At 40.1% G+C, this 68,802-nt stretch overlaps 8 protein-coding genes and 1 long non-coding RNA gene across 13 annotated transcripts in view; 5 read left to right on the top strand and 4 right to left on the bottom strand.

The window, feature by feature from the left end:
* The first annotated feature begins 4,954 nt into the window (after nt 1-4,954).
* LOC130700248 (uncharacterized) lies at nt 4,955-10,360 on the top strand. The gene is made up of 4 exons (XM_057522284.2): nt 4,955-5,395; nt 6,990-8,088; nt 8,864-9,018; nt 9,469-10,360. Exons 1-4 carry the CDS (start codon nt 4,955-4,957, stop codon nt 9,727-9,729), a joined length of 1,956 nt encoding a protein of 651 aa, XP_057378267.1. The 3' UTR covers nt 9,730-10,360.
* On the bottom strand, nt 9,854-18,135 carry LOC130700245 (endoribonuclease Dicer-like). Its single transcript, XM_057522279.2, has 19 exons — nt 18,045-18,135; nt 17,351-17,436; nt 17,080-17,275; nt 16,944-17,013; nt 16,694-16,875; nt 16,479-16,626; nt 16,161-16,402; nt 15,950-16,076; nt 15,756-15,890; nt 15,623-15,698; nt 15,380-15,556; nt 15,240-15,324; nt 14,729-14,972; nt 13,352-14,512; nt 11,901-13,285; nt 11,604-11,824; nt 11,358-11,532; nt 11,211-11,286; nt 9,854-11,148 (listed from the first exon to the last, which is right to left on the bottom strand). The coding sequence occupies exons 1-19, from the start codon at nt 18,052-18,054 to the stop codon at nt 10,998-11,000; spliced, it is 4,947 nt and encodes a 1,648-aa protein (XP_057378262.1). The 5' UTR covers nt 18,055-18,135; the 3' UTR covers nt 9,854-10,997.
* A 387-nt stretch (nt 18,136-18,522) lies between these two features.
* LOC130700263 (uncharacterized) lies at nt 18,523-19,405 on the top strand. 3 transcript variants are annotated; one of them, XR_009421520.1, is made up of 4 exons: nt 18,523-18,607; nt 18,725-18,890; nt 19,106-19,217; nt 19,279-19,405. It is a non-coding gene; the product is annotated as an uncharacterized LOC130700263 (long non-coding RNA). The 3 variants fall into 3 exon arrangements; XR_009003719.2 differs by having other exon boundaries at nt 18,524-18,635; XR_009421521.1 differs by having other exon boundaries at nt 18,538-18,630.
* A 2,667-nt stretch (nt 19,406-22,072) lies between these two features.
* Nucleotides 22,073-28,337, top strand: LOC130700256 (uncharacterized). The gene is made up of 5 exons (XM_057522292.2): nt 22,073-22,235; nt 24,477-24,610; nt 25,302-25,540; nt 27,669-27,896; nt 28,018-28,337. The coding sequence occupies exons 1-5, from the start codon at nt 22,075-22,077 to the stop codon at nt 28,210-28,212; spliced, it is 957 nt and encodes a 318-aa protein (XP_057378275.1). The 5' UTR covers nt 22,073-22,074; the 3' UTR covers nt 28,213-28,337.
* A 178-nt stretch (nt 28,338-28,515) lies between these two features.
* On the bottom strand, nt 28,516-33,706 carry LOC130700247 (probable E3 ubiquitin-protein ligase HERC4). Of its 2 annotated transcripts, XM_057522281.2 has the most exons (19): nt 33,354-33,706; nt 33,181-33,291; nt 32,885-33,121; nt 32,640-32,801; nt 32,289-32,571; nt 31,962-32,229; nt 31,772-31,899; nt 31,612-31,706; nt 31,474-31,547; nt 31,218-31,407; nt 31,040-31,149; nt 30,798-30,977; nt 30,498-30,740; nt 30,256-30,433; nt 30,066-30,198; nt 29,844-29,993; nt 29,622-29,770; nt 29,364-29,554; nt 28,516-29,289 (listed from the first exon to the last, which is right to left on the bottom strand). In XM_057522281.2, the coding sequence occupies exons 1-19, from the start codon at nt 33,466-33,468 to the stop codon at nt 29,134-29,136; spliced, it is 3,153 nt and encodes a 1,050-aa protein (XP_057378264.1). In that variant the 5' UTR covers nt 33,469-33,706; the 3' UTR covers nt 28,516-29,133. The 2 variants fall into 2 exon arrangements, with proteins under 2 accessions (XP_057378264.1, XP_057378266.1); XM_057522283.2 differs by lacking the exons at nt 33,181-33,291; nt 33,354-33,706 and having other exon boundaries at nt 32,640-32,826; nt 32,885-33,007.
* Nucleotides 33,707-34,222: 516 nt separating this feature from the next.
* Nucleotides 34,223-38,173, bottom strand: LOC130700250 (chondroitin sulfate N-acetylgalactosaminyltransferase 1-like). Its single transcript, XM_057522286.2, has 9 exons — nt 37,801-38,173; nt 36,686-36,919; nt 36,198-36,341; nt 36,007-36,086; nt 35,251-35,949; nt 35,057-35,180; nt 34,853-34,989; nt 34,768-34,781; nt 34,223-34,692 (listed from the first exon to the last, which is right to left on the bottom strand). The coding sequence occupies exons 2-9, from the start codon at nt 36,828-36,830 to the stop codon at nt 34,395-34,397; spliced, it is 1,641 nt and encodes a 546-aa protein (XP_057378269.1). The 5' UTR covers nt 36,831-36,919; nt 37,801-38,173; the 3' UTR covers nt 34,223-34,394.
* Nucleotides 38,174-39,982: 1,809 nt separating this feature from the next.
* On the bottom strand, nt 39,983-41,945 carry LOC130700255 (protein phosphatase 1K, mitochondrial-like). Its single transcript, XM_057522291.2, has 7 exons — nt 41,285-41,945; nt 41,152-41,228; nt 40,990-41,073; nt 40,862-40,929; nt 40,712-40,793; nt 40,427-40,622; nt 39,983-40,339 (listed from the first exon to the last, which is right to left on the bottom strand). Exons 1-7 carry the CDS (start codon nt 41,793-41,795, stop codon nt 40,266-40,268), a joined length of 1,092 nt encoding a protein of 363 aa, XP_057378274.1. The 5' UTR covers nt 41,796-41,945; the 3' UTR covers nt 39,983-40,265.
* A 5,939-nt stretch (nt 41,946-47,884) lies between these two features.
* Nucleotides 47,885-56,061, top strand: LOC130700262 (elongation of very long chain fatty acids protein 6-like). Of its 2 annotated transcripts, XM_059496465.1 has the most exons (5): nt 47,885-48,126; nt 51,238-51,610; nt 52,921-53,076; nt 53,165-53,360; nt 54,330-56,061. In XM_059496465.1, exons 2-5 carry the CDS (start codon nt 51,300-51,302, stop codon nt 54,528-54,530), a joined length of 864 nt encoding a protein of 287 aa, XP_059352448.1. In that variant the 5' UTR covers nt 47,885-48,126; nt 51,238-51,299; the 3' UTR covers nt 54,531-56,061. The 2 variants fall into 2 exon arrangements, with proteins under 2 accessions (XP_059352448.1, XP_057378282.1); XM_057522299.2 differs by lacking the exon at nt 47,885-48,126 and having other exon boundaries at nt 50,693-51,610.
* Nucleotides 56,062-67,814: 11,753 nt separating this feature from the next.
* LOC130700513 (RYamide receptor-like) overlaps nt 67,815-68,802 on the top strand; it is a 9,048-nt gene continuing 8,060 nt past the window's right edge. The window contains exon 1 of the mRNA XM_057522562.2: nt 67,815-68,802. This exon is cut by the window's right edge and continues 696 nt beyond it. The gene's annotated coding sequence lies outside the window, so the exon portion shown is untranslated.

Below are 68,802 nucleotides of genomic sequence, written 5' to 3' on the forward strand. Positions count from 1 at the left end.
GCAAGATTTCGCACGTGAACGAAATGCCAGTAGCTTGCCAATGGAACCTTTTACGACACATTTAGGAATTGGTTAGGCTCAAAACTAATGTCTCCGACTATAATAGTGCAGTGTAATGGCCAACGGTTAAGCAGCAGAATTCATTACAAATGTTTTGCGATACGTTTAAAAGTTACTTTGAAAATATGAGTAACAACATAGGAATTCAAAATATTTGTCCAAAAATGTTCGTTCTCTTGCAGGAAAACCAATGATTCATTCACGCGGAAAAATCAACAATTTTATGCGCAGCAATAAAAAATTTCCGCAAACGATAAAGCTACACAAAAGAATTAATTGTCTTTCTCTGTATATAAAAAAAAACAATAAATTTCTTCCTGAAAAATAGCGTCATCTAATGTGATCGTTTTCTGGACCTAGATGTAGGTTTCATGAATATCGAACTGTTATTTAGTAGTTCATTTCAGAATACGTGCATAAATAGTGGTATAATCATTTCTCATGAGTCACACGCATCATGTTAGCTTTTGTTGTTGAATTAACTCACCATATCAAAACGATATCATATGTCACACTTACAAGAAACCCTAGTTAGTGTCGTAAGATTCTTTTGCTTAAGTGCGATAACGCAGTAGCCTAACTGAATCCAACCATTTTTCTGGCCAGAATTGGCTTTCAACAATCCTAATAGGACGCTAATATCATGCAGTGAAAGTGGCAAACATTGCATGCATTAAAATGATAACATATATTTTTTCCATTTCGCGTTACGAAATTTTGGCAGAAACACAGTGACACGTGAATGATTACTTGGCACCGCGAATGACAGTGGTTAATCCGAGAAATCTTTTAAGCTTTGAGTAGTGAAGGTTGTTCTTTGGTTTTACACCATTGTTTTTACAGCATATTTTCAAGTCATTCCATTTCTTTCATTCCAGCTCGATATACTGCTTCGCGTGGAGAGTCCTCGTCGAAAAAAAACGAATAATTGTTTACCAATATTTCGGTGGGCATAGCTGGGCAAAGTCCGCTATTCTGGGGTTATACATAGCTCATTATCTAACACGCAACTACACTATATTTTTGTTATCTAAAATTTTCTGATCAAATGCCAAGGCTTACCGACTGTTGCTGTTGGAGAACGGCGCCAAAAGTCTGTCAATGTCTTTTCTGGTTTAAAATAGGAATTTTGCCATGTAATCAGTAATGGTCCGATAGCGAAAGGCTTTATCAACAACTGCTACACGACTTTGGCGTAAAATTGCAACTTCTTCCCTAATCTGAAACGATGCCAGCATTTCACGTAAATGCCCAAATATGACGTCAAAACACATAACAGGCTGTACACAAACGCCAAGATTTTCATTTGACGCGCGTTGGCGCAAAATTAATTAGCTTGATTAGCAACTTTGACGTATATCTTCGGCGCTAATTGGCGTTTGATTTGTTGACGTGCCTTTGCTGAAGACTTTGTCGTCTTTGGACATGTTTTGATTACGATAACCTAGAGAACGACTGGTAAACTTTTACCTTTCGCATTAGTTTTCCTTCAGTTCATTACAAATAAAATATTTTACAACTAGAAAAGACAACCCGCTTGTCGTTTGTTTCGCACACGTTTGGAAATCCAGTAATGTCTCTCCAGTTTCTCCCAGATAGCACTTAAGATATATGCTTAAGCATTTTTTTTTCAGTAACGGAATAGCTCAAAGTGGGATATCAGGAGCGATTGACGAGGTCAAGTGGGATCCTTCAAACATGCGTTGAAAATTCAGTTTTTGAAGAGAAACGATTTTTAGGCCTTTAATTTTACGACATTGTGAAAGAAACTCACGTTTCGGAGTTAAAAACATGAACGCCGTTGCTTCGGCTGGTACAATAAGCTGCTGAAAAATGGCCACTCACTGGTTTGTATAGACCTCCTCGGATCTAACGTTCACGCAGACGACTTGAAACTTATAGCGTGGCGACGGTTGTCGACTCCCCTCGGTTATGGCGCCGCTTCTGCTCACGCTCGGATTCCTCTCCAACCACCTTGGTATCCACAGGGCAGTATGTTACGGAGACTCAAGTTTATATAAAAATATAAATATACATATATTTTTTCTTTTTACCCAATCACCATATATGGATCTCCTAATATTAAATAAACAGAAATGTGTGCTTCTAAAATCCACCGTGGATTGCAATACGCAAAAGCTTATTCATGATTCTCAATGCTGATGGCGCCTCTGTGTCCACCCGAAGGTTTTGATGCCCGATAACTTAAGAGAAGGAAGCATTGTCGGTGTATTTTTCTTCTTTCTTTTCTTTTGCACTCTTTTCCTTCTTTCTTTCAAGAGGATGTTTTTCTTTCTCTTCTTTTTTTTTTTTTTTCAAATTCAGAGTCGTGACGACCAGACCGGCGCCTTTGCTATTCATTACATCGCGTCACCGCCATCGCTTTCACTCAACTCAGCATTTATTCGCCCTTCGTCAGTTGGAATGTTAAATATTAACACTAGTTTACGGCGAGTAAAAATTAATAATGAATTTCTGTAATCCTATGGAGTTCCTTAAAATGATGCAGGATAATGCTAACCTACTCTTATTATACAACCGAAAGGTATAGTTTCCGACTGAATTCAACTAGCTCGAAAGCACGAACACTCTGAAACGGCAAAGCGAATATGTAATGCTAGGAAAACGTGAAGGGATTTATTAGCTCCGTGATACCCGAATGCGGAAGGCGGTTAGTTAAATTCGCAGTAGCAACAACAACAATCACGGTTGGCAACTTTTCATGCACGTGGGGCAAAAGATACGTACTATTTTTAACTGGCGGGTGTTTCCCCTCAAAATAGCTACGACGGCAGTAGAAAAATCACCATTAGAGTCGGTTTGTAAAATACGAGAGAACCAAGCGATTTTTGGGATGCAAATAGAGTTTGACATTTCATGTTAGCGCGACTGTCCCCTTCACCGCACATAAAGAAAAAAGAAAAAAAAAGTTGAACACCATATAGAAAGCTGCAGTAAATAGTGTAAACAACTCCGTTTTGAGTATCAAAAATTTCGAATACAACAAACGCAGACTTTTGTCCCAAGTTATGGTGTGTCGCGTGTTGCGATCTGTTCGTTTTTGGTGAACTATTCGAAATCCGTTGAAACGCATGTAACGTTCTACGTTGTGGGCTATACTCCGGTCCGAGGCGTACGAGGTGCCAAAATCTGCATCGACATTCCGCACGCGATGTACGAAATTGGCAACAGTTGCCAGCCGAAACAAGTTGTCAAATTATCTGTTTACGCGCACTCCCGCCTTTTCTCTCCTTTTTCTTGTTTGATGTTTCAAATGTTTGCCGTGTTGTTTTACGACTGGACCATTAACTAACACAGGAAATCATTCTATACTAGCGCAATGTTGGAATTAAGCTTTGACCGCGACTTTCACGATTTACATTCCAGAATTATTATCATCCGCAATTCCGGCTGTTCATCACATGTGATGGGACAAAAAAAGAGCTCGCGTAGACGACGGGGAAGAAGATTGATGCTCAGGCCGAACTCGTGACTTGAAATGCTTTTTATGTTATGTGGATAGTCAGTCATTGTATGTGGCCAGTTGAGAGAAAAATCTATCTTCTTTTTTAAGCCGACTGCTTACCTTTTGATGAGATACTGGCGCCGGTCGGACGCAGCAGCAGTCGTCATAAGCCAAAGTATGAACACATCAATTTTGCGGAACTCAAGTTCGCTTTAGAAACCAAAAAATAAGACAAGAAGAACAAAAAGTACGTTCGCAGTGTGCCCTTTTTTCATATCCAAGGAGAAACTCAAATATGGTACACCCAAAAAATTAATATGTGAATAGAAACTCGAGAATACGTCCGTTTCCAAAACACGCTAACCTGGAAAGCGATGCCCAACTTTCTTGGAACGATATCGGTATTTGGAAATTTTCTCAGTAAACGCATTGTGGAGGGAATAAATCGAAAGGCGCATACCATTGGTCATTGTTCGATCGACATTCTCCATTATGTTGGAATATATCCTGAAAAGTAAAGCATAAAATTCAAAACCAATAGCTACATAATATCCAACACTTTTTTCCCCTCATTTTTTTCTATTCTTTTTTATGAGGCAACGATTTATGTTCGTTTTGAAGTCGGGAATAAAAAAGGCCTTGACGTAAGTGTAAAGGAAAGGAAGCTGCGCCACTGACAACAAGCTGCCAGACAAAGCTTGCCAATGCAGGATGCTGACCAAGCTGGCTCCAGAAGAGAAAGTGAAGGACTACTGACAGCGTTGCCGTTTTAACCATCTAGTTCTCTGGTACCGTCCAACGTCCTTCTCAGAAATCGCTCGGAGAGCAAACGCTACGAATGTCTTAATAAACTGTCCACCGACTCTGTCCTAAACAGCCAGTCAACGTCCAGATCTGCGAGTCGGTAGGTCGTCCTCCAGTGGGTCTGATCAATGGTGTTGTTGAAATTCCGAAACAAGAGTTTTCCTTCCCAATCCGTGGTGTTTGCGCTTCAGCAAAAAGAATTGATTCAATCGAATCACAGCTGTGTAGTTTATCTTACCAAAAAGAATTATTCTGACAATCAATCGCCTTTTTCTTTACGCGCGGCCTTCAAAAACATGACTGTCGGTATTTCTATGCAAAAAGAACGAGAATTATTTAGTCGTGCAAGTCGCCGCCCTTTCGATCGAGCTGCAATCAATTAATTTTTTTTTCGGACCGAGGCTCCATCCTTTTTCATCTAGAAGCCTCTCCAAAACAATTCGGGGAACCCGGATCCCGATATCAAACGAACACTGCCCCCATCTGACGAACTCTTGAGCACAAAAGAAGGAGATTAACTGTGTTCTTCAAAAGTGTCATCATTTCCTATACGATACCGTGCTTCACTTGGTAGCGAGTATTGAAATCATCGCTATCTTCCAGTAGCCATAGCATCCTGCAATAATGACCAGCAAAGCGGCACTATTGAGGAGCGACCACTTCACGGAGCAGGCGGCCGACTCTCCAATGACAATGCAGAAAGCTAAAGAGGAAATTAGACAAGTCGGCCGATCGTTGACGTTTAAGGTCCGCCGTCCTTCCAATCGACTTGACGTGACACTGAAACGCAAGAAGGAACGATGCCAGATATTACCGCACTACATCTCTTGGCCGCTCTTGTTGGCCATCAGCACGGCATGCGTCGCTCTCGTGACTTTCCATTTGTGGTTCACGTGGCATCTGCAGCGCAAGGTGGAAGTCCTGCAATCGCGCGTAGAATCTCTTTCGAACGTCGAGTTTGAAGAGTTACGTGTTCAACTCCGTAATCTCTACGACCTTTACGACGGAAGCACTGAAATGAAAAACGGCCATTTAGGACAGCTGGCGTTTGTTGAAAGAAACCAGGTAAGCTGTGCCCACACGCATATTTGCACGTTTCCATTTGGATTCAATCAGTTTCTCGTTCCGTGTTCAAGAATGCGAGTCAAAACTTAATTAATGATTCGATGTCAACTGTTAGACAATGGGCGGACGTGTGATTGGTTGATTCGTACTTTTCATGGCGGTTGGAAACAGATCTCGATGTTGCGCTACACGTATCGATCGTGTCACGTGGACGCTGAACGTTTAAATGAGATGTATCGATGAATCTTAGATAGGGAGATTTATTGCTTAACAGGTTTTTCCTGTGCAGTTATTAATTAAACTGCCACTTGTGATGTAGTCAACCTTGTAGCGCGTGTGACAACGCTTTTTTTTTTGGTCGTGAACCCATTTCGCTGCGTGTAACACTGAATTCCCCGTGCATCCTATTTTCATTTAAGGTTTCTTTATCCAAAAATTGTGACCTACTCTGGCCGGGCAGGCGGATTTTCTTGGTCCTATCTCTTTCGAGCATGCTTGCGTCACGCATAGTAAAGAAAAAAAAAATATTTATATATAAATATAAACATGCCCTCACTCCTCCCTCCCCTCTCCCCCCACCCACATTTAACTGTCGCCAGCCACACCAAATACGGAGGCTTCCAAGACATGTTTTCGACACACCCAAACCATATGCAATTATTCACGTAGTTTATTAAATAGAATAGCAAAGTTCTTTTTTTTTTGTTTGTGATAACGATGACCGTTTCGTTATGGTAACGGCCCGGGACTCTCTTTCTCTCTCTCTCTCTCTCTCTCTCTCGCACTCTTGGGAAAAATCCAAGTATCTTCTCGCCAAATGGTTCTATGCCAATTGATTACATTTTCCTGAGTGCAAAAGCGGCGGTGCTTTTGAAATAGAGATTCGAGAAATAGTTGGACTGGTGATAAATCAAAACTTTATAATGAAAATCCATGCGAGGAAAAAAAGATAGAAAGCGCACGACTAGACGCGAACAATAAGAAAACGGTTTGAATTTTACATGATTACATGGAAATGGCAGCATACTGGGACACATTTGCATTCAATTTTACATATAGGCCTGAATAAGAACCGAAGCAGTTCAAGGTTTACGTGAAAAAAAGTGACTCTCGTATATACCAAACACAACAAGCGAGTCTCTCTTGACTATGGCTTAATGAACTGTAAAGAGAAAGTTGAATCATAGCAGACAATAGAGCTGATGAAAATCACTTTTTTTTTCGTTTTAAGCTTGTCATAAAGTGTGTGAAATATCATGACATGCCATTTTAGGTTTAAAGCTGGAACTGATGCTGATCGAGTTTGCCCCCGAAGCCTTAATAATACTGTTTGCCCTTAACTCATTTGCAACGTAAAAAAAATCTATATCGGCTATTTAGCATAGTCTTTTGGACAAAGAACACTTGTTGTTGTTCAACTTCGTTGTTTTCCCCACCACATTCTTAATCGAACATGTCGTTTTGGGCTACGTAGCCTCGTCACATCATGGGTTACCGTTGATTCTCATCAACCAATTCTCTTTATAAAGAAGCCCGAATAATACGCGCTGGAATTAACATATCATTAATCATCGTATTTTTTTTTTTATCCAAGGAGGCCGACGAACCTGGAGAGATTCTTCTTATGGACCTCGGCGATGTTGATGGAGAGAAGTCAACAACCCTGTTGAATGATCTGGAAGGGAACCCCATCGAGAAAGACATAACAGTTTTCTCATCCATACACACTCCTTTAGCGTTGAGCGAAATGACTCGGCTCGACATGGGCGGTGACAGACAGCTGGCCAAAACGGGAAGAGTTGCCAAACTAGAACACGATGTACAAGCCCATGGCAGACAGAAGCGACAGGCTGATTTGAGTTCGCACACCCAAGACGGCGTACCAATTTTCGATCGAGGATACGGTGCTACTACGCCGAACCGCACCGAAGGGCTTCGCATTTATCAATCACTGTTGGCTAACGGCGGCAAAAACCAGGCGAGATCATCCGATCCTAGCGTGCAGGTGACTGATACGGTGGCCCAACCGCCCCATCGGGGAAACAATTTCTGGCGCAATAGGAAAGAGAAGCCACGTCATCGCCACCGAACGAAACCATCAACGAGATCCCCGTTGGACGATGACATTGAGTTAAGCTCCATCCCGGAATTTGATGCGGCCAACGGCCAAGATCTAAGATCGCCCGAGACAACGTCATCGCCATCCAAGAGTAGCGTCGCACCGAATGTTGAATTCCGCCACAGCAGGGTCAAAACGTCTTCAGACGGTGCGGGTCGTGACAGCGTCCCGCTGTCTGTTGATCAGAACGTATGGGCCACATCACGTAGCAATGGAATTTTCGTTATAGGCAATGCGCCTTATGCTGGTTCAGAAGACAGGATTAGCGCTGCCACGGCTCCTGCTATTTTAACAAAGACGGTTACAGCATCAGTTGGACCTTCGGCGTCCAGTCAATCTAGACTGCAGCCGAATGTTTACAAGGTAAATCAACCAGCTGTCAACTCGCGGGCCTCCGCGCAAGGCAATAACGAAAACGGAGAGTTGGGTTCACGTGATCCGCTTCCGTCTCCTCCGTCCAGTGGCAAAAAGAGGGTCAACAAAAAGCAGCTCCGTGATCTCAGCCATACGGCCACCGCTGTTCATCTTGTGGCCGATACGAGAAACTCGTCTTCAGCGAATTTTGAGAATCAAGGTGAGAGCATATGATGTCATAAATGCGGTACCAACATAACGTTCACTGTTCATCGTTATTTTACGTATATTGCTAGTCTTTGAAATCAGATAGTTCGCAGTTCTTTCCTTCGTGCGATAAGATCGTTATTTATTTCTCTATTGAAGTATTTTTGAAAGAAATGCACCTGCCCAGGTAAAACTGAAGAGGGCGAAATTATCCAGGCAAAATATATATATATATATTTCTGTACGTTATCGTTGTGAGTAACGATGTTTCTTCGAGGAATTTTATTAAGGAACTATCTTCTCGACCTTGAGTTTGGCCAAATTTATGCGCAAATCTGATATGACCTTGCCATTCCCGAACAGTTTCACGGATGAAAAAAGGAGTGGATGCATCGTCTGTTTTTATTAGTCTTTTATATCGTCACGTTTCTCCACCAGTGAATTTATACATAACTGTTTATTTATTTGATATTCTGCACAAATCCGAGTTTTTGGAAAGCTTAAATTCCTTTCTTTTTTCCAACCGGTTAATGTATTATACAGGATACAAGTCAAGTCCTATCCGCACTACACGTTTTATGCATATACGTGAGACATAAAGAGCTCTAAAGGTCGATCGGCAAGGACATCTTTACAGTTATCTTTTATCTTTTTTTTTCTTTCGAAAGTGCCATTTCAAAGCTTTTTATGGGTGAATACAGCACCGCACGATTGTAATCTGCAATATTTATAGCCAATTGCAATTTATGTATTTACGTCGTTGTTTTCATACAATGTAATTTTGTTAGTGGAAATAGCTTCCAGGAATGAACTCGGACTTCATACATCGTGGAAAATAGCTCAAAGCAACTGGGATTCCCCACTTAAAACAACTCCATTAGTTAAAATTGACGGCGCCATACTAACCGTCAAACAGAGCGGATTGTACTTCATCTACGCACAGGTAAAAGCACCCCGTTTCATTCAATAACAATGTCAACGCGAGATATATTATATGACCCTTTTCTTCTATTTTTATTCCTTTGCCTTTTCGTGTCGTTTCATTTGCGTTCCTCAGTAGGTCAGGCATTTTTAACTTGATATTTGTTTTGGCGTACCTACTAGCAGTAAATTTCCTCCTGAAATTCATTAAGGAGAAATAATTAAACATCATTTGCTGCATTTTGGAACCATTGGCTAGAAAGGAATAAAAGGGAGATGTACGCTCTATTTCGGGATCGGGAGTGAGTGTACATTGACATATCTAGAGCACGGTGAACTCAGCTACGTGAAAATAAAAATTTCTAAACAGGTGGGGGGGAGGATAAAGCAATTGAATAAAAATTCAGCTTGTTTGTAGTTAAAGGTATATGATTTCAATAATTAAAAGCCTGTGTTTGAATGATTCAAATAGGTCCATTATCTCGACGAGCATTCCACGAACGCTTACGAAGTCTTCGTCAACACGGAGCCTTTTCTTCGCTGCATTACTTCGTCCTTCTCAGAATCATCATTTCCTAAAGCTAATACGTGTTACACGGCAGCTGCAACGCAGTTACGAGAAGGCGACAAGCTGTTTATTCGCGATATTGAGCCGCTTCGCTATTCAGTCTTACAGCCAAGTAAAACTTTCTTTGGACTCATTCGAATGGCTCCAATTGCCGATTTTTCGTAAACAGAAGAAACATTTTTAAGCAAAAAAAAAAAAAAACCGTGCGTATTCCCACGTTTCAAAACTATAAAAAAAAAGAAAGAATTCGTCGTCGTTTCATTATTTTCAAAACACGGCGAAGAAGGGATTTATTTTTATTATTTTTTTTGTTCCCTTTATTTATTCATTTTCCCAACATTTTAACTGGTAATCCACATTTATTGTTAGACTTCGCATAGATGAAGATAACATTTAAAACACGCGGGTGGTCCTTTATCATTTTGGTCTTCCTATAGAAAAACAGAGTACTGCAGCTGCTTCAATGCAACCACGTTTTACAGTAATCTTGAGCATTTCAGAGAAAAAAGAGAACAATTAAAGAGGCATTTGGAAATGTTGACAATGCACCCATATGTTATTAAAGGTATATTCTAGGATGATTTATTATTAATAGTGCCGGATCAAACAATTTGATCACGATCGAGTAGTTTAGCAAGCGGCGAATTCGGTATCACGATGCACAATGTTTTTGCTTCTGGTTACCACCGTTGCACTTCAATTCCTACCTTTTTTTTTGTTTTTCATCAATTTTCACACCTGTATATTTTGACTTTATGCCTTTATATTACTTCCTGTAATACAACTTCTTGATTTACTTTGTTCGTAATGATTGGTTTGTGATGCACCACGCAAGACTTGCATCAAACTGTTGCCAATAACATTCAACAACATGGTGATACCATCAGAAGGCAATCGTTCTCAGGTTTGTATTTTACCAAAGAGTGCTATTTTCAGTTCCCCAACCGTAAACTTAATTAGGTTTCTGACCAACCCCGACTGACGTCAGAATGCTTACCTGTCAACACCTACAACGAATAGAATTCGCATTAAAAGTTTTTGGCAGGGTCATAGGGTACGTCTCGCTGTTCAGCCATCACACGTCAGCCAGACAAGTCAGAGATCACCTCGTATTTGAATAGGCGACCGAGCGTGCAGTTATGCAGAGTAACAGTTAAATTTATTGGACTTTTTAACGCGCAAGCCTGAGAAACATTATTTTTATTATGATCGTAACCGGTAGGGATTTTTTAATAAAGTTCACATGCTAGTATTTTTTTTTATTGCATGAAAATTCAACATAGCATATTTAAGTTTAGTATAAAAAAAGAAAATAATTAAAATAAGCAACTCGTATAAAAATCAGGAGCAAAGTTAAAATACTATCAAGCATACATAAGAATCATCCTCTTGAGCTTTGTTTAGGCAAACAAAAATAAAGCCATAGAAAAAGACTACCCTGTTTGGTTGTTAAGTACGCTAAGCGCATATTTCGCTGCAGCGCTTTTAGCTGTTTTCGAGTTGCCGCCAGCACCCTTAAAAAGACGTGTACCTTCGATCTCGATTGCCACGCATATTCTGCCATCAGGAAGACATTCGGATTTTCTATTTTGAAACATTCAAAAGTCACCAATCGCTTCAAATTCACATAGAACGAATTGAGTTACCTGATTTTCAAACCATTAGGATGGCGTTCATAGAGTTTGCGTAAGGCAGACACCGGGATTGATTCATTGAAGTTTTCTTAAAATAGCATAAAATCAGTAAACAAAATATATAGGTATATTTTTTTAAGCATTGAAAGGTATCCTTACCCAATGCGTCGTGTAGAAAAGGTAGATATGACTGCCACACCGCATCAAGCGACATGCCTGAATCTAGAAATATAGCTCCGGCTACTGATTCGAAGATATCACCTAATACTTTAGGGACGTCAACATTGCTAGCCAGTTGCTCATTTGGGTCACTGGTTTCTTCAAGAACAAAATACTAACCAAGCCAATTGAATTACTACAAACGTATGGCAACTCAATCAGAGCCGTGCGAAATGTTTTACTCACGTTGTGCATAAATAGATGTCCGTTCTCTTCTTGGGCTCGAATAAAACGATCTAAAATTGCATTCAAACTTAACGAAAGGTGTTTGAGGTACAGGTGAAAACGATTCTTGACTGCTATTATAGCAAACGTTTCGTTGTTCACGACAGCTGAACGAAGGTCAGTCAAAATGGCTGGGCTGTATTGGCAAGGATTGTCGAAATAAAACCGCGTTACCAGGTAATCTGCGGAGTGGTTATTAAGGTACACTTTGGTAGGTAAAAGACAACACAGAAATTATGGTTTTAAGAAAGCCATTACCTAGCACTGCATCTCCGAGGAATTCCAGCCTTTGGTAGCAATTCGTAATGCGGTTGGGAAGGTAGGATGCGTGAGTCAAGGCTTCTACCAATAGAGCTTTGTTTTTGAACGTGTAACGAAGGCGCTTTTCGAAAGACTCTAAACCGGTGTAGAGGTGCATCAACGCGTGTTCTTGTTCTTCGTTTTGAGTTTCATCTAAGGTAGATGATGGAAGACAAGTAGAAAGCACGGGGAATCCATTGTTTGGATTAAAAGCCATAATATCGGTGTTCGGGACAGTCTTCAACCCCATCCAATTCATGAGCTTGATGGCACCCTTGATGCCAGTAGTGAGCAAATAAACACCAATTAAAGCTTCCATGCTATCTGCTACGTTCTTCTTCTGCACAAATTGTTGGACATGTAAATTTGGTTCGTGATCAGCAACGGGTGGTTTGAAACCAGGCGGACGAAAATTCAACATGAGGTCAAACCTTTGAGCTGCGGTAAATTCTCCGATGCCTTTTTTCTGGCCCAAATGAAACAGATGTTTGTTGCTAATTTGACGCATCCGCATCAGAGTGAGCCGGCCTTCGTCACATCTACTATTGCTCGCCTCTCCGTACACATAAATGGATATGATCAGTTTTAGAATTGAGTCGCCGATTGTTTCCAAGCGCTCCATATCGTACCCATCATGCGCCTTAGCAAGGGTAAGTGCCTCTAACACTATGCCCGGTGAAGGCCCGAAAACTGACAGCGTGCTGGGATTGCCAACATCAAATTTCAAATCAACCATTTCCGGTATACAATTCGGTTGGCTTTCCAATGGATCCTCAGAAGCCAGATCAGCCCATTTCCTTTTTTGGTCTTCAATCGAACAAGGGAATTCTAGGAATGTAGGGAATTCGTCTAGTGCTGGCATCTTGTCGAGGAGTTGGGAACTTGAAGCGTCCGTTTTCTCTTCCGCAATCGATGACGACGGGCTAGTTTGGTCGGCGGCAGAATCCGTTGGCAAGAGATCCTTCTCGGTGTCGTCATATTCAAGATGCCAAATCATATTTACCCCGAGATCTAGCGAATCCACGGATGCCGACGTTTTCAATGAGTTTGTTAAAGGCATTGGATGCGAAACGGACTGGCTTTCCAAACGAGATTTGGGCGGATGAAGTTTCAACGGACACCAGACCGAGGAAACGTTGACTGAGCCGGGTAAGAAATCTATTCCCAAGTTGGCTTCTTTAAAAATTAAGACGCGAAGTTCTTCGGCCACCAGCATCCCATTAAGGCGATGGAGAACGGATGGGATCCATACCACCTGTTTCCAAACAGGTCCGGGCAGCGGATGAATATTGCAAAGTTCAGGCACAAGATGCATCGGAATTTCTTTCTTCGTCGAAGCCAATCTGTGTTTGAACAAAATATATCATTTCTTATATTAAAAAGAACTTAAAAAATCATGTTTTATTTACCTCGGGACAAGGAAATTCTTTCCCGTTATCTCACGGCTAACTTGCACGAGCTGCTGATTTTCATTAGTCAACCTCAGATTGTACTTTTTGAAAAAATAAGATGCGTAAGTTTCATTCTCTTTATCTGGGAACGCAGAGAGTGGTGTCAAGTCTGAAACACCATCGACGTAGAAGGTGTTCAATGTCCCCAGCGGCTTATAGGACGGGACGATAACTGCGTCGACATACTCGTTGGGCTCGAATGAAAACTTATTACCCATGAAAAGTGGCAGTTTTTCCCACTCAACGGTTGGGGCATTGATCATTTTTTCGATGAGAACAAAGTCCAGTTTTTCGTTTTCACTTTGCACAGGAACAATGAGGTACTGCAAATCAGAGGCCTGTAGGTCGAAATCTAGTTGGCGCTTCCACAAGAAAATCACGTCTTGGAAGATAAACTGATGAAATTTTTCGAGCTTTTCTAGCTGACTATCGTCGAGGATGACCGAATCTACTCCGCACAGATTGACTTGGAATTCCCCGGATCGCGTTACCAAAGGAAACGGGCAAATTGCAGGTATGACTTGTGACGTCAAAATGGCTAACTTTGTGTCCACGGCGAATGGGAAAAATAGTTTGTTCAGATCAAGGCATGGCTTCATCAGCATGAAATCTATCAAATAAACAAAGTTGGGTTGTCCAGGAATAGGTCGGCAATTCGAAAAACAAGCAGGAAAGCGACGGTTGCAAATCGTGACGTTTTCGTGGCCCTGTTGAGGGACATTGGCATTATCTTCAACTGGTAACTCTTCATCTTCTTCTTCGGGAATCAGTCGTGGAATAGGAAAGAGATGAACGTCATCCAGCTCTTTCAGTTCGTGAAGCATAATGCATGCTTTTAAAGCAACTGCTCTTTTGGCCAGACGTTTAGTTGGCATCACATCTCCAATTATCTCTTCTCTCAAGGGTGAGTTTAGCGGAAGAATTAGACGACACTGGAACAAATCGCCAATCGAAACTGCCTCCGTCGGCGAAGATCCACGATTACCCTTAGGTAATTTTTTCAGAATTTCTTTGATATTTTTTACGTGAGCGGGGTCGGCTTCGTTTTCATCAACTTTAGTGGTTGTCACTTTGGGGGCCAAAAGGACATCTGGATCTGACGAGAGTTGGCCACAATACCTAATCAAACAAAGACCGAAATATTTTAGAAATTATATAATGCAAAGAAAACTGCGATCGTCAACTCGCTTTCTTTCCGTCTCTCCTGGCTTTGGAACGTTTTGAAGTACACACATAGCTTAGCAAATGCATTTTAACCAGAGTTTTTTTTTACGTCGCGGTTAACACAGGAATTGCACAGTTAATGACGTTCCACCCCTGCTATAAGGACTATACCTGTTGACAAGCGATATACTACTCGGCAAAGTAATTCGGGGTCCATCTTCACCGTAGGGAACGTAGGGTGGAATGATTTGGTAAAACAGGTTGTCTATAAGACTATCTCGATCATCTTCAACATTCCCGATAGCCAATAGCTGCTGTTCAATGCTGTGGAACTGTGCCAAATCCTCCAGGCAGCTATCCGTTTCACTAGGGCTCACCAACAAACAATAAAAGGCTTTCCTGCTTCTTGCCCGGCCTGAATGCATTTAAATTCTTCAATTCGCATATGAGACAGTAATTTTAAATTTGCTATTTTCTGTGTTAAAGTTGGTAAAACAAACGGCTTGCCTACTGGAACCATGTATCGGCATAAAAGTTTGCTAGTGTATGAAATTCGAATGATTTATGGCGCCAATAACTTAGTTGTTTTTTTAACTCTTTGCCGAAGTTTCTTTTTTTTTTTTCTGCCTGCTTTTGTTTGGTTTCCTTTACAAAAAGATAGATATTTACGGGCTCGACTTACCTTTAGTCTGAACGTAATCGCAGTAGGTCTTAATGCGATCGAATCTTATAATTAAGTTGCAGGCAGGAATGTCGACACCTTCTTCCTACAACCAACGGTAACAAAGCTTTATGAAAAATAAATAAATAAAAATTGATTACCAGCACAGAGGTTGCCACTATCAGATTACAACGACCTTCGCGAAAATTTGTCATAATCTCGTTTTGTTTCATGTTGAGAATTTTAGTTTCTTTCAGCGACGGATTTCGACCTGATGCCTGACCCATAATGAATAATGGCTTCATAAATTTCAAGGTCTCGTCGTGTTTGGCAATATCCTAGTCCAAACAAGGAGGTCGCGAATTTAGACACTGAACACAAATATCTTGAAAAAAATAAGAGACCTTCAAGAAGTGGTAAAGTACATTGGCCATGCACCTTCGTTCGACAAAAACTATGGCACACATCTTCAGATTTCCTCTAGAAAAGTGAAAAATTTACTTTCGCTTCCATTAGTATTATTAAATATAAAGGCACCTTTGATGTTTGTCGGGGCTCTTTTCGGAATTAAATTTTCGGATAATATCCAAAAGGCGAATGACTTTGGGTTGCGTAAATAGTAATAGGCGGTCTTTTGGCGAGAATTTGGCGAAATACGCAGTACAGATTTCCCTGTGTATTCAACATGGATTAAAAATAGTTTCTTTCACCATATTCCACACAGTAGCTACTTAATTTCCTGGCAAAGCGCAGTAACCTTGTTCAAATCCGTCAAAAACTGCGGAACTTTGACACGACTCTTAGCTCGTTGTAAGATGTGAATATATAAATGTGCGCAATGATAGGCACCATATGGTCCTAAAATAAATAAAGAATAATTATTGATCAATTCGGTTCAACAAGTAAAATCACGGAAAGAATTCAATAGTGCGCTTTACCAACCTAGGGCTCTCAGGAGATAATCTATGTCTTTAAGTGTATCCAACAATATATCGATCTTGTCTGGATGTTTTGCGACATCAGATTCATCTTTGGAAATGAATTCACCATATGAGTTTCGGAATTCTTTCACAAGTTTAAACACCATATCAAGGATGATAGCGCTCAATGTTAGCGAATCTGGATTCTGTTTGCTTTGTTCGTCATCGTATTGAAAGACGATTTCGCAAGGCTTCGTGGAAGACCTGGTTCATTAGAGATGAGACGCCACATATTAAATTATCACTGGATTTGCGTACATTATTTTTTAATTAAAGTTACCGATAGACCGTTTCTACACTCGATGGAATTTTGACGATGCACCCCATTGATTCAGAGAGCTGACGAATAACGTCAGGCACCTTTTGAGGTTTGCATCGCATCCTAAAAAGCGCTGCTGTCAAACCAAGAATTTTGGGTCGGCGCGAACCTGTAAGCAAAAAACGAAAGGATCCCTTTTGCTTTAAAAAAACAAACTAAAAATTGTTTCCATGTACTTTCACAGCTTCTTAGTTTCGAAAGGACTTGTTTCATGGGCGCATCTTTCACAGCAGCGTGGCACTCGTCGAATACCAATAAGTTAAGTTGGTATGCTGAAAAGAAAGCATGGTTCAAAATATCCACAAAAATTTGAGCCGTCATGACTAGGACGTGATTCTCCTCGAATTCTGTTTTCCACCTGAACAATTAGCGATAATTGTTGAACATTTAGGCTATATCCACTACGTCTCTAAAAATAGAAATGACCTGTCTTTTCCCCAAATGTCGACACCCATACTTCCATAGAATTCTTTCACTTTCAAATACGTGTGACGGCCTAATAATATACAAACGAACAATAAAGTATGTTGAAATGAAAAGATGCAAAGTAGCATAGGCGTACGCAAGTAGGCTGCCTGTTGAATAGCCAACACAATTGTAGGTACAAGAAAAACGGTTCTTTTTCCACCCAAATCCAATGGTTTTGTGACTTCATGGGTTTTCTCCTTAATCAAAAGGGCTGCTATAAATGTTTTCCCGGAACCGGTAGGTAGGTAAACGATTATATTTTCATCTAAGGCTGCTTGAAATAGCTCCACCTGTAAACAAAAAAAAAGAACAAAAATTCTAGACACCTATTTTAGTTTGCCAAACAAACTATTCCAGATTAGTGCCTGATAGTCTCTTGCAGTGAAGTCAGCATCAACAGAGCCTCTACTGGATTCAGTTTCCATTATTGGATTTTTTGCCAGCAATTTTTCTATAATAAAGACCAAATTTGGATGAGTTTATAACATTCATTGGTGGCAACTAGGAAGCATGAATTGATGTAGTGCAAAATTCATTTTATTTATTAAAAAACAATGTGACATATTGGAAACTACTTATTGTCACATATGCTTTGGCAAGAACGCCAATAGCTTAAAGCCAATTTTCATTGTTGTAGTTTGAGAGATGGTGTATCTCTGAAACAAACTTCAAAGAACAGATTAAAGAATAAATTTACCCATTTTAAAAATAACTAATAACTAGCAATGACCAAAGGTATACAGAAAATGAAAGGAGGAAAACACAACCAGTACTTTCCTAGTATTGATATTGGCACGAAATCTTCAGGTCAGAAACACAAATTACATGCATTTTCACTATAAACCTCAATGTTTAGCACAACAGACGAAATCAGTTGTACTACAAGCATTTAAAATTTCAAATGTTATCGGTTGTTATCAGAATATTTCAATAGACTAGATTTGAAATAGGATTGAATGACATAATTTGGTTTCACACCCAATACATCATGCAACACACATCCACAAATTTCCCGTTCAGGTACTTAGGTTTGTGTTTATCTGTTATGCTATTATTTACCGGTTAACATCCCTGGTAATAGCAGAATCCGTTTAATCAATTCATGGTGCTATTCGGGCCATAGGAAGTAAACAACGAGAAACTGGAAGTGTGCTTAAGTCATTTCTAGCGGGAAAGACCAACGCATGACCAACAGTTGGGAAATATTGTCGTCAGCACTCAGCACCATCTAGTTGTAACAATTTGGGATGCTTTTCGACACATGCTGGAAAACCACGGTCTATAAGAAAACATCTGATAATATTGTTATGTCATACTTTTTGTCTTTTGATAGACTATGTGTTAGCAATGACAATTACAATAGGTTATAAGTTTTACTTGTATATTCTCCTTAATCGCGTGCATTAGTCGGCTACACAGAATCAATTACGTAGCTAAATACTTGTAGTCGAAATGTTTTATTTCAAATTTTTAAAATCCCTTTCAGTAGTAGCGAATATAAAAAAATTCCTGAAAAACCGTATAATTATAAGGTAGGTGGGCCAAACGTAGGAGAATATAAAATGGGGATCAGAGGCCATCGACCATAACCGTATCCTTAGTTTCGCCGAAAAACATGGGGAGTATGTATCGGTCGACGACTTGCGTAGGGTAGTAAGATCATACAGTATGTCCCAATTTTAACGGTGACATTGTTTTGCGAATCCCATCATCTTAATCATCACTACGCTGTCTGGTAGCACGTTAATCAATGCTCTTGGTCGATGAACTGCTGAAAGTACCGATACCTTAATAGCTCCTGACTATGTATAAAAGACACTAATTCTCGTAAAGTAAATCAGTAGCTTCACCGGAGGTTGTCAACGAATACAAAGCTTGTCTAGCAATACAAAGTTCAAAATAATGGTAAAAACTATTTAATTTAATTTCTTTTTGAATCTACTTATTTGTGATGTAAATGGAGACACATTGTATTGTTGCGTGTGTCTCTTTTACCGTTAGACTATATATGTAATTTTACTTACCCAGTACATTATGTGCAAAGGGATGCGATAGAAAATTTCAGGCACAACTACGCACTAGTTGTTTAAACTAATAATTTTTCCATTTCACTTCTACAGCATTTACGGGTTGCATTTGGTTTGGTTTTCGTCGTTATGGTGGCTGATGTTGTTGTTGCCCGACCGGAACCACTGCCTATGTATTTGGCTAATCGTGCCATCAAATCAACAGGTAAGCCTTTTAATTTGCATTTGCAACGCAGTTTATAATCTGACTGTTACCATCTCAACAGGATTCGAAGTAAAAAAGACCGACCAAAATGTGCAGAGGACTTCGGCAGAAGTAAGAGATTCAGCGGACACCGTACCAACCATAAAAACTTCAGATAATATCTCCCAAACGAATAAAGACAAAATTTCGCATGTGGAAACTTCAAAAAGCCCGTGTGTCAAAGATCACAGTGGAGACGTACATGCCACGAGCGATTTAGTTTCCAGCTTGCCAGTTGCATCCCAAACCATCGTTGATCCGACGGAACTCAATACTCCGGTTGACTCGCCAGTTGCTTCCAAATCGGACATCGCGGCTGAATCTCAAGCTGTCATTGATCCGACAGAACTCAGTAATCCGGCTGACTTGCCAGTTGCATCCAAATTGGAAGACACTGTTGGATCTCAAATTGGTATCGATCAAACGGAAGTTAATAGTCCGATTGATCATAGCCCAACCATCGGTGATGCTAACCTCGCAAACAGCGAAGCAGCGTCAGTGCTCGAGGGTAGCATCTCTAGCGAAGATAACAAGGACCAAACTGCACTTACAGACAAAAAATTGTTGACGAAAAAAGCTCCAAAGGCCAAGAAATCCAAAAAAATTAACAAGGTGGCATCCCTGAACCGTGTACGTCTGTTGGACAGTTTGATTGATTTGCTTTTTGACTCACTGGCACCAACCGAGGAGAACATTAGACGCAGCAGAAGGTCCCGCGCCTTTGACGAATTTTTCGACTATGTCTTCCCTTCATCACCTTATGAATTTAACTATTTTTAAACTAAGATCGTGGCGTATTTTGTTTGTTCTCTCCGCGCTATAAGAAAAAATAGTTGGAAATTATTTATTTTTGAAAAATGCTGAAATAAGAAATATACAAGTTACGTACTTATTTCGAATATTCTTCGAGAAACAAATCATGAGCTTCAGAGGCAAGCTAATCATGGAAACATTTACGATCCTCATTATTTAAAAAAAAAAACCTGTAAAAGTTGACACTCTCCAAGCCATTATAGCGATGCTAAAATGAGTCTATAACATCATAATGAAAAATCCCACGGAAAAACCCATTCAATGTCAAAAGTAAATGACCAGAGGAAAGTGGACAAATTGCTTTGTTGGATTATTTTGAAATTAAATTTACCATTTATCTCAGTTAGCCATGTCAGTGGTAATACCAGGCGTAGTTAAAAAAAAAAATACCAGTTCTTCAAAAAAGATTTCTCAAATACACTTAAGCGTTCCCATTTCCAAACACGATCTGTAACTTTGTGACACAACGGCAGAAACGACGTCAATGGAATTTTGAAAAATAACTAGCAGTAAACACGAAAATCGTTAATAAAATCATTGCGGTATTCCCCGTTTTTTTTATGCCATCCCAGAAGAAGGAATCCAATTGAAACGAGAATTTTGTAGAAATTGTGGCAGCTGCGGCGAGCTGAGAATTAACTTGGATTCTAAAGTTTAAAAATACAAACACGTCACACCAACCGCCACAAAGCCCTTCACTGCCCCGTACCGAAAATTAGGAATAAAACAACTAGAAGTAGTTCATCTTGCAACTTGTTTTCTTCTTTATCTGGAGCATCTTCTGACGGACGTTAATCAGGTTTGCGGACAAAATCAAGTCGCAAGCAACTAACTTGAATTGCAGAACCAAGTCGTGATTGTTTATAGTTTATCAAAACAAGTACGTCCAACTTCCGCAAACAAGGAGCGAGCCAGCACTGATATCGGCGCAGATAATTTTGATGAAGGGGACATGGGAAGAAAGGGCACACTCGATCACGGCATCCTGATCAGAGTTGTCGAGTCTACAAAGGCGGCGAACGTAACTGTGAACTCAACACAAATCGTTCATTGACGGTGAGTCATTACCCAATAATTTTCGAAAAATTTCTCTCCTTTCTTACTTCCAGATGAGGCATCTTCGGCATAACGGATTCGCATTTGTCACGTCAAAGCGATAGCCCAGCCCAACGAAATATTGTGAGATTGATGAATAGCATCAATTTTTTTTTCTCGCCTTCTCCTGTTCGTGTTGTTCTACGCAAAAATTTTGTTAGGAATGTGTGCATTATCAATAGTTAATGATGCACATCAGTCATAGATGAGCCGCGCTAAAATATGACCGAGGTTGTTTGTACAAAACAAGCACCTGTTGCAAACAAGAAAAAGGGTGGCTTTGCATTGAGCTTTTAAAACTAAAAGATTTTTGTTTTTCTCCTTCATCTTCATGAGAGATAATCTACCATAGTAACTGATGAATTTTCAACACCCACGCAATAAAACACGGCAGGCCAGCAGCCACGCCTCGAAAGCTATTTTAAGCGTTGCCTGGAAGATCCGTATTGCATCTTTATGGCTTGAGAAACCTCTCGTTTTTTTTTCTTTCTCTCTCTTTCAAAGCATTGCTACTGCTGTGTGGTGTGTTCCTAGCCTCAAACAAGAATGAAGGAATGCACTGCAGTCGGCTGCGTAAAATGCTTTGACTGTTTGACTTCTTCAAAGCAATCGAATCTCCGTGCACTAAAATTGATGGAACCTTCCAGACATTTCAGACTTGCGCTAGCTCCCGCATCGTTAACACTTTAGTAGTTTTCACTGAGTGACACACACACACACACACACACACGTACATCTTTCCGGAAGGTAAACGCCCAAACAACGGACACAAAGTTAAACAGCTCTTGGTTACAGGTCGGAAAACATAACAAAATCTACGGTGTATAGAGTTGCTAGGCTCGTATAGTGATGTAAGTTGGAAAGCTTATTAACTTTGAATTATTCTTTTCAACATTCGACAGTAAAAAGAATGATGACAAACACGACAACAAAACCACCGTTTGCGGTGAGCAAGAAAAGGGTAACCTTCGTCCATAATCAATACAATTCACCGTTGGAACTTTACTCAGCCGAAGAAATAGCCCAAACTCTACGTCGCCATGCTTCGTTATTGTCAAATGGAGCAGTTGGGTGAGTGACTCATCACGACATTTTTTTTTTACTACATTAATGTACACAAACAAAAAATAAATTACAATAATAATCTGTAGAGCAATAACGGGTAAGCTTGTTTTCGATTCCTGTTTGACAAGCCTTTCTGACGCAAGAGGTATAGTTAAGCTACAAATCTTCATACGTGACGTTTGCTTTTCTTTTGTTTGCGGGGGAAAAAAAGGGCAATGTTTCCATTTAGGGATTATTTTAAACAGCATTAATTCAAATGCTGATTAAAGAAACGTTATTTTCCTTATTTAATTGCAAGAACAAAAACAAAATTGTTCCATTTGGGTCGACATTATGCCTCGGGAGGAATCACCTAGTGCCGATGAATAACGACCTTAAAAATGTGCCCGTAGAACCGAAAAGGAGAGAGAAAGGATACGATTCTTTTAATTATTCATTCTCTGCTATCCCGCTGTGATAATGTTCTTCCATTCGGAGAAGCCAACTCTCACGCGTTCTCTTTTATTCCCCCCGGTTTGATACACGTGGCTCATTGTGGTCTAGCGCAGGCTGCTGCATTTGCGCGGATCTTGCATAATGAGATACCTTCGTCGTTTCTTTTGGTCCCTCCTTCTCGTTGCTGAAAATCCCGGCGTACCTCCTCCGTGGTGCAGCAGTTGCTTCTCAGCTTGCATTTGGCTCACTACAGTCGCACCGTCCGTTCTCGCCACATTTCTTATACTGCTCTATAGTGTTTGAAATCTCCATCGATAAAACAGCCCACGTCTTTAAGCACGTAGTCACGTTCTGGTAGCCGCCCAAAGTGAACTCAAGTGAAGGCCAGCATCAGGTTTGTTGTTAATAACTTTGTACGTGAACCAGAAATTCTTCAGCAAATTACCGGCTGTCAACGTCTTCGAAGGCTGTTCTGTTGGCAAGGACGAAACATTTCAAGCTCAACGTCTACGCAATAGCAATTTGCTTCGGCTCCACCGTTCGAGAAAAAAAAAAAACAGATTGAGAAAAGGTAAAAAAAAGGAAAATGACGTCATACAGCACCATGTAGTTTTCTGTGATGTGAATTTACCTAAAATTCACGGCTCTCATCCGATTCGGCAAAGAGTTCGAATGAGGAGTGAAAGTCTAGCCGATGCGCTTTATTATCAGACTGGACAAGAAGGTGGGGGGCTCCACCGTGGACGCCACTTGAAACAATCGAATGCTCAACCTGAGTCTTGTACAATAACAAATTGTTGAGAGCCCTAAAAAGGCACAAGTTATACATGTTGAGTCATCTCAAGATACACGAGCTCGCGTGTGTTTTCGTCCTTTTTTTTTTTGTTTAAGGTGAAGAGTCATTCCAAGGCCAATACTGTGTGTTTCTTTACTCTTTTTGTTGTTTGTTACACCATCATCTGGCTGTTGCGATGCGCTTCCTAGATGAATAATTTCGGCTGAAAATGTTGGCTTGCGCTACCCCAATAGCAGGTTTTTTTTTTGTTTTTGTTTCCGCATTTGATCTTCCTAACGGTTGATCTTAATAACGTCGAAGTCGATTATAGAGTGTGAGTCAGCATCAGAGTGGCCGAATTTTTCGGGCTTTCTCGACTGAATAATTCGGGTGAGCACCGCTCGGTTGGAAAATTAAAAGCAGCGATGACGGCATTACAGCACATAGGGCGGCTGACCAAAGCAGCAGCTAGCCCACCCCCTTTTTTTTTTTTACCTTTTCTATTTATAAAAAACTAGCAGTCGCTGTGTGGCCAAAAACTTTTGACTTCAAAAACATGACCCGGAGAGATAAAAGATAGACTGTCACTTCGTCGCTCAATGCCAATTTGTCAACAGTTAATCGCCCAGCTTGATTTCATACATCTTCACTCCGTTTTCATCCATCCCCTTGATTTAATTTGAGAGGTAACTGATACGCACTACCGAAATGAATTGAAGAGAATTTTATTTTTTCTGGGAAACGGACGAGGACGAAATAAGAAAAATACACAAAAGGTGGAGAAGGAAAAGAGAAAGTCTTTCTGTTTATACAGCCATCCATTTAAAGAGAATTCAGTAAACATGGCTTAAAGCTGTTTACTGAAGAAGAGCTCATCGTTTACCTGTTCAGTGTCAGATACTGGGAGGCGACAATGTCTTTCCCTTTTTTTTTCTTTTTATAAACGGGAAGAAAAATAGTAAAACGCCTTCGTTGCGCATTTTGTTTATAGTATCAAAATAAATGATTCTTAACCTCTGTTGTAATTTTATTTTTAGGATCGATTTTTGCTCGCTATCGCCATCAGTTTTGAAACGATCAGAAGTCTACAAAATGTTGACTGAAGAGCAGCAAGAACAGCAGGAACGTCGGCCTTGGCAACTGCGCAATAAAAAGACGTCGACATCGTCAGGTAAGGATCTGGAAATTATATCTCTTTACCATCTTACCATACTGTGAAATGCTGGTAAATAATGTCATAGAGGCACGTTCTTTATTTGATCGTTTTGAAAGCATCCCGGATTTTAATAGCAAACTACGTAATCACGCCGTTTAGATTGGTGCAATAAAGCCATAAGCTTTTTTTTTTTAAATGTCGTTAGTCTTCTTTGATTTCATCGCTTTTTTAATGCACGCACATACAAAAAAAAAAGATAAAAACATCATCCTACCGTTTCTTCAAGGCCTCTTAAGATGGATCGTTCGTGCGCTTCCTTTGAATTGAATCACTCGGTATGCATCCTCCCACCGGCTTTTGGTGTTCATGATCCAGCTGTCTTAATTCTTATTTTTTTTTTTTTCTCTGAGAAAGATTCATCATCCACGAACAAATTGCTCGCATTGTTTTAGAGAAAACTATTTTACCTCTAGCCTTTTTTTTCCCCTGTGAGATTACGTCATTTGTTGCGTGAATTTTGGGTTTTTCTCTTTTACCGATCAATACCAAATAAGTCGGGACAATAATAAGCTATCCGATAGTCATCTGCTATGTCTGACGCATAATTTAGAATCGTCCCTAATTGCATACAATGATTATGACTTTAGATCAATGAAAAAAAAAAAAAAAGATGAATAAATCATAAACGAATTTTTATGCAATGCAGACATGAAACGCGTAGCCTGGCCGCCGGTCGGTCCTCATATGGCCCCCGAAATTCCCAGCACAAACGAACACGACAACGGGACCGCTAGTGTGCTGCAGCAGAACGGCGCCGAAGAGATAATGCAACATTATCAAAACGATACGAACAGGTTCTCGAACCAGCGTCAAGTCTCACCCGGCCCTAAAGTCGCTCCGCCAGTCCCGCCCAAACCGGGCGCTCGTGAAATTGCCAATGCTCAGGTAAACCAACCAACGGATTCATTTTTTTTTTTTATTGCAATGTTAAAATTATTCCTTATACTGGATGACGGATTCGTGTACAACCATTAATTACGATTTTAATTTCCATACGGATAAGCCAGGGCTCATGTTATGCACGGCATAAAACGTGGGCGCGATCGACCGTTTTGCTTTGGTATTTTTATCGCAATTGTTTACGATTGGGCGTGGTGTGACGTACGTGATGGCAAACAGCTAAAAAAATGCTGCACTCCGCCATCCGAACGGTAGATGGATTAGGCGTATAGTATTTTCTATCGTATTCTACTTTGCCACAGAGTAAACATTGACCGGCGTGTCACGATTCTATTTTTGGGGCGGCCGTCAGCGTGTGCGCAAAAATGTTGGCGAATAACACTGCGACGAAAACGCGCAGCTGCCGAAACTGGGATAGACTAACCACTTAAGGAATAGAGCTAACCATTACACGTCGTAAGGCGAACAAGAACACAGACAATGCGAAGATGCGTCATCTTGTCGTCGTTCGTCCAAAGAAACGTCGAGCAAAATTGAGAGCGACAGATCTGGGTGAATCCATTTCGAAGAAGTGCGGTATCATTAGTAGCTGGAGAGAAGTGTGTCAGCCACATGCATCTCCATGTTACCTTAGCAAGAGAACAAAACAAAACATCGGCCTAGTTTCCCCAGCTTTTAAGTGGCGCCCAAAAATGTTTGTTTTTGCTTCCGATTTGTTTTTTGTAAATATATATTTCTATTTGACCGCGTTAGCGTTGAAAGAAGTGAAGCAGAAAAAAGGGGGGAAGGTTGCGGTATAGCGCCCAAACCTTGTTTATCTTTCTATCTTGTATAAATAGTTTACTCTGTATCCATGCGCAAAACGAGATGTTCAAGGTTTTCATTCCGTTCGTGAAAGTCAGACCTGTTTAAATGAGTGTGGGAGGGGGGGTTTATCTGTCGGACGGAAACGCCACGATTAACAGGGCGCTGGACGTCCAGCAGTAAAAAGAACCCAGCAGCCGGATATCAGACGGTGAAAAATAAACTATTGCCACCGGTCTGTGTAGACAGTGGAATTATCCGAATGATCCAACCTCTAATTCCTTCCTGGAACACAGAGTGATAATCAGTTGAGTTTTCATATTACTGGATCGAACCCCTTCGTTAAACCGGACTAGCCCAACGATTCAAAACGCTGAAAAGAACTACATCCTAAGCAGAGTAAAGAGTTCCAAGTGTGAAACGCTAAAGGTAAAAGTCAATAGAAAAGCATCAACACTAAACACTCGCTATACGAAACTCGGGGGGAAAAAAATGGCCCAAATCCAAAAGTAGATTCGATGTCTCATCGTTTGGACCGCTAAACTCACGCAGAGAAGACTAGCTGCAGCGGCAATAATGACCCCCAACGCGACGCCAAATTCGTTCGCAGGGCGTCAGTCTTTAGTTACGAGGCGGCACGCACGCACAGCTTTCCGACTTCTTAATAAACAGCCTGTGTGATCAGTTTTTTGGGGTTTCAATTCAAAGAGCAAAAGGATTCGCACAACGATATCGAACTTGATGTGAGTCTTTGAATATCTTTGGCCAAATGGTGAACGCGTTCAACTGATCGCAATTGATTGCATGAAAACAGGAATGAGTACTTTGAATGCAGATTGCTTGTTGTAAATCATAATATACTTGTTGACTACGTACTCAAACCCCCTTCGGAAATAGATTCTTTCGTAGTCGGGGAATATTCGTTTGATGGCTATTGTTGTTTCAAATTTATTACGCAACTCGCATTGTTGTGTGTTCCAAAAAAAAAGCCGAGTGGATGTTTGCCAGACATGAGATTCTCCTCCCAATGGCAATTCAGCAGATCACTAAACTCTTGTTCTCAAATATCATTTGTCTATTCCGTTTACGGCGTTTCTGAATTTCGGACACAGGCTGAATGCATCCAAACACTGCGATTGCGATCGCTCCATCTTAGGTTTGCCAATTGTCAAATCTAGTCACGTCTCGTGATAAAAAAAACAACAACAAAATAAGTTCTCATATGATAAGCAACCCTTTATTTTTGTCCCATTGAAAACAGAGCTAGATTGCTTTTTCATTTCATTTGCTTGTTTTCTATCTTCGGTAGCAATCAGCCGACTACGATAGCGACAATACAATGGCAGCAAATGGAATGCCAGAGGCTTTTGCATCAAACGAGTTGGTGGGAGAGAGACTGTTGATCGCCAAGCCAGCTCCACCGCCCGGCTTGATCCTCCTCAAGAAACACGCACCGATTTCGCAAGAACCTCAAGCTGTATTCAATTCACAGCCTGTTTTCAAACGAGCCACTCCAGTTCGAATGCTAGGAGATATGGTGAGTGCGTTCAATTATTTTTACTGTTTTTTCCTTTTTTCTAAGCGGGATGAATTTGAATTGATCGAAAATGGTTAAAACTGGAAATTTTTTTTTTTTTTTTCATCCCATATTCCCGTAGGTGTGGCCTCCAAAAGGGGCGGGCGGCTCATTGGACAATTCCACACAGTCACCTGGCGTTGTCCGTCGTCAACCCAAGAATTACCAAGAATTTTTCAGCTCGAATCAATTACCCGCAAACTTCCCAACGTATCGCGCTCCGCCCGGTACCCAACATTTCGGGCTTGCAGAAGGTGAAAACACCACACCCATGTAAAACCCCGAAAATCATTGCGATATGGGAGGATGGCTGACAATTTCTGGCCAAACACACAGCCATCTCTGTTCTTATTTGATTAGCTGCTTACGAAAGACGGAAAAAACAGTTCCATTAAAAACAAACGCAGCCCTCTACCCCCCCCCCTTTTCACCCTTGTTAAATTTGTTACCACTTGAAAAAAATCACGCTATGCGTTTTTTTTTCTCTTTTTTTTCTAAACGAATTCTCTTTTTTTTTTGTATCCCTTTCGCTTTGTGATATATATATATATATACAGCCAGAAGGGTTTTAATTCGTCTGGCATCGTTCTGCACAGTAACTTGAGTGAACATCCATTTTTTTCTTCTTGAAATAACATTTTCGGTTGCAGATCAATTTCCGCCTATCGTCAGCTATCTTTTCTTTGTAAGAATGACCCATTGAATTTTCTGTTGCAAACTTTTTTTGGGCCTTGTCTTCTTTTGTTTTTTGTTTTTTGTTTTCTTTTTGCTTTTGATTTTGCACGTCGAGCAGTGCAATTCCAGCACTGAAACTACTACTGCTTTTCGGCTTAAATAAGCAAAAAAATTCAGGGGGTCAACAATCAGAAATTGATAACCAATAGACGAAAACTGCGTACCAAAACCGCCTTGCCTACTCCTTCCGTCAACTGGCTTCTCCAACCAGCTCTTTCTACACTCTGACCATTGTGTCTTCGCATTTTTTTTTCTTTTTCAAATTGTCGAATCTGTTACCCTAAAATCTAATACATGTTGACAAAAACTGAATTTCATTTCCCCCCCGTATTCATTTAAAATAAAAAAAAAAGGTAGGGGTAAATCACTCTTTCAACAAACAAACAAATTTAGAGGGGAATCTTTGCAAATATTTTAAAACAACAGGCAAAGGATATAATCTGAAAGTGTTACATAAAGTGAATTAGGCTAGCGCAAAACCTTGATTCTGTTGAATGGCTTGTAGCAACTTGTAGCGAAGCTTTTCCTTCGTGTTGTACATCGGAAGATCCAGTAGATTGAAACAGGTATGAGCGACAGGCAAATATGAATCGCCACCCGCTGTCCTTTGGATAATTACCTTACAAAAAAGAAGACAAAAATGAAAATAAACTTTCAAACAGAGCACTGCCAACGAACGGCTAAATGACATACTTTCAAAGCTTTCATCCCCAAGATGGGTATACGATCTGAACCGGTAAGAAAGAGGAGGAAATTTTTTTTCTGTTCAAGAGACATCTCGTGGAAAACTTCCCAAAATAGACGAATAGTCGGGTGGTCGGCACTGTAGCTGTTTTTATACTCGGCATTCTCCTGCAGCGCATACCAATCGTAATTTTCATTGCCTATTAAGAAAAAATAAATGTGAAACCAACACGTGTTGGTAGAGAATCGAAAACGCTTGTAACTAACCCACAACCAAATCCATGAGCTCATGTGATTGGAAAAGCCGCAGGACTCGCCCACCACAGACTTTATGAAAGCCCCGATTAAAGGCGTCGAAATGCTTGGCAATCGACTTGTTCAACACGAAATCCACATACAAATCCACATATTCTTGCCTAAAACCATCGAAAGATTAGCGATCGCATCCATTCTCGACTGATCAATTTTTATTCCATATTTTGGAATTACTTGTTTTTTTGCGTCACAGGAATGTTGGCACCACCGGGTTTTAACTCATCGGTCTGAACCGAACCAAAAACCTCCCGCGACATCACGAAACTAAGGCAAAAAACTTCATCTATATCATCTCCTTCATAATCTAGCAAAGAATGCAAACTCCTAAAACAAACAAAAAAAAAACGTATTATCACAATAAAAAAAACAAAAAATGGGCATCATTTCTTTTAGTACCGCATTAATGTTGGACACAACCCATCTATGTCGTCTAAATGAACTGGCTCGGCCAGCAACTTCTTATACAGGACTAGGGGGAAGGGTAAGTTGATGATGGTGAAATTGTAGATCGCTAAGCCGCACAGCAACCCTGGAATGCAACACAATTAAGGCACTGCACGGTATAAACTTCTATATCTGGACTTACCAATTAAAAAATACATGCCCTGCTCTTCTAGGGACAACTCTGAAAACCATATTGCCCTGCTTTCTTGGTAGTGTGTAAACATACCATACTTGGGATCCAGTATTTCTTTCAACAACAGCATGAAAAATTCTTTCCGTACTCCACCGGCATCTTCAGCTTCCTCGCCGTGAAATTTTACCTAAATTTAAACAATTGTCGGTCAGCTTTACGTTCCCCAGATTTGAACACATTAAGAAGCTCACCTTCAATGGTTTCTTCAGGTCTGCGCTAGCGCATTTTGACAGTTCACTAATGGTATCATTGACCAAATTCTCACGCCGGACTTCGAGTACCAGATACTGTTGAACCGCAGGAATACCAAAGAAAACGCCTCGTGTAGCGGCTTCTTGCATTGCCGAGTGCATCTGTATGTTTTGATCCGCTTCCAAAAGTAAGGTTTTTGCTTTAGCATCGAAAACGAACGAGTAATTGCATAGGCGGAATTCCTACATAACGATTAATTGGCGAAAATTTCGCACTTCCAGTTTCGACTAATCACTTACCTTGTTGGCAGCGTCGACTAGCCATTTAAAATAATCTCGTTTCACGTCTACTTTGTCTGTTAGTTCTGGGATGTAAAACTGTTCATGCCCAACTTTTTTCACGGCGGCTTGACGATTTACGTTATTTAATTTTTTCAACATATCGAGGCATGTCTTGAGTCTGATACCCAGTCTTGTCGTCTAAAAAAAGATTTCAGAATAGTGAATACTTAACAACTTTATGGTACTAAACAAGTGGGTACCTCGGTTGGGTCGAAACTGGATGGCAAATTAATGATATGAACGACAACTTGCTTGAAAATGTTAATGAGCCGAGTGAAGTAGTCGGTGTTTGTTGACGCCAACCACATATCTACAATCACATATCACTCGTATTGTATGCCAGTAACATCTGCCTAGATCACTAGTATGTCACGTTACCGTAAACCTTTGCCAAATCAGGCTTTAAATTCAGCAGAACAGAAGTAAACGGAAAGTGTAGCTCTTCAAAAAATTTAGGCTGCTGGAACTCATGGTACAGCGGAAGAATGAGGTAAACACGTAGAACTTCTATATCTGGGATGGATTGATTAAGACTCGGGAACAGTTCGTTACAGATGCATCGTCGTAGCTATTGAAAGAGGGGAGGGGGGAATTATTATATCGGTGTTTTCTACAAAAATGCAATAATATTTACCAGATTGTAAATGGTTGGATGTTCAATTCGGCTAATTTGACCAAATGTTTCCTCAGCCAAGTGAAGATCCAATCCTAATAGAGTATAATAGATAACCATATTATAGACAGGGCATTAAATCCCAAATGTATATGGTACCGTGATTTTTTGAACTGCAACCATAATGCGAGCCATCGGCACGTAAAAATGATGCATTATAACAGGCAAGGTGTGAGAAGACGGTTTCCACATATCTGCCTCAGAAAAAACGAAATATTTGTAGTGAACTTCTATATATCAATCGGTCTTAAATTAGTACCTCAGAAGGTCTAAGTCGACAGCAACGTCAGGAAGAAGTGCTCGCACTTTTTTAATTTCCTCTGGAAAAATACTTAAAATTTGCGTGGCAGCAGGATGTTCCCGATAATCAGCCGATTCAAAGTTCTCCTACACCATCTCAATAGTAGAGGTAAAACATTTTGAGTAAAACATTGCGCGGTATATCTTACCGTATAGGGTCTAACAAGAGCAAAACTCTGATCTCCGCCACAAAAAATATTTCGTACAACTAGGCGGTTGACTTCAATTACAGATGATTCATCACATAGTACTCCCGTGTTGTTCGCCCCAGCCACGTTAATAGTATTTTCCCATTGTCCGAGCACAAGTTGTGGTGCATTTACGTTGGCGGTTGACTTCGTCCCCAACTGGCCAGATCCACCCAATCCAAAGGCATATATCCGCCCTTTTGAAGGGACAAACGCTAGCGTATGACATCTACGGAATGAAAAGCACGATTCAAAAATTTGTCATATACGCAAACTTGCCACGCCCACCTCCCGCAACAAATTTGAGTAACCGTGGTACCCATCAATTCCAACACCTTTCTTGGCAACATTTCATTGGCAGCCGTGCAGTGGCCTAACTGGCCATACATACCCGCTCCGAAGGTGAAGACCCCTCCATCGCGAGTTAAAACGGCAGTGTGATCCATCCCACACTTAATGTATGTTACTCGTTGAAATCGCAGGCTCTTCAATTGAGTCGGCTGCGGCCGGTTGTCTGAATCACCTAGTCCCAACTGCCCAAACGAATTCTTCCCCCAACCATAGACGACTCCTGAATAAATTCGATTTTCAATTTTGATGACGAAAACAGAAAGCAACAAGGATTTTTGTAGTATTTACCAGAACGAGATACAGCAAAACTGAAATCAGCACCACATGATATATGACTAATGGGGATTCCCTGCAGTAACTTAACCAAACAAGGTTTTAACTCTGGAGTTCCAGAGGAACCTAATCCTAACTGTCCATGACTGTTCGAGCCCCAGCAGTATATTTCACCCACTACATAAACAAATCTGTAGTGTAACTAAGTATCAAATGTAATACCGTTATAAAATGCCTAATATCTATTTGCTTTTTCTTACCATTAGTCAAGGCCATTGAATGGCTGCGTCCACAAGCTATTTGAACTACTTGTTTGGTTGCTAAAGATTTCACCATTTTGGGGGAAAGTATCATTGACTCGTCTAAATTCAAGCCTAATTGCCCGCTTGAGTTCGAGCCCCAGGCAAAGACCTCACCCCATTCATTTTGAGCAAGAGTGTGTTGTGCTCCACATGCAACCTGAGTAATGTTATGAGCTTCTAAGCCATCCACTTGTTCTGAAATAAAAAACAAATTCATTGATGCAACTTATCTACATTTAAAAATCAGCATGAACCTGCTCGTGTTCTGGACCTTCCGTGGCCTAACTGACCAAAATCATTTGACCCAAATGAGTAAAGCTTGCCATCATCCATAACCAGCACTGTATGATTATCCCCACAGCCAACTGAAATTTATTGCAATGGATACACACTTTTTGCTATGAGGTAACGAATAACAGTAATATACCTTGCACAATTTTATCAGCTAGGATAAAGGGTGAAGTTCGTGGCTGAGTTATTATTTCCTCTTCTAAACCCCCCAACCCTAATTCGCCATGCTTCATACTTCCCCAACAATACATGACTATAAACAAATTCTTCGCGGTTTAAGCAGCCAGATTCGTTGCGATTAAAAGCTTTTTTACAGCATTACTTTTTTACTGTACAGCTGAAACTCAGACGGTACACCTCTAATTACTCAAAAACAACTGCAAACGAACACTTCTATTCGTATTTAAAGGCAGACGTCAAATGCTCCACATTTATTACAATCACACAACACCAACCAGTACATAATTGTTTTGCTTGAAAAGTCGCGAATCTCCTCGACTGTTCACGAATTTAAATCGATATTTAGGTTAGATCGATAGCTACCAAATCTTAGGAATTAATACCTAGAAGTTTCAATGGCTCACGAAAAAGTCAGTATTACGGGTGTAAGCAGGCGAAGTACTAAAATATATGTTTACACAGTGAGATATATCTTGATGTGTTGAAACTTGAAGGTGTTATCTAATTTTAAAGGAATTTTCAATATCTTGTCTCCATTTTTGCTATGTGAGAGTATCATGTTGGCATTTACATGTGTGGATTTTTCTTCAAAGATCAGCATAGAAAATGTGGAAAAACATGTAAGCGAAGAACTTTAAAAACTAATCTCAAATTTTGTCACCTACGGCGTAACAGTTATATAAATAAACATGAGCACATCGTAGATAAAACAATAAATTGTGTGTTGAAATACCACAGGACAAAAAGAAGAGAACGCAAAGACAATTCGATGATAACAACTAAGCATACTGATTACGTATGTAATATGATGTTCAAGATTAGGTAGCATGGTTTCATGTACAATGTGTATTTCTGTTTGAAGTTTCATAACTAAACCTGTACACAGCCAAAGGAAATTTTAATTTTCACCAAGAACACACGAACTTTGTTGAGACACTATTTCGTGACTTATTGTGAATCATGTTAGCGGACGAAATCAAACGAGCATTATATAAACTTAAATCTCTGATTCGGATAAGTGATGTGATTGCCCGTCAGCCGAAAACAAAAGCAGCGCCAACTGGTCGTAAGAAGCTTCGTTTCTTCCTCGCGATTGCAAACAGTCTCGCCGCTGAACAGGCCCGAGAGTGTTCGGACAATTCTTAGGATGCCACAAATGGAAAATATTTTTGTCTGGTGCACGTATCACGCGCATCGTAGACCGTATGTATTTCCGATAAAGAAATAAGTCCTCTCCACCCCAACCTGTCGTCTCATCTCCACCGTGGAAACCGCCTAAACTCAGAAAGTCCGACCTATTTGTTATGCCCATTAAAGAAGACACGTTAAAAGAAATAATTCCGTCATTCATCCTTTATGGGTATTATTACCGGTAGGTACAAACCTTTAAAAAGAAAAAATGAAAATTAATGATATAACTATAATTAATCTGATATCTTTAAAAAATTGACAGACCATGCCAAAACCAAAATCTCTCCAAAATCCGGTATCTTTGTGCAACGTCGGAGCTTGCGAATCGTCACGTTGGCGAGTGTAGCGTTTAGTCACATTGGGATTGTATTGACTGAAAACGATTGGAAAATATGCCTGACCTGTAATGACGAAAAGTATTCTTGCATAACTAAATAAAAAAAGGTAATAAATGATTGTATTGAATACGTTTAGGTTGGGCGTTTCGTCGGCAACGCTCGAGGAAAGCAGAATCAAATGCCACATCGACATCGCATAGGAAAATCAAAACATCGTCTTCTATTGGCGAATTTTCCCAGTGTTCCACGCCAACCTGAAAGAAACCAATCCCGGTTAATGCATTTTCTGGAACATTTCAGAAATCAAAAAAAAAAAAAAAATACTTGTAGCCCACGAGCTCTGGAAAAGGTAGAATTGATATTCAGCAGATGAAAATTCGAAAAACCCGATGCTTTCTCGAAAACCAACATTTCTCGTTGTATTTCGTTCCAGTGTTTATCGCCGAAGAAGACTACAGTCAAGTGGATGCGGCTTTGTCCGGCGGTGAGCACGTTTTTCTTGAAACGATTCAGAAAGGACTCGAATGCCGACAACCGTCCCGACAATGGAACGATGATGTTGACTATGGGTATTTCAAACTGAAGTGGCTGTTCAAGACGGACAGCTACCAGAGGAGCGTGAGGGCGTAACAGAGACACTTTAACTAAGTTGGGTCGCTTGGAATGATTGTCCGTAGACGCGGCGGCCGGTTGTTGCTGGTGGTTGAACCACAGTTCGTACTGCGTCCCTTCGATCGGGTCGAGCCTGTAAAGTCCTTCAACGAAATCTGACGCAACGTAACGTTTCGTCTTCGCTGACGTGTGAGGTAATGCACCGCGTTCGCGATTATTATTCAAAACGGACAGGGCTGAACTGACGGCTTCTTGTAAATCCTGTCTACGTGAGCCTATGGGACGTTCTACCACTCTTTTGCCCATACCTGCTTCCGTCGAGTAATAAGCTTGAAGCGTGAACAAGGAATACGGAATAACTTCGTACTCGTTGTGCCACTTTTTGCCTTTCTCAATCTCCGACTGTTCGATCTGCACATTTTGAAGTAAAAAATTAGGATTCCGTTTTAGTAAATGTAATCATTTTACCTGCTTCTGGATGTAGCTGGTTGAACATGGAACGTCGTTACCGGTGTTACTGGCATCGGCACTAACGGGAGCGATCTCGCCTGTTCCAAGAAAAGAAGAGGCAACAAACAAGAGGGTTAGAAATGCGATTTTTAGAAAGAAAAGTTTTCTTTCTCTTGAAGCCAACAATGGAAAATTTGGGATTGACATACCTTGGAGTCGAAGACGTTCTTCAAGTTGACTGATGACTTGCTTCAGCTGTTTAAGCTGTCGCTTTAGCTCGTCATGAGGAAGAGACGAAGGCGAAGGTGCCGCAACGATTTCTAATGGCAGCTGAGACCCGCACGGCTGGATAACTAAATGATCGGAAATAAAGTTTTGGTTCCGGGGGAACACCACCAAGGGAAATAAAAGAGAAAATGAAGGTAGGACTACGAAGAAAACAACAATAAAAACGAGAGACACGCAACCCACATCCACTTTAAAGATTATTCGATTGCGTTTGGGTATTAATACGACCTGCGACAAGACAAAGGGTTCATCGACTTTGTGAATGTGCGTGCTCGGAAGACGAGTCGAGATTAGAAAATCCAACAAATAAGGACAAGAGTCAACCAGTTTCATAAAAAATACGAACGAGTGAGGGACGAAAGGGAGTAACTCGAGTCGAATCAAGAGGCTCTTGAAAGATATCGCTTACCTTTCGAAGCAAAAGTCAAAGCATTGTGGCTGTGAAGCGAATCGACGCTGCTGGATAGCAACGAAACTGCGACGAACGTGAACACGACGAGGGGTAATGCTAGTAAAAACAAACGCAGCAAAACACGTCGTGCACTACGGTTCATGGCGTTCTCATCTTGGACGATGTCGTCATTCGAGTTAATAGTTTAGTCGTCCACGTCGAATTCTATGCCACCTCGTCGTTCTGAAACGCCTAAACATCAACAGATTTAAAAAGAAAAAGAGATAGAATAGCATAAAATTATGAATACGATAAGAACGAAAAGATTAAAGAACATTTTAAGAGAATACAATCTGCGATCAAAGCTTCTGATAGCGATTGGAGAACAAACTACCTCATCAACAAGATCTAGCGCTTCAGTTATAATTTAAGGAAGACAGTGGTAGTCGAACCGTGATCGAATGCGGGTGAAGCAGCTATGGTATCCTGCAACAAGGTCTGACGGTTAGGGGAAACAACGATAACAACAAATCAAGGGCCATGTCTTTTAACGTACAATTTATGTCTATATATATAAATGTTTTTAAGTTCTAAATAAACGTGTCTACCAAGTTGCGCGAACGGCCAGTCCCGCTGATTGAATTATCAGCCGGCTGCAGCCAGTGAGTAAAAGCTTCTTTCACTCTCTCGGGACAGATGGTGAAGACCGAGTAAAACACCCATACAGACGACCAATCAGAGGCAAGGGGTTTTTTTTTATTATTTTACTCTCTCTAATAAGTCAGAGCAAGCTGTGTGGGGGAACTTGGACCAAAGATAAACAGTAACACGCAACTGTAAGTACCACAATGTTTTAAGGTCTAGTGAACAGACAGCTTGACGAGACATGCAACTTTTTCTTTGCTTCGAATAACGACCAATAAAAACGAAAAGTACGGGGAACACAAACTAGGAATGATGTGGGGACGAAAAGGTGCTAGAGTTCGAGAAAGAAGCCAACCGATCAGGCTGGGTAACTAATACTGTACCCTAAGATCCAACCAATACTTGTCCTAATCCGAAAATGTTGTACGACTTCTTTAAAAACATTCGGCGGTAAAATGATGTACACGTTTGGATGAAAAGCAGCTCACCTTTCCTATATCAATTGCAGATGCCTAACCAATTGGGTTGTGTACTAGACAACGAGTAATTTAGATTGCCGTCAGTTCAAACAGGAATGAAACGTTTTAGACAGAAGACGGCGTACCGCAACGGTAGCTCCGTCTTTCTGTTCGGACTGAACGACAGGACTGACACTACAGCAAAACAACAAAAAAAAGCTGACGTACACCAGCCCCAAAGTTGCTAGTGGAATCGCTCCTCCTTCTTCAAGCCCGTCCTCCTGTCTCATTCCCGCTCCTCTTCCTCTCGTTTTTTTTTTTGTTTTTTTTTTGTTAGGTCCTCGTCCAGCCTGTCTGGTTTCCCCTTCCTCCCCTTTTCTTTCGTTCCCTGTCGATATAATACACGCGTGCTGGCCTCTCTTCGGTTACGTTCGTCTTTTATTTTATTTCCCTGTTTCACACACACATTACAACGGGTGAAATTAAAAACTGTGGGTACGCAAGCAATCGGATACGTGTAAGCTGAAGCGGTCCTGCTAGTGCCGTATTTGTTTATACATGCCGAAGGATTCTTTTTTTTCTCGAGATTCAATTTGAGGAATCCGGTTCCTGAGGATTTTTTTTTTCTGGCTAACAAGAATTTCATTGTATCCGTATAGAAGTGGGTGACCTTTGACAAGCATCAGCATTAAAGTGAAAAATGGATGGCAAGGAAGCCCACAAATGGCAAACACATTGAAAAAACAAGAATTTTGGTTATTCAGATACATTTCCCCTCTCCCCCCCCCCTCTCTCTTGTTTATGCCTCACGTTTACATAATTCCAGACCCTGATTTCCGATCGGCCAGCTCTGTTTTCTGTCGCCTTTACACGAAACAGGAACGGTCAATTCACGGCGTTGTATACAGTCGCCGTTGTTAACTTGACACGAAGCTCAGAAAAGACCCTGTCGCGTCGTGACACGTGCCAGTAACTAAATGTCCACGAATGAAGATGCGTGATTGTCACGGCTGTGTGTATAAAATACCAAATATATACGGCACTCGTTAACGAGGATGCGATCTGCTCGTAAAGAAGTGGGACAAAATCGACCGCACAAGACGTAGGTGGAAAACTTCGATGTTAGATTTAAGTAAAAAAAATAAACGAGCCATGGTCTTATCGCTGTTTGTGAATTCAAACAAGCCAGCTTGAGTTGAAAATCTTGAGTGCATCAATGGCAATCGGGATATCAGGTGACACACACACGAAACTGTAGAAACAAAAAAACTGGGCTGAGGTCTATCGAGTACAGCCGGATGCTTCGGTGATCGATGATGGGCGGTTTTTGCGGTCGCACGCGAACGATTTGTACAGATTTACAAAGTGTCTAGTCCTTCTGTTACTTTGACAATCAATCAGCCAATTGTACAGCGAGTGCTCTAGATAACTACAGGCGTAACGAGCACTCTCAAAGACGAGACCCAAACTTTTCCATCAAATTTGCTTTGCCATTCTAACAGCTTTTCCATTTCATAGTGTGCATACTATCTGAAGAGTAAAGTTCATCCTATTTCAACCAACATGCGGTGTAGCACAAGTTGCCTTACGCTCATGGACACGCGTACACCCCCCTTTTTTTTATTAACCCTCTGTTCAATTTTTCCGTCTTGCAGGAAACGCGGCCCTTTTCCGACTACGCCATTCGTTATCCTTTCACGCTTTGTTCTGACAAATGACCCCGTCATTAGCACAACCATCTATCACGATTAGAGGAGCAAGAGGGAAGAGTCCTTGGGTGACACATACAGTTAAGACCAACTTTTCTTAAGGTAAATAGCGGGGGTTGAAAGCCAAGGCATATCCGCTGGTTGCAACTGTGTGTGGTGTGTATACGCTATTCCATTAGGAGGCCTTCGGTGGCTTCGAATGCCCAAAAATGGAACAAGGGCAATAATTCACAAGTGCGCCGGCGTATCAAGGAGGCGTACGCGTGGGCAGATACAATTCCCCCACTTTGTTATCATTTTGGGGGCATCCTCCCTTTTGTCTCGCTATTTTTAAAAGCCAACTGTTACAAATACCCTCAATACTGTGCCGGCCACAGACGTTCCAGACGTGCACTTGAAGTCTTCCTGTTGACTCATGCGTACATGGCCGTTTTCTAACTTTTCCGACATGTCCAAGATTCGCCGACAAAGTTAAAGCTAAACAGAAGATCGCTACAAAGAAATTAACTAAACAGTTTACGTATGCCACACGTTTGAAGAGGTGAATTAAGTAGACGAAAGAGAATGGCTTTACTATGGAAGGACGATAGATAGGAAACTCAGAGCCGTGTGAACAGAAACAATTCATTAGTAAATAATTTCGTGAAACGCAGTTAGTACGCAGGAAAAGCATATAACAAGTTCATGTATTCACAATTAGGGATTCCTATTTGAGAAACAGGGGTCACGAAAGCGTACCGTAAAAATCTCGTATATAGAAATGAAAATTTTGGACGGATTGTGTTGCTAACTAAAACGACTGCTAACCGTCATGCTACGACCAAAACTGTAGAAAATGGAAGCTGACGTCGTATTATTACCTTAGGATTTCGAATTTAAAAAGACAAAAGCGCAAACGAGATCAGGAATGAGGAAAAGAAAATACAACAACATTTTGATTTAATTACCCCAGGAGCCAAGTGGTACGACGATTGCGGTTGCATTGTCTTCGGAAGAATAATGTAAAGCAGCATCAGTTAAACAGTGGGCTGCGTCTGCGGGATCTTCAGTTCGTTGGACGACGTCACAGATTTCTTGATCCGACATGACGCAATTTATTCCATCAGTAGTTAATACTAAGAATGCATCTCTGCCATGCTTTATCTGTACATAAAACATTAGAATGCGAATGGAAATTTATAGTAAACATCATAAATCACGATTGCCTTTGGGCGTTCAAACCCAATACGTACCTTAACCTTCCTCACGTCGGGAACAGCAGTCACGCCAAAGGGCTTAAGCTCGAGGTCACCTATGCTTCTCGTCATCGCTAGTCTACAAAAAATAAGATAAGAATTTATTATATCAATTTGTTTTACTTAAACAACTATCGAAGAATTTACCTTCCATTGACCATACCCCGGCCGACGTCGTCTACAATTATCTTTCCTTGAGATTGCTCGATTCGTGTCTTCATACAATTGGATACTCTTTAGAATATTGAAACGAGTTATTGTTATAACCGAAATACCTTCTCGGCTAAGAGGGATGGACAATGATCCGTGGTAAGACGCCTTGCTACTCCGCCCCGACAGAGCATTGCACGACTGTCTCCCTTTAGCAAGAACAAAGATTGCAGGATACAAGGGAGGAAAAATATACAGTCATAGGCTAAGATAATGGCTAAACTCACCACATGACCAATATAAAGGTCCATATTTTTGTGGAGAAGTGAAATTGTGGCTGTCGTTCCAGGAACATTGCTGGTTGCTAGGATGGCCAGGGTAAGTCATACAATTTCGTTTGACCTCATATAAACAAAATACCTTTTCCATGGTATGCCCACCATCGTGCAAAGGAGTTGTTCACTTCAAGAAAGGCAGCATCAATTGCATGTTCTATGTCATTGACACTTAATCTGTCCAACCAAAATGTTAAATGATCTTCCATGTGACGATAGCAATAGTCAGCACACTCTGAGCCACCATGCCCATCAAATACTGAGAAATATAGGAGATTTGGTCTTAGCTCTTTCACGACAAACCGATCCTCATTATAAGGTCTCCTTCCTTGAATGGAGTGTGTCCCAACTGACGAGGTAAGGATCTGCGGTATGGGCTTGCCATAGTTGATACTAGACTCAAGTTCGAGAGGCAATTCCGTCCGGCTGTCCCACGTTCCTAAAATATCGACGTTGACTGGCTTGGCGGAGCCATGTTTATGTTTGGCGATGGCAGAATGGGTCGAGAATCTCTTGGCGTACTGCAAGAACAACAAACGCGATTTGTTGCAATTTGCAATGCTTTTAGATAAAAGAAAAGTTGAACTAAAATTCATATCTCGTTGAGAGTCAAGAGATAGGTGAAATTAGGAAGAATTCTAACAGAAATTTACAGGAAAATTTCTCTTTTTTATATACGTAATAAAACCGTTTTCGTTCGAATCCTACAATCACGTACGTATGTGTATCAACGCAGTTCTCATTCTCTTATCTCTTGGCTCCGACCACCAAATTTGGCAAAACAAAAATAGAAAGACACCATCTGTGAGCACATATCTGTACCAAATAATCCGCCATCTGCCAGCTAGCGTACTACTTAAAGCATTACATTACGTCAGGCGTTTTTCACGAAATGATGAAATGAAAATTCTGTCCAATCCATAATTTGAGCCAACACACTTTCCATTTAGGCGCTGACTTTTCCTGAAAAAATTTTATTTTCGTGACCGACTTCGAAATGTCAAGCCTAGCACGGCTATGCTCTTTCAGGAAAATTGTAAAAATGGTTGCCAAGCGTGTCTGCGGAATTGTTTAAGGCTGTTGACAGAATCTGAGAACTGCCATTGGTGCACGACATAACACTTCCCTTTCCAGAAAATGTGACATCACCGTGTTAACGCTGCTGATCAAACACGACACGCAATAAGAACAAAACAGCAAGGAAATGTAATAAACAAAGATAACACTAACATGCTTTAAAATGATTCTATCAACTGCAGCGGCTCATCCAATCATTTTCTTTGTGTAGAATGTTTAGAAATTCGTTGCCATTCATACATACGCCACCAATGAAATAAGGAGAGATGACAAGCTGGCTATTTCATGTCACATTTGCGTTACATTCGTGCGTTGTACGCCCTTTCCAAAAGATAATCGTCTAATCGAATACTTATCCTTTTACGAGCTATGTTATTACCAATTGCGGTAGTAACAAATAGGTCAATAATTAATTTATTTGCTTTTTTATCCGCAAATAGCAATTGATTTCTGCCAATTCCATTATGTACCGAACAGTTGGAAAACTTACAGAAACCATCGCTGCAATAACAATTCAGATAAATTTTAATAGCGTTATCATTTTAGCGCAAGTCCTTAATTCAGTTTCTTTTGCTAGACTCAAGGTCAACAATCTACTAAAAGAGGAAAAAGGTGCAATGCCATCGACGATGGTTATCTTGCTGACGTGTATGTGTTCCCATTTGCATCTCGCGATGACTGTAGGGTATAATTTGAAAAAAAAATCAGCAGAGTCATTCAGAGCAGCTTTATATAATCTACCCTTCCTCGAGGGGCTAAAATACAAGGTTTTTCGATGGCAACATGAAAAATAACCTCGTTCACCGTGACGAGGTGGAACATAAACCTGAAACTCGTTGTTTGATTTCATCTATTTCAACTTTTCCAACCTCGTTCTGCACTGGTTTTGATGAAATAAAGATGAAACTCCTTGTGGCGCCTGGAATAAAATTATGCAAAATTGGAAGCCATATTTGCAGTCAACCCAATTCCTTAAAAAAAACACATTTCGGGTGAAAACAAGACTCACAAAAAGGTAGACAGAAAACTTGATTACACAAACAGTGCAGCGAATTGAACAGTTTCCTAGATGCTATGGCATCCAAATACGGTGAAGACGTGATTGCGGCGTCCCAATTGGTTCTTAAGAAAATAGCGCACGTCGCCAGCAACAACTTTCGATTGTTCTTGATTTCCTTTCCTTTAGCAGACCCATATGGATTTAATGAGCGGTTTTGCATAGGTAGAACACCGTCAGCCCAGCGTTGTGCGCAGCGAGTAGAGAGTTGCGTCTCTATCCGTCCAGTTAAATCTGTATAAGCTTCGCTAACTAGTTTCAAGCAGCGAGAAAGCTGAGAGCAGCTGCTACAGAAATCTGGTTACGAAACCACATTTTCTGTTGTTGTTTTTGGTTGTTTACCTAAACGTAAGTATAGACCGAAAGAAGAGAAAAACACAAAAAGTAGAAAATACGTTGCAACACGGTGTGGATGGACCAATGGAAATTATATGAACGAAAGAAGAGAGTTCGACAAAAATAAGAAATAAATAGATATGAGTTATGTTGAAATGTTTTATTTTCTTATCCCATTTTCTTTTTTTCTTTTTTTTTGTAACCTTCTTCGTCCATCTGCCGGAAGAAAAATTTGAAAGAAAAATTTCACGCCAAGTCACGATGCCCAATGTCTTGCGTGTTATTACAATGATTCGCAATACAACCTAAAAAAAAAATGGGATTTCCCCTTCGTTAGAAATGCGTAAATGTTAAATAGCTACATCCGCATTCACACATGTGCCAGGAAAACAAACACGATAAAATTTTGCAATTCTGCGTTACATTCAAGAATTATTCAGTACTTTTATTTTTTTTTATTTTTAACCCAACAACAGAGAGGAATATAAAACTGGTTGGGGGAAAACCAAGCGCAACAATGTCCGCGTTTGGCACTTGTTCTTCAACTTGGATAACGAGGGTCACGGTTACTACAGCTTTTCTATAACCACAAGGGCCCTCCTTTTCTTTTTTGCTTCTTTGCTTTTCTCCTATGCGTCTACATACACAAAACGCATAGGTTAGGAGAAAAAAAAATTCCCGTCTTTACGATTTGTGCGGAAATCCCCCCCCCCCCCCCAAAAAAAAAAATGCCATTCAAAGTCTGTTTTCCACGAGGCGTGATCGGCATTGACCGCACGATGGAAATCGTGAACAATAATAAACACGGCACACGGGCGAACACACAAGCTGTTTCCTAGAAATACAAAAGACTGTTTGTATGAAAAAAAAAAAAAAACAAAAAACTAAGACACAAAAATGAAGGCAATCACGCACGAACGATTTTTATTGGACACTATAGGGTGCGCAGCCGTCTGCGAAATGTCGACACTTGTGTCATTTGCGCTATTGTGGCGGAAGTCCATCATGTGACCATCAACAATTTATGACTCTTGTTTTGTTTCTCTTATTTGAGAGAAGCCTATTGGTTCAAGCACGTCCAGCGGAGTAAATTTGCGCTCCAGCTATTCAAATGCGGAGGACATTTGAAGGGAGATGTGGGCGAATGTTAACAAAAAAAGAGAGAGGGAGGAGGGCAAAGAGGAAGTTATCGTCGTTCTGGTTGATGACGCTGCAGATAGACGTCAAGGACTGGTTGGTTATAAAAGATTTATTAGCTGCATTGCTCGCACCCAGCTCTTCTCCGGCAGCACAAAAACAAAAGTAGATGAAGAAATGAGAATCGACAATCGATAAAGAAAGAAAAAAAAATCGACTATGGCGTCTCTTTTTGACGTCTGTAAATAATAGATTCCTTTTTATTCTTTATTTTTTTTTTTTTTTGTATTATTCCATTATATACGTGCCTGGTTAACCCCGAGAATCTCATCATCTACATTTTGTTGTTTTTTTGTTGTTTTTTTTTGCGTTGTTTTTCAGGTTGTTTTGTCATCGGTTATCATTGGGACCATCTCACCACAACGTCATCAGTTTTTATCTTTTCACAAGCCCGGAATCAGTTTCTCGTGCCATGCAGTTCTATTGCTCTACTTGACACAAAACGGACCATTATGTCCCCTTCCAGAAAATGTGCCTTTTTCCTCGAATCAGGGGTAGATGTTGAGTGCATCTACACACACATCAAAGAAAGACTCGCAAGAGTCTGTTTGCATAAGAGGATATACATCAAGAAGGCCAGTTTCTTGACAGCCGCACCCTACGATGTTTTGGCCGAGGATCAATAGTCACTTATTGATTGCCATTGGCACAGCACCTTCATTAAGATAACGATCTCAATGATGATCAAACATCTTTGCAAGTGAAGCAAATAAAAGTAAATGCTTGGCTTTGATTGCGCACATGTAAAACTCAGCAACAACTACAAGAGATATTTTCTACTGAATGATGTAATTAGTAGACCAAGGTCGCGCATAATCGCCATTTTTAACTTCGTTGGTGGGAGGAATGGTGCGGAGAGAAAGTAAAAAATGCCTTTCTCCTATTGACATTCACAACCGGCACACCTATGTCTGGGATCAGACGGGGGATCCGGGTCGGTCCGAATGCCGTAACCTTGGCCCTCTTAACCTAATTCTTCTTACCTAGACTTGCATTTTCCTTCGGCACAGAGAAAGAGAGAGGGGCGTAAAGATTGCCCTCTCTCTCTCTTGTTTTCTTTCTGTATGTGTAATAACCTGAAAATACTTTTGACGGTGAAAGAAAAACAAAACAAGGTCGATCCTAGCCCAGGGCTGACAAAATCCGCATTCAGGTGGAAAAGAAGGTCTAAGAAACCTTTAGCAAAAAAAAAAAAACGAAAGACAAAAATAAAAAAAAATAAAAAAAATTCAAAGTTAAATCAACCGGCTAAGGGAAAGAGAAAGTGAGACGGAGTTATGTCTGGCAAAAAAAAGAGAAGTGAAAATAACATGATTTCCATCATGCAGTTCCATCTAAATTGGTCACCCTGCAGGTGATCGATGCAAGCCGGTTTGGAGAAAATGATTGTGCACATTCTTTGGAACCCGTTCCCCCTCTGATCTATCCTTAAGGTGGTTGGGTACATCTAGTTTACTATTTTTTGAAGTGTTTCTTTGCCAACTTACCTGTTGGCGATGGTAACACGTTTCGAACCCCCCCCCCCCCCTATAAACGAAAGTGGCCCGTACTGGGACGTGTTCGAAGATGTCGTCACCTTCAGGCCGGTGTGAATCAGCGTGGAATGTTTTTCAATTTTCCTTTTTGTTTTGTTTTTTTTTTCTTTGTTTTTTTGTTTTGCCTATAAACACAATCGAAAGGATGTGGTGGATAAGCACCTACACGCTCTCTCTCTCTCTCTCTCTCTCTTGTGTACGTTGGTATCATTGCATATCCTTTTTCTCCGTTCGTATATCTTTTCTCTTTCGTTTGACGATCATGGCGCCTGTGGCCATCCAACCTTTAAAACTTTCTATTTGGCTCAAACGTCGCATCCGTTCTGCGCGTTTGTCCTCGTATTCAAATTACCCTTAAAAAAAAACAAAAAATAGCGAAACGCATTTCGTGACGGAGCACGCACGCGAGAGAATGTCTCATTTTCACAACGGATTTCATTCATTCAGAAATCGGACTGGCCATCCTTTCTCTCCTACCTGGGCCAAAAGAAAGGTCTTCATTTTTTTTTTGTGTGCGTGCGTGTGCGGAGTTTGTCTTTTCGCATCTTTCGTGAATCTCAAATCGCATTTTTCTTTGAATTGTTCCCTTGTCTCCTAGTTAATATTTATGTATTTCATTTGTCATGTTCGATCCACTCGTCGGCATTGACTCCCTTCTCACAGCAATATATGTGAAAAAAAGGAGGGTCATATAGAATCGTGAACGATATAGAAAAAAAGGCAAACGTCGTCGATCGATAGCGAGACGTGCCCAATAGTTTTTTCCACAGCTTTCGGTCGTGAAGAGATGTGCCATTTCTCCTGTGTCAGTCGCGGGATTAAGTGCTGCCCCATGCCAATAAGAGCCCATTCAATCTGCACTGATCACAGTCAACCCGTCCTGCGCGAAAAAGAGAGACGTGAAAAATTCATTCATTTTTCGAGTTCATTGTACTCGCCGTAGGCCAATCGAAAGATGCGTCGTCGATGACCGACGACGCCGTTTGAAAATCGCTACATTCAAGCCTTTTGGATTCATCTATTCGCTATGTACATAAAAAAAAAAAACGGTGAACATGAAATCACAATCGAAAAAAGAAAATGATATCATTACATGGTTCCTTTAAGAAAACCCCTAGAGGTACAACGCAAACAATGTCTATCGTTTTTTTTTTTTGCTTTTCTTACACGAAATAGCCAAACCTTGCAACCCGACTGCAAAGTTTTGCCGGTGGCTGTGACGATTTTTTTTTTTTTTTTTTTTTTTTTCTTCTTCTTTTAACGGGTCGGCCGGATAAAGCCGAAATCGCGTAGCTGTCGCGCGCACGCGCACGTACAGTTTTGGAACGTGAGGGGCGTGACTAGAATAGAGCGAGAAAGGGAGAAAATGTTCGATGAATGTGAGTAGATGGAAGAATGAAACCCACCCCTGTTCAGAAAAGAAGGGAAAAAGAAGAAGCAAAAAGCAAGTCTCTCTAGATTGTCTGAACGTGAACACACGTAGATAGGCAGAGGACGAAGAGAGACGGAAGAGTGGAAAGAGAGAGAGAGAGGGAAAGAGAGAGAGAGAAAGAGAGAGAAACCGACGGGAAAAAGCCGGGGGTTTTCATTGATCCCGACCGTTGCCGTCCACGCGGCTAACCCGCTCCAAGTCGCCAAAGTTCTTGTCGTTCCGGTGTTTAAAAACGACGCGAAGAAAGGCCAACGATTGCAAATATATCAGTTTACTTTTACCACACACACGGGGTAAGTTGTTTGAACAAGCTTTTACCTGATTCTTTAGATTCTGGTTATTATGATTTTTCCCGTTTTTCGTCCGGGTGTTTATTTTTCTTTTTGTTGTTGTGTAAAGAAAGAGAGAGAGAAAGTCTTTCTTTAACTGGTTTTTTGTTAACCATGTGGATGAAAGACACCTTTTTCGTTCGAGTTATCTTGTTCGTCGTTTCGAAATATGAATAAGAGTTCACAGTGCCGTCTTGCAATCAAAAGGATTTCCTTAACTAACGAGTGAGCTCTTATAAAACAACACATGACGAGACCAGTTTTTCTTTTTTTGGGCATTCCCCCCGTCGAAATTGTTGTTTTAAAATATTTGTCACGTTAAGATATGCATTCCGTCGTGTGTGATGTGCACGTACATTTAAAAAGTGGCCTGCCTTAAAAAGTAGGATAGAACGACAAAGAGAAGTTAACGGTGCTTCATCACCGAATAACACCTCAGGATATATACCTGAACGCTAGTCCTTCTTACTGTTTTCTTCTCCAGCACTATATGCTTGTTGACCTGCCTTAAGGCTTTTTTGCAAATAGTTCTTTTATTTTCTTTTTACTTCATATTTTTATTTTTTATTTTTTGGCCAGGGCACACAAAAAAAAAATTGCTTTTGGGTAGTGACCGCTACACGCAGACGCACGTAGCAGACGGATTCAATCGATTCAAATTCAGTTTCTTTTTTTTTTTTTTTATTCAGAAAAGGCTTTTCTATTCGCGTCTTTTCGCTACGAAAAAAACTACTTTTCATAAGCCGATTGAAGAAAAAAAAAAAATATGAAATGCTAAAAGTTAATACAAAAAAAAAAGGAATTTCAGGAAACAGGTTGATTCGTTTGTCGTATCGGACGTAGATAAGAAAAAAAGCAGATAAGCCGTGACCGACGAAGCGTTGGGCTGATTGAATTTCGTATATTTGATGTAATGTGTATGTGTGCACGAGCATTCGGTGATGGCCTTGCTAGTTGATTAATGACGCAGCCGATGGGTTAAGGAAAGCTCAATTATAGGGGGGCGTGTATGTATACATAAATGGAGTCGCAGATTGATGACGTACGTCGCCAATACGTCTCCTTGGTAACAGGTTAAATCGTTCGGTTTTGTCTCACTTAGAAAGCGATTCTTTTTTTTTTTTTTTTTTTTTACCTCTTCCCAATTTTTATTGAAGGAAGCCCCCCCTGTTTTCTCGACCCGCACACGAAACCAATGACAGCCCATGCGATGGCAAGTCTTTTTATTGTTTTTCGTGACCGTGTTGGACGTGATCACGTCACGATCACGGAGACAAGGAATGATCCCCCAATGTAATTGACTTCTTTCCTCGGTGTGGTCGTCACGGTGTATTTTTCTTTTTGTTGATTTACCCTGTTTGTTTTTTTTTGTGATTTTTGTTTTGTTTATTTTATACTGTCGGTGTAGTTGAACCGAAATTCTATTTTTGGTGTCGATCGGGGCTTTCTTTTTCTTCATCTTCCCCCCTCCGTTTTCTCGACGATCACGCCACTCGGTGGTCGACTGCTGGTTGGTTATCCCGCCATCGACCCACTCTTGTCCGTCTCCATCTTTCTCCTCCTCTTTCGTCTGCTTCATAGCTAAACCATCTGATGTGCCTTTTTTTCTTACCTACACGAGAAAGTGGGTAGCATTTTTGCCAAACTCAAATTGTATTAAAATTTATTTTATTCTTTTTTTTCGTAAGCGAATTTCATTCTAATATTTCTCTTTCCATTCTGAAGCTAAAAAAAAAAAATAAATCACGTAGTTCTGATTCCTAGAAAGGGGACGAAAAATGAGGCCGTGCACATGCGCAAAATATCTGCTACAACTTAGTTCAAGCTAATAAAAAAAAAAAAAAAAAGGAAGGGGGGGGGGGGGCAATAATAAAATGTTTCATTCAATCCAGAGAGGGAACCATCATTCTCCCGTGGTATCGACAGCACCTTAATCAACATCCCTTTCTTATTTTAGGGCGTATATTTGTCTAAAGTATGTGATGCCATCGGCAACTCAGCCTTCCTTATTGACGTGTCCACCTCCTTCCCGCATGGAAGCTATTCACCGATAAAACAGAGGGACACGATGCATCGGCAAATTGGGCCCTCGATTACTTACTATCGAAAGGAAAATAATATTTTTATTCGTTCTTATATCCAATTCATCTTATTATTTTTTTTTTTGCGCTGTTATATACCCTGCGTGCGCGTGTGTCTCTATAAACACACCTCCAAGCTAGACGCTCATACCTTTTTGTAGCCTTCAGGGCTAGAAGTGACCTGTATTCCTCTCCTTCTCTGCATCTATACGTTTTTTTATTTTTTAAAAATTTTTTTTGGCTTGTGGTGTAGGATACCCAACCTACCTACCTACCTACCTACCTCCTCCTCATTTCTTCTTCACCGCAAAAACCACTTAAGGCTAGTCGAACCACCTGTGTTCGAGTCAGTTGGAATTCTTCATAGCTGCCGTTCAGTTGTCTACCTGAATAGTCTCTCGTTCTCTCTCTCTCTCTCTCCGTTTTTATTATTTTTTTCCCTCTGTCTCTGTCTCTTCGTTTTAGACAAGTTCGAACCTCGCCCCCCTCGACTTTTTTTTTTGTTTCAAGTGAGTGTGTCGTGTGTGTGTGTGTGTGTGTATAGTGTCGAGGACATCTCCCTCTACTTAAGCTATTCATCTCCTTCTTTTTGAGCACACACACAACATATAGACGGACAACCTTTTTTTTTCTTGGTCTGCTATCAAGATTTGTGGATCTTTGACCAGAGCAAACTGGAACCTATCCTAGTTTTTGTTTGACTTTCTTGGAAGTGCCTTGTTGGTATTTTTCTCTCACATTTCCAATACTCCCCCCTCTCGTATTTGTCTTATTCGCTCCATAAAAGATTTTATTTTTTTTTCAACCTAAAAAAAAAAAAAATCATTCGTTTGCTGGTTACAACCAGTCCCGTGTGTGTGTCTTGTGTGTGGGTGTGTGTGTCTGTTTCACTCTCGCATCCTCTAAAGAAGGAGGAGGGTAGAATCTAATAAACAATCGATTCTTAACAAACCAGAGCCAGCAAAATAAAACAATAAAATCATGTTGGAAATAGCTTTGAATAACGTGACAGACGCGATCGGAGCGACGACTGGAACGGGCGCATCCAACAGCACCATGGACCACTTGATGATGCCCAATTATTCTTACATCTTCAAATTTGAGGATGAATTTGAGCACACGGACGCCAAGATTTGGTTCAACCGATACTGGACGGGATGTTTCTACTATGTCGGCATTTATATGCTCGTCATTTTCACCGGACAGCAGTTGATGGCCAACAGGCCTCGCTACGAACTCAGGGGACCGCTCATCTGCTGGAATTTGATGCTGGCCACGTTCAGCGTCATCGGTGCGTGCCGCACCATCCCCGAATTGGTCTACGTCACTCGTCACTTTGGAATCTATCATTCCGTCTGCGTGCCCAGGTAAGAAAAAAATTCTAAACTTTCCATCTTTCGTCAGTCGTTTCTTAACGCGGTTTCATCACACAAAACAACATGTTGTAGCCAACGATTTTCTTTTAAGGGAGGAAGGGCCATCTTTATGGATGGGCGAAGGCAAAAAAAAAAGAATGAATTGCCAACTCTCTCGTACGATATTGTTTAGCCTTCAACCGACAGAGAAAGTTTCTTCTTTTATTTTCGTTTCTCCTGAGGTACTCTTGCACCCAGGAACGCGTTTGTTTCTCTTTCAACCGTAAGCCCTAGAAAATGAAACGTACGGATTTTTCTTTTCCCCGTTGTTTATGCGCTCCTTTCAGCCTGAAGAAGCTGACGTCATCTATTTTAATATTCTCCTTTTGGTCGAATTCGCTTTCCAACAACTCGTTTCATGAATATGACACGACCGGTTTTTGTTTTGTTTAAAAAAAATGTATTAGAACAGGTAACGAGTATAGCTGATCCTTGTTTGAAATATTTAGTTCCTTGATAGATACATACAAGAAAGTTTTTTGTTTTTTTCAAACCGATTTTTTGCTGTCCGATGGAAACGAGCCAAAATGCCAAGTCGATTTCGTCTGAGGTGAACAAGCGCATTGACGTTTTGTGCACATTCCTGTCTACGAATTTTTATTTCATTTTCGTCTGATCAGTGCAACAGTTGAATTGGTTGAGAGCTCGAGTCAGTCCACACCCAAAAAAAAAATAAAAAAATTTTAATTCTGTTAAACGGAGAGAGAGGGAAAGAGAAAAGAGCTAGGTAAAGAAATCGAATGATAATCGGTTGAATAGACAGAAAAAAAAAATAAAATAAAAAAAAAGGAGAGAAAATCGCCCTAAGGTTATTAGAAGCGCTAGAAACCTACATTTTTTTTTTTGAAAAATAAAAAAAAATTGTTCGGAGTCCTAACCATTTTTGTTTCCTCCATTTCTTTTTTCGTGTGTGCCCGTTGTCGTCCTTCCTATTCGTGCGGATATGTCTGTATGAAAAGGTGGTACAGCAGGAGTAAAGAAAACTAGACTAGAAGATCCAGCTCGAAAGTACTATAGTAGAACACCTGGCCAGTTTTTTTTTATATATAGTGTATATATTTTTTTTTTTTGTGGAACACGGGTATGCACGTGTGACTGGCCACCGTGTGTAGAACCACAAACAGTAATACGCATTCAGGCAAGAGCGCGGGGGACATTTACAATCACCTACTTCCTCCGAATTACACATTTTCAATGTTGAGTTGACCGTGACATTTTTGCTTTTCCTTAACTAATTCATTTTTTAAATTTTTTAAATATAGTTACATTGAAGATGACAAAGTGTCTGGCTTTTGGTCGACTATGTTTGTCTTGTCAAAAGTGCCCGAACTGGGCGACACCATGTTTATCGTCTTACGTAAGCAACCTCTCATTTTCCTTCACTGGTACCATCACGCCACTGTCTTGATCTACTGCTGGTAATTATTATATAATAATAATTTTTTTTTTTTTAATTCAATCTTATTCAGCATTAAAATTCAAATGTCGTCTCGTCGAATGATTTAGGTACGCCTTTACCGAGTACACGGCTCCGGCCCGATGGTTCATCGCCATGAACTTTACCGTCCACTCGTTCATGTACTCGTATTACGCGCTCAAGGCTATGCACTATCGAGTCCCGCGCTTCGTCTCCATGGCCATCACGGTCGCCCAGCTATCGCAGATGGTGGCCGGATGCGCTGTCAACCTCTGGGCTTACCAAGTGAGTACTGCCTTTTAAACTCCCAACTGAAAAAAACAGAACAAACTAACGCGCTCTTGAAGGGCAAACTTTTCCCTTTTGTTGTGTTTGACACTTGATTTATTATTTTTTCATTTAAAATGCGTAGTAGGCTTGACATTTAGCGCATCCGTGTAGGCCAACACAAAGCGTTGGCCTACATCTGCCCAAATGGCGCGTTTTTTCAAACGAGAGGAAAGTAGTCCAAGAAGAAATGACGAACCATTCAAAACACTAGGCAATTGTCCAGATAAGCCTGTAGTTTTCCAAAGGGCCAATAGAAACGGCATCGACTCATTTTCGAGATGCAATTGACAAACTGCTCCGAATTGTGGGTGGGAAAGATCCATAAACAGTGAAACTAGTAGCCCTGGATAGATGAAGGGATCACGCGTGCGCTGATTGGTGAGGAGGCGGGGGGGATAATTAATCGTTTTTCTTCTTTTGATTGCACGGACTCCTGGAAGAAAGTAGAAAGTTGATATCAAATCCGTCAAGACACTTGTTTAGAATCTTAACTTGAAATGGACGTGAGGCGGCCAGTGCTTGGCCGCAATCACTTTCCAACAGAGTGACCTCGAACCGGATAGTCGGATGTTTTTGTTTCCTTGTCTAAAAAAAAGTTGACTTTGCACCCTGGACTTTCCTCTTTCGCTCTCTGTCGGTTATTTAGAAAAATATTTTATTTCTTGTCCAATTTGCGGGTTCCGCTAGCGATCGAATGTCACGCTGATAGATTGGATGGAGAGTTACAAAGGTCTTGTTAGCTACTTGTGTGTGTGGCCCCCTTCGGGAAATTGCACAGTCGATAGCAACTGAACGATACCATCACTCTATGATCACGCCATACACTTTGGCCCTAAAGTCCAGTTATTTATAATCGAATTCCCACTGTCCCTGAATATTTTTTGTAGAAACCAAACAAAATTTTCTTGTTTTTAATAGAAACAGTTGAAGCAGAACGGTGAAGCGTGCAACGTCAGCGAGCAAAACATCAAACTCTCTCTGTTGATGTACTTTTCGTACTTTGTCCTATTCGCCCGATTCTTCTACAAGGCTTATGTCGACAGACGAGCTCCGCGTAAGGGAGTCGACGCTGCCCCCGCAGTGCAGCCCATCAGCCACAACGGAACGGCCAAGAAAGTCCAGTAAACAGTAATAGACGGAAGACTCTTCATACCTGGATTATCAACAAAACCATTGAGCTTCTTGATGAAGAAAAACACAACACACTCGAAAAAAAACAAAAAAAAAAAACAAAAGAAAACAAAAACAACTACAATTACATACGGCAAGGAGAGTACGATAATATTCCTGACGCAAAGATGGAGAAAAAAAGGCAAGAAAAATGAGATTAACGGGATGCACACGGAGCTGGTCCTTTCACTCGTGTTGGTTTTATAGTCTTTATATTAAAAAAAATGATAATAATAACTTAGATTAGTGAATGAAAGGGAGAAGTTTTGGGTGCAAATCAATTTCCTCCCTTCACGTACGTACGTGTATCATCATAACTTTGTTTTTTGTTTTTTTTCTTTTGATTTTCTTTTTCTTTTTCTTAATCTCCTTTCTTTTACATAATAGGGTACTCACAAATGTTTGTGGTGCTTTCTCGCACTCTTGTCTCAGTGTAGGTCCGGAAATCCGCCTACATTGCATATTTTCCCTTTACTTAAACATCACACAGACACGGCCGTTATGCTTCTTTTTTTCTGTTTCTATTATGATTTTGTATAAACACACGATAAAGAAGAATCACACCTACTGATTCCATTGTTTAGCCCCGCCATCTCCATTGTGAATGGTTACAGGTTGATGGCGGTCAATTGTAATTGTACAAGGAAACGGGACAGATTGTTTAGAAACGGTAGACAAATTTCAAACAGGAAGATTTTAAAAAAATGGAGGCTGTTAAGGTTTATATTTGATCACTTGTTACTGTATAGAAAAAGATGTCGAGAAAGAAAGAAAAGGCTAATCACGTCTGGGATTTCTTAACATTTCGTCTTGTGTCTCAACCCTCCCATTCCATCTGTTCCCGAAGAGCTCCGTTCCTTGAAAAACATTTTCCCCATTTTGCTTCTGCTGGATGTGTCATTTTGATATGCGCGTCTTTCTAAAAAATTTTTTGGGTGTGTGTATGTGTGTGTTTGTGAAGACGTTGTTGGATGTTACCTCCTTCCATCACGTCTACATTGCGCGCCGTTGCAGTTTTTCAACAGCAGGTTCACTTTCTTCTTGCAGTGCAACAAACCAACAAATGAAACGTGGAACTGAAGCGTGCGGAGCGGAGGTTATTTTTCAATTAACGGCGAATCGAATTTTCTATTCATTCCTTACTTTTCATTATGTTTCCAATTATAATTTTTTTTTGTAAGTCTCTCCTTCCCTACCCAATATCTCATGTAAAGGGAGAGATTGGACTCGGTTTCGCTCAAATGGTTCTAGCTCTTTTATTACAGCTCCTCCGATTACCTTATACTATTCTTATTGTACACCGCCCGTCTGACCGCCAATTATTCCTTTATTCTTACTCGCCCTCTACCCCACATTACTAACACACGTGTTACATAACAATAATTATAAAGTACCTCGATTTATGACCCGGAAGAGAGAAACAAGTGGAGGATTGTGAAAAGAAAAGAGATTGGCTAAAGATAAATCAAAGACATATGAAATTTCATTTCTTTTCATTTTGTTAGTTTTTTTTTTTTCATTTCTCCTCTGTTTGGTGTTTAAGTTCCATGGCAACCGCCAATTTGATTGACAAGTCTAGGTCGGTTGCTCGTTGATTCTGATACGATAGGAACTCGAGCAGGAAAGCAAAGTGCTAGGAAACGTTTGGTGAGGGGTTTGCGGTTTGCAAACGCTATCAGCACGAATCGTGTTTGTAAAGATTTTGTTTTCTCGGTCAAAAAATGTTTTAGTTATCAATAAGAAAATCCTAATTCAATAATCAAGACCAAACCATTCGAATAGGAGAAATCTGAGACATAGCTAGAAGACGGTTTGCAGGATGTAGAAGCTTTTGGCGTTGTGTCAGTTTTTGTGGAAAAACTATTTTAGCCCGACAAAATAAGCCCGACTTATCACATGTTTCGTTTTTTACGTTTAATTACAAAACCATATGGCGAATAAAAAATTAAATTTGATTTCCGTGATCAGCATTCAATTCTGAATCGAAATCATGGATTTTAAGCGAAATTTTTGCCTTACCACTTTTGTCAAAATCGGCCAAAAATAACATCTTTTGGAATTCGATGGAAATCACACAGAAGAATCAAAATTTAATGCTGATTCAGAAAAAGTTACTCGTACTCTTGTTGAAGTTAGCCGTTTTTGAATTACACCGGAATAAGAAAAGTCGGTCTTATTTAGTCGGGCTTAAAATTTATTTTCTGCAAAAATCGGCATTCATCGGAATGGATTGATTATCATAGGATATTCTCAAAATTGAATGCCCATTCAGATAAAATTGTTGTTTTTTCCATTAAGTCAACCATTTAAGAAATACACCGAATATTTCTGCTGCATCGCGCTAGCGCCGTAGCGTACTGGCGCGCTAGCATTCTGTCAAATATTCGGTTTATTTCAAAAACGAATAACAGAATGACAAAAATTAGCAATTCCTGCAATAAGCATTTAATTTTGTGTATATCCTGTGATATTCAACCGATTCCGATGAGTATCCATTTCTGCAAAAAAATAAGTTTAAGCCCGACTAAATATATAAGCCCGGCTTTTCTTTTTTTTTCGTTTTTTACCTTTAATTACAAAATCACAGGGCCAATTGAAAAATAAATTTGATTTCCATGATAAGCCTTCAACTCTGAATCGAAATCATGTATTTTAGGCGAAATTTAAAATTTAGCCAAAAATGAAAAAGTGCAAAGACTTATAGCCTTTGCACTTTTGCCATTTTTGGTCAAATCCGGCCATCGGCTAAAAAACACTTGATTCTTACTCAAAATTAAACGAGGATCACAAAAATCGGCATTGTTTTAATGTGAAACTTGAATTTTCTGAGATATGACCTGAAAAATTTAAAACTTCATATTCATTGAGGCCGTTATTTGTTTCATAACTTGATAACCGATCTGATTTCGCTAAACCTGATTTAATATTCAAAGTCAAATTTCGTAACTTCTCATTGTTTTCTTATGTAAAGCTCATTTATTCTTTGCGAAATTGAAGATTTTAGAAGAATACGGAATTGGTGGAAAAGCTGGGCTTATTTTGTCGGGTTTATTTTCAAGCCCAACAATTTTACGAAAAAAGTATATCACTTGAAATTCTATTATTAATTACCTGTTACACTCAAAATTAAACGCTGCTTTTAGAGAAGTTTTCTCTTCCAAGCAGCACTTTTTAAAAATATATTGAAGATTGTGCTGTCGAGCGCGCCAACATTTGTTACCGTTTTTTCCGTTTTTTTAATTTAATTCGGCAAGCAAGTTTAGTTAGCGCGTTTCTTTTTCAATTCTGTATATAATTCCTGAGCTAATCGTAAAATCAAAAAATTTTATTGGGCTGCTAACATCACTTTTTTTCGCTTATTTTAAACCGCTTGATTTAACAAGAAAACGAACAAGATTACAAAAACATTCGTTAGATGGCCTGTATAGTAAGTTGTTGAGAATCGCAATACGAAAAAGCGAAAGAAAAACTTTCAAATCAAATACTGCGATTGATCGACCCAATCCACCAAGCTGGCGTTTCAGCACAATAGCCAAACGTCCCGATTATAGGCCCCGTCCACTGATTTTCTCCAATTTGAAAAATTTCGCGTTTGTACCCTTTGATTCTAACTGCTTAAGATGAAATGAGGAGAGGACACGAATAGGTTGCTTTGGAATGCGAATGGAACAGAAATGAAGACGCAAAATTTTTTATCATTAGTATTTTAACCGACGCCCTACGCTTGGCTCGATCAAAACTAATTACAATGTTAAAGCATTTATCGCTGATACATAATTGGTAAACGATACAAACGTTTCGCTTAAAATCCAATAACCAACGGTCGACATTGATGTACGGAGCCAAATCAGAATTAGATGCAATCATTAGATGTCTACTTCTAATTGTGATCCGATGTACCGTTACGTAACAAAATATCCTCAAATCTCGTGCGTGTTGTGGGCTTGTGGCAACAGTTTTAGGACTTCCGATCACGCATGTTGTATATTTTTTCCTTTGCTACAAATGCAAATTTTGGGCATTTCACGTATTACCACGCAACAAAAGCTAATATCATTTCTTCTTTTCTTCTCTTATTTGCTTTGTTTTGTGTTATTCAAAAAGAAGGAAAAGGAAAGTTCATCTATGCACCTAGGAAAGTTAGACAAGGAAGAGCCATACTAAAATTTAATTAGAGCTGTGTATTAGAATTTCTTATACGGGCTTATAAAAGGTTGTCCGGAAACCCAAAGATAATAGTTTTTACTTACTTACTTACTTTGCTCTTCGTCTTTCCCCGCTTTTTTTTTCGTGTTCTCTTGGCGTCGACAAGACAACGCATTTTTATTCTCATATATAGGATGATGCGCATATATTGAGTTTTGCCGTATTAATGAATTCCGGAGTGTCTTATTGATTCGGAGGCATGTGGCAGCATCGGCCAATCTAGCAGAAATCTCAGGAAATTTATATCTCATATATAAACAAATAAGATGCCAACTGTTATGAGTAGACCCTAAAATATACCGATCACACATATTAGATATACGAGGCTCACATCGTATGAAATCATTTATGAATAGCGGGACCATACATAAACGGAGAAAGGAATATCGATGTTCAGGTTTGGTTTGGAAACCACTTTGTTTGATTTAACAATATCGCCCTCTTCAATAGTATCTCACTAAAGACCTATCATTTTTTAAAATCCCGTTTAACATAGCAAAAGTTTACGTTTATTTTCATTTTGCCAATGCGGAGCTATAGCAGGTAACCGTATTGCTCACGCTAATACTCTAACACATCACAAAGCAAATGCGTTCGAGTTATTACTGAATTGCCAGTTTACTGCAAAGAGCTGTAAGAGCGTGCTCGAGAAAAAAAAGTTTATATGTATGCGTTGGTACATTCTCACCATAACATTTCTGATTCAAACCCTGTCTGGTCAAACTTCTGTTGCACTCAATCATGAGAAAAGAAGAGAAACTATTCACAATAAAGAAAAACCGCACGGTAGCGTTCAGCAAACTCCAGGTCGTCAAAGATCGAGTATTATGCACACACACATACAAAAAAAAAAAGAAATATAACAAAAATGTTCAATAGACTTAAAACGGAGGCAAAGGATTGGCAAAATAGTATCGCAAAGTAGCCTACGTTTTCTTTGACCCTGGCATAATAGCCTATTTCTTCGCTTATTCATCCTTAATAAATTTTCAGTATACAACGAGATGTTTCTAAATCAGGTTTTGAAAATAGAAAAGACCATTACACGCCACGGTCTGTTCGAGGCATGGCAAACATTTAGTAGTACGCAATCTTCGAGCTAAAAGTTTCAATCTGGAATCAACTTTATGATGAGGACTATAAATTACTGCCTTATGGTCGACGGTGAAAATTAGTAGGCTATAGTTCCCACGCTACTGCACAAGTTCAGAATCAGAAAGGAGATGAGTGTGAGCAAGTTAACAGAAAAAATTTTTTTTTTCCTTTACGAAAAATAGTGCATTGGTCTGTGCAAGGAATCATTGAAAAGCTACTGATGCCGAAGTGAAACGGGGGTTTTATAATTGCTGAAAAGCCAGCACTTCTACAAAGTTGCTCTTTTAAGTTACACAATGAAAACAGAGAAGTCAATCCAGAACCTCGTTTACGGTAATGAATTTAAGATCAGCGCAAATTACTGTAGGTAAACTGAAAGATATTGTAGAATGTAAAATAAATCATACGTTGATAAAAGAAAAATTGAATTCTCCTTCCGTGTTGCGGGCCAAAAGTCGGCATTTAAGATAATTACGTACAAGTTTCTTATCTTTTTGAAATCGAAATTGCCAAAGACAACTTGCAAATAGAATTGGACGCATCAAAAGCTACTTCAAGTTAGGGACCATAAGATGCTTAGCTATCAAAGCTTTGATGTATAGCCATATAGAAATCTATAAGAGAAAGTACCATACTTTGAGAACGAGATCATAAGGTTGATAAAAATATATGACGGCAAATCATCGCTGTGCCATCTTTCTGTTCAATAACTGGCTCTTTTGATCTTCACCAATGCCCATTAGATAATACCTACCGTTTCTGGTTCAGCGGGGTTAAATAATGCGTTTTATTTTTCTCCTTTTTTTTCAGGTTGTGAGGCAACGAGATCACGGACAACCATTTTCACTATGGCTCTTTTTGCACAGGCGTATAGATTAATAATATAGTGTCTTTGACGGCATATTCTAAAATACAGGTTTCGTTTCATGCATATATAGCATTCAGAGCTGGGTGGAACTGAAATCAAAGACAAAGTTTTGCTGTGAAAAATCATAATAAAAAACAAAGATATAATAATGAAAAATGAAGAAAAAGAAAAAAAAGAGACCCATAAAAAATATAGCCAGGAAAGCCAATTATGATAATGTGGCATTGCGGGACGAAGAAGAAAAAGAACGAAATATTAGTGCACGCTTCCATTCTTTTCCTTTATTTGGGCTGCCGTCTGCCAGCTTTTCCACTTGTCAACCGCCTCACGATCGAACTTGGGCGAACGAAGTAGGGCAGAGCTTTTCTCGACTCGTCTAGCATGTGATTCTTCTGGAATATTTGGTTTGTAAAAAAGCTCCAACTTTTTCCGAGCTAGGCGAAATAAAGTACTGGAAATAAACCAAACCTATTCATCCCGTTTATATTGGATGGAAAATGATATACAATGCTTTCTTGTGCTATACGCATCGCATGGATTAGCCCAATATTTAAATGAGGAATATTAAAATGATTATTTAATGTGAGAAGTGGCGTCTGCTTTCATATCGATCTCAACAGCTGAATGCGTTCTGGACTACTCACAAAGGCGAATAAGGTAGTCCAGTCGTTCACAAATCTGATTGACGAGCGGTGGACTGGCATTACTTGCATTAACGTTAACTGCATCAAAGCCTCGCGTTTTTTCAAATTATTTTAGTAACGCAATGTCACGTTGCGAAAGACTATTTATTATTCTTCAACTTGACGATCATACAAGATTGTCACATGTCGACTGTAAGCGAATTTGTAACACTGGAAGGGAAAAGAAGCCAAGCGCGGATAGTAAACAAAAAGACATTAAAATAAAATTGATAGGGAGTAGAATCAAACTGATCGATCCGGGATCTCAAATAACTATTAAAAAAAAGACTATTATTCGCAAAACTTAAACTATTTTTAAGCAACAACTGCTACGAAACCTGTTGAGTTTTTAGTTTTGGCTATGTATATCTGGTCTTCTTGTGATTAGGCCTTACTCGATCGATTCGACGTTGCTGCACGTGGATATAGAAATCGTTAGACTCAAATAAAGAAAAGAAAAGAAAATGTTTCATTTTGATGATTGCTCTGCTCCCTAAATTCAGCGAAGGGCTTTGAGCTGCTGTGATGAGCCCAACATCTTTATAACTTATGATCCAAGGTGAATGGCAGAATAAGTAGGCTAAGAACTAAAGCCTCAACATGCAAAGGTAGCTGCAATTGTCACCTCCGTATATAAATGCCTCGGGATAGAATTGCGGCTTTGCTTCAAAAGGAATCCTTAGCCCGTTATGGTAGTGGCTCCGTTTAAGTCCGCCAAGAAGCTTACTCCAACACCTTATGCTTAATAAAAATAAGGAGGAATTTGTCAATGTCTTTGCAGATAATCCTTGTGGCATAAGGTCAATCGGTAAATTCGAGATTTTTCTTATATGGTTGTAAAATACTTTTATTATTTGGAGCTGACGACTAAAGGCTGCGCGCTTTCTTAAATTCGGTCTTTCTTGAATGTCTTTATTAACACGGCTCCTGCATTAAAGTTGGCTACATTCATTTCCTGAGAAATATAAAGGTAAAGGCAAACGAAAATCAAAAAGTCATAATCTCCTAATACACAACGGATCAAGCATTCCTTGATTGGGAGAAATAAATTAACGATGTCGTGCAGCGTGTATACAGAAGTTCCAACGAAAAAGTTCATCTGCACTTGCCTGCATCGTTAAGGAATGATAACTGCAAAGAGGCCTTGTTGTTCAACTGAAATGCATTTCGCTATGTGCATCAACCTTTTTATGATTCATGAAGATTTTAAGTTATTTACAATTGAAAAGCTGCTATTTTGAATTTAGACAATAATTGGTCGATAGTTGAACCTTGCACGAATAATCTAAGCCACCGTTGTAATAGTTTAAACAAACAGCATGGCGGGAGCCGATGCAAAAGTGCACAATGCCACTACCAGACGCACACAATGTCGAATTGACATGCGTACACATACGTACATGCGTGGGTATTTTTTATCATGCTCGACTACATTAATACAAAAGAACAGAAGCGCAAGAATAACATTGCCATCGCTCTTGGTAACATACAAACATTCCGGTGGCGAAGGCGATCCAGCTTTGCCTTTGTTTCCTTTCCAAATCACAACCACAAGTTGGGGAACTTTGTATGGCAAATAAATTGTACACCCACTGTCCGTTTTCTTTGAAATGTGTTAAAAGTTTTCAAGTAACCTTCGAAAATAATTCATTGTGGATAGCTTCCGTTATTGCTTTTTTAAATCCCTTCTACCCGTCACACATAGCAAAACAGAACAAGTGGTTACAGAATAACTTAACATTTCCAAATCCTAAGTGTTTTGTTAGCAAACAAGCTTGGGCTGTCCATGCGAAGAAAATGCAATGAAAACATTTGGACAGTCACCTTAAAGTTAAATGATCTGCACTAGGCTACATCATTTTGAAGCCACTCAGTTCGTTGCCGTTCTATGCAATAACACTTGACCAACAACCTACGCGAACGATTCGTTGACGTTTTACCGCGGATGTTTCGACGGCCGTTTGCTTCATTGCAAGGCAAAAACACGGGTATTAAAATCACAAAGCGATTGGTAGCATAACACAACTCCGCTGAACCTCTTTCCTTTTTTGTTATTCCCCGTTATCCTTGCTGATTGTAATTCTCATAAGAGCCTTCAGTTGTTTATCTTGTTATTTCTGTATAAAGCGAAACGGTACGCTTCTTTATTGCATGTCTATGTGGTATCTTAAACTACGGCGGAATAAAAACAGAATCGTATTGGAAAAACAAAAGCGCCCACTCTTTTCATGCCAGTGGGAAAAGAATTGGAGTGTACATAGAAGTCCGGAGCTTAATGAAATACACTGCCAGATGCTATACACTGTTGCTTGTTATTTCAATGAAAGAACGAGCGGCAAAAGGGGAACCGGAAGCGACGGCGCAATCGGTTGCTGTTCGGTATCCGGGAAGAAAATAAAAAAGAACGAGCGCTTTCCAATAAACCATATATACAATTACGTGCTAATAGCCTGATGTAATAATGCAGTATATTCGCTCTTTTATGCCTTTCTTTTTTTTTTAATGGCGAATTTATATTGGTTATACCTTATTAGCCAACTATCTCAATTAGTATAGAAAGGAATCATCAAAATAATTTTATTAGCCAGCATATCAGACCTTGATAATTTGCTGGGCGGGCGTTTTGTGTTATTGCCCTCGCTTCATCCATGCGTTTGTTTATCGACATGACGGGCCGGAGAGTACAAAAGCCAACTAGAGTTATGTATGTGTGTGTATGTGCTCGATGGCCGGCTGTTGAAGCGCAAACGTGAAGATTCATCATCATTCTATCTCTCTTTTTTTTTTTTGCTGTCTCTCCCTGAGGGTAGCTAAGGCCGACACACGTATCGTTTCATTTTTAACGAGCATTTCTATACTAAATAAAAATAATTCAAAAAGAAACTGGGAGTTTTTAAGTTGAACAAACAGAGTGAATGACGACGGTGATAGCGTCTTTGAAAAAAAAAAAGAAAACAAAAGAGCAGATATAACAGTGAGCATGTATATAATAACAGCATAGGAAAGCACACAATCCAACATGAGACGTGCTAAAAAAAGGTAGGAAGCAAAAAAACAAAATCAGGCGAAAATTTAAACAGTTCATTGTTGCTGTTGCTTTATCAACATTGTTTGTTTTGCTTCACTCCTCTGCTATGTACGTGTTGACATTACACGCACCGGAAGCGTGTCCGAGGAAACTCTTTCATAATCAAACAAGGAACGGCTATCAGATGATGCGTTCAACTGTATACCTTAAATCAAATTCCGCGTTGTCCCTGTCGATAAAGCAAAACTTCTGAGAATAGCTGTACGTTATCCAGACTCTCTCTCTTCCACTACCAGATTGACAGTCGACAGTTTGCAGCTACAGCAACGAATTTCTATATACGGCCCCAGCATCGGTTTAGATCCCCTTGGTGTTTAATTTGACTGCAAAGGCTCTTCTTTCTTGATTAAAAACCGTGGCATAGTGGTCCGTTGTTGACTGTTTTCGGAAATCGATGCATGTGTTGTCGCTTACGACTATCAACCAAGAAACAGAAGGAAGATCAAGAACTATAAGAACTAACTTCATCTTTTCTTAACCTTGTTTTGTAAGTGAATGAAAATAAACTGGAATCATTGATCGCGTTTATCAACAGCATGCATGAATATTTCTATTAGAAGAATGTTAAGAAATAATGAAAATTGTTAATGAAAAAACCGAAGGATTGGCAATTGCAGAATAAAAGGACGGGAGTCTAATCATCTACGAGATTCCTTCGTGACGTCCTTTTCAGGAGGGCTTTCTTATAATCACGCAACATTCATTTCATATTTCTAATGAACCCCATATCGGTTGCATCGATCGCCACTCATCACTATGCCAATCTAAATCGTGCAACTTTTATTATTAAACATAGGACTAATAAGTCGGACATTATCCGGTCTGCTGCCTTAATCCTATAATATAAGAGGAAAAAAAAGAGCCACGAAACTGCAGCTGGTTGTCAACGACCACGTACTGGTATGAGGCTTCTCCTGGAGATTCCACACGCTATACGCATCATAAAATCATCCATGGAGCTTCATCTGGGCCAAATACAGGGCTGTTTCTACAGGTTTCTCATTGGCGAAAAAATTTTTCATGCTATCCACTAGCTGAAGATCAGGGACGTCATTTTGAGGTGCATCGTTAACTTTTGTTGCCGTGACAACTGCCTGTCTGATCCACTGTGGTACAAAGATTGGTCAGAAAAAGATTGAGACAAGACGTCATACGAATGACAGGCCAAATGCTTAATACAAGTATTAATATGATAAGACGTGGGCATCGAGTGTCGAACACACTCCCATACACACAAAAGAGGATGGAAACGAAATCTCGTCCGACGCTGTTACGACTTCTTGTTGCGCCTCATCTGAACGAGACATGCGAATAAGCAAATGGAAACATGTGCGACGTGTTGGGAATGAGATTCACATTAGCTTGAGGTTCATGACAATGTCTATTTTCAATTTACGCTTCAATTACAGACATGTACCATACTTCTGCTTGGTCATACATATCTGTTGTTTTTTTTGTTTTTTTCAAAGAGAGCTGAAAGGTTTTTCGTCTACAGAATGGCACGTGTTTGTTAAATTGACAATCTGTTGGGCTTTGATTTGAGAGCGTACATATTGAGCTCAACCGGCGGGATGGATGGGGCCAACGGAAATTAACCACCAACGGCGACCGTGGTGAATTGTGTACGCACTAGTTTTTTTTCCTTTATTTTATTTCTTTTTGATTTCTCGGTACTAATCGTGAGCTTCTCTAGTTTTATTCTTAAAGGGCAATTGTCCACGTTGTCCCAGACGCTTCTAATCTTTTTTTTCGTTTATGTACTCAACGCGAATGACTTTTTCTTCCAATTTGGTGCAACCGAATATAATGTAACAGCATTGAATCCGATAACAAGAGAAAAAAAAAGAGTGGGTCGGTTAAGGTCCGTTATTTTTCCTTGAATCTAATTCGATTTCTGTGAACGAAAAACAGTATATACGTATACACACACACACACATACACGTACACACCCTCCTATTTTTGTGTCCAATGTGATTTGGTATCCGGACAACAAACGACCACTAGATTGAGCTATAATCGACCGTCATTTTCATCATGCAGGATGATAGGAACACGTTTATATATTCGGTCACGTCGTCAGCCTCTCGTCCTTTTCAGACGTGACGGTTATAATCGCTGTTGCATTGTTACCCATAGTAGCGGCGGTGTCGGAGAGAACGATTACTTACATCGCGTTTCACCTTTAACTGTTCACTCACAGATGACAAACGTAGACGTCAGCATATATAAAAATGTATTAAACGTTTTCACGATTTTATTGTGGGCTGTACTGTGCCTTCACCTTTCGGCTTGGTTCTTAGTGGTACGCTTTCCAGTACGAAAGTCAAGTCGTTTGATTTGATCGAATCTGTCGTCAGCTGTAATTATTGTTGTTATTGTTTATTTTTTTTTGTTTTTGCTTCTTTTCTTTTGAAATCTCAAGGTGTTTTTGGCAGGCGCAGCCACACTGCCAGCGTTAACAATCCACCGTAATCCTTTCCTATTTTGTTTTTGTTGTTTTCTCTGTGTTTTTTTTTCTTTTTTTTTTTTATCAAAACACAAAAGAAGGAGAAAAGCTCAACACCTAATCCTTAACTCCGGCTCGAAATTCTACGTTACAATTCCTGAGACTAAAGGCCAAAAAATAAAAAGACAAAGAAAACAAGAAAGAAAAATAATTTCTTCCTTCCGCCCCCCCCCGGCACTCAAATGATGAAAACACGGAAAGCTCTCCGCCTAGATTTATATACACTTTCAAACATATTGCGGCCAGCCAAAAGTGCTGTTTTTTTCGCACATCTAGGCGAATACCAAACAGGTATGATGCTGAACTGATGTATGAAAAAACGATGAAAGTGTTAAAAGAAAAAAGCACATGAGGGATTGAGAACACTCGAGCAATGCTTTGCAGTTTCATGCGCACTTTTGTGTGCCTAACGCGCACAATGTGCGCTATACGCTCAAACACTATTCCACATAGTCATCGACCCCTCGACAGGCACTTTCCACAAGGACGGGGCTGTGTAACAGATTATCTAAGCTGAGGACGTGCTGGCTGTGCACTTTTCATTTTCAACGTTCGACGTCAACGAGTGGGCAAGCGAAGGATTGGTGCCAGGAATGGAGGGGGGGGGGAGAAGAAGGATCCAGCTTACTCTATGTATCCTACTACGATTGAAAGCCAGGAGCAAAAACCACCACTACCTCCCCGTGCAGGTTTAGTCGTTGCCTCCACTCACGTCAGCTCACACGGCACCGACGCGGATGGCACTTCGTCGTTGTTCTTTCTCCGCTTTCGTTAAGATATATATATATATATTTGTGTGTTGTCCGGTGAGAGAGTAAACAATAAAACCTGTGCTTAATAATACCAAATGAAATGCCTAATAAAACTCGAGTTCGTTACGAGTGACTTGTTCTCTCTTTCTATTGGCGCGTTCGTAGTGCCGCGTGATAAACGGACGGTCCGGCAGTTAATCCGCCTTTTTTTCTGTGCGTTCTATCTTTTTCTTTTTTTTATTCTTTATCAGAGATTAACGCTCGAAAGGACGACGAAATAAGGCATCGCAAGGGGAAAGCTGGGATTTGTGATTCAGAAACGAATAATTCAAATAATTTCTACCGTGTATGTGCTTAATTAGTTTTTAGATCAAACGCAATAACAACCTCCGTAAATCAGCTTCGGTTTTCGACTAGTCATCAAAATGTCGCAGGAATCTATCGATCGGTGCGGAAATTCCATCACTGCTTATATTCGTTCCAAATCGGATTGAAAACTCACGGAATCTCTCGTGGATTTGTGGCCGAAAACGAACAAAAAAAAAGGGAAGGAAAAAAAAAATGTTTGGTACCCCAAAACACCCAGCTTTCTTATCGAAATCTTTGATCAAAGTTCAATTTGAAGAAGAAAAAGAACGTCCTTTCCATTTCGACGAGATAAGTGGCCGGATTGGAAAACGGAGCAATGAGACCGAGCTGACGGGACTAACGTCTTGATTGGGCCCTCTCCATTTTGCTTTAATTCAAATCGCTTCCAAACGCACACACAATCGCTTTTATTTTATTGTCGTTACCTGATGTGAACGGTGTACGCGTACGGTATTCTTCTTGTCTCTTTGCCTGCCCCATTGTCTTGGTCAATCGCCAGTCCTAGTGCGTCGGCGTCGGTTCATCTGTGAAAGAGCTGTGCCTTCAACTGTTCAAGCCCCATTTGAAGATCCCCCGGCGTCATTGAAGTTGCTGATTTTTCTCAAGAGCATCGTCTCCTTTCTTATTCTTTCTTTTTTCAATCTCCTATTCTCTGGGCA

This window comes from Daphnia carinata, chromosome 8 (genome assembly GCF_022539665.2).
Source record: "Daphnia carinata strain CSIRO-1 chromosome 8, CSIRO_AGI_Dcar_HiC_V3, whole genome shotgun sequence".
NCBI classification, from domain to species: Eukaryota; Metazoa; Arthropoda; class Branchiopoda; order Diplostraca; family Daphniidae; genus Daphnia; species Daphnia carinata.

Excerpts from the sequence above, each read along its gene's own strand:
- LOC130700256 (XM_057522292.2), top strand. The coding sequence starts at position 22,075 with ATGATGACAAACACGACAACAAAACCACCGTTTGCGGTGAGCAAGAAA. Across the intron at positions 22,236-24,476 it reads TTGTCAAATGGAGCAGTTGG|GATCGATTTTTGCTCGCTAT; the intron begins GTGAGTGACTCA and ends TTTTATTTTTAG. Across the intron at positions 25,541-27,668 it reads GTGAAATTGCCAATGCTCAG|CAATCAGCCGACTACGATAG; the intron begins GTAAACCAACCA and ends TATCTTCGGTAG.
- LOC130700248 (XM_057522284.2), top strand. The coding sequence starts at position 4,955 with ATGACCAGCAAAGCGGCACTATTGAGGAGCGACCACTTCACGGAGCAG. Across the intron at positions 5,396-6,989 it reads CGTTTGTTGAAAGAAACCAG|GAGGCCGACGAACCTGGAGA; the intron begins GTAAGCTGTGCC and ends TTTTTATCCAAG. Across the intron at positions 8,089-8,863 it reads AGCGAATTTTGAGAATCAAG|TGGAAATAGCTTCCAGGAAT; the intron begins GTGAGAGCATAT and ends TAATTTTGTTAG.
- LOC130700247 (XM_057522281.2), bottom strand. The coding sequence starts at position 33,468 with ATGTATTGTTGGGGAAGTATGAAGCATGGCGAATTAGGGTTGGGGGGT. Across the intron at positions 32,230-32,288 it reads ACTCAAATTTGTTGCGGGAG|ATGTCATACGCTAGCGTTTG; the intron begins GTGGGCGTGGCA and ends TTCATTCCGTAG. Across the intron at positions 30,434-30,497 it reads ACCTGAAGAAACCATTGAAG|GTAAAATTTCACGGCGAGGA; the intron begins GTGAGCTTCTTA and ends GTTTAAATTTAG.
- LOC130700250 (XM_057522286.2), bottom strand. The coding sequence starts at position 36,830 with ATGAACCGTAGTGCACGACGTGTTTTGCTGCGTTTGTTTTTACTAGCA. Across the intron at positions 35,950-36,006 it reads CCAGCTACATCCAGAAGCAG|ATCGAACAGTCGGAGATTGA; the intron begins GTAAAATGATTA and ends CAAAATGTGCAG. Across the intron at positions 34,990-35,056 it reads ACGAAACGCCCAACCTAAAC|GTCAGGCATATTTTCCAATC; the intron begins GTATTCAATACA and ends TCGTCATTACAG.
- LOC130700245 (XM_057522279.2), bottom strand. Across the intron at positions 16,876-16,943 it reads GACATTTGGGGAAAAGACAG|GTGGAAAACAGAATTCGAGG; the intron begins GTCATTTCTATT and ends CTAATTGTTCAG. Across the intron at positions 14,973-15,239 it reads CGATTACGTTCAGACTAAAG|GCCGGGCAAGAAGCAGGAAA; the intron begins GTAAGTCGAGCC and ends AAATGCATTCAG.
- LOC130700255 (XM_057522291.2), bottom strand. The coding sequence starts at position 41,795 with ATGAATTTTAGTTCAACTTTTCTTTTATCTAAAAGCATTGCAAATTGC. Across the intron at positions 40,794-40,861 it reads CGGGGTATGGTCAATGGAAG|ACTAGCGATGACGAGAAGCA; the intron begins GTAAATTCTTCG and ends TATTTTTTGTAG. Across the intron at positions 40,623-40,711 it reads CCGACGTGAGGAAGGTTAAG|ATAAAGCATGGCAGAGATGC; the intron begins GTACGTATTGGG and ends TTTTATGTACAG.
- LOC130700262 (XM_057522299.2), top strand. The coding sequence starts at position 51,225 with ATGTTGGAAATAGCTTTGAATAACGTGACAGACGCGATCGGAGCGACG. Across the intron at positions 51,611-52,920 it reads CATTCCGTCTGCGTGCCCAG|TTACATTGAAGATGACAAAG; the intron begins GTAAGAAAAAAA and ends TTTTAAATATAG. Across the intron at positions 53,077-53,164 it reads ACTGTCTTGATCTACTGCTG|GTACGCCTTTACCGAGTACA; the intron begins GTAATTATTATA and ends CGAATGATTTAG.